Here is a 63,430-nt window from a genome sequence, read left to right on the forward strand (position 1 = left end):
AAACCCAGCTTTATTCTGGTATTCCTACTGCACATAAATATGCTACAGAAAAAGACCCAAACTAGCAATAGGATGCGTCCTAAAACAAGGTTTGCAAATCCATTGTTTGAAATTTAGAATACAGTTTCCCTCAGAAGCGAGTTAAAATTAGTAAGATGTCCAATTTATCTCACAAAATCCATTTGCATTGTCATGTGCCTGACTGTCTCTATGTTCGGCTGCAAATTGGGAGAAAGTAAGACTGTCCAATGCTGTTACCATATAGCCAATTAAACAGAACAGTAAGCAGAAGCGAATGGGCACATTATTTATCCGGAATATTGACACTGGAGAAAAGACAGGTTTAATTTTAGCAGGGTGAGGAAGCCCAGAGAGATATTTATGAAGATCAGAAGGAACTTCTGGTTATTTCAGAAGCTTTTGAGGTAAGTAGCCCTAGCTCTTGAATATGTATAATTTCACTTCAAGACTTAGAACTGTTTCCCTTTGGCTCTCACAGAAGGAAAGAGAGAAGCTGTTTTGCAGTACTTGAAAGAAAGTTTTGGAAGACAAAGGGGAAGGAGGAATGCAATTCAAGAGGCTATGTGTGTCCTACAAAGGTTACCTGAGGTCGAATTAGCCAAAATATTTTAAAAAATTAAAAAAATAAAAAAGGAAGCTAACTTTATGGGGCATAGTATAAGTGGGGACTATTCCCTGCTGCTCTCTGAATGTTTCTGGTTTTCTCCGAACCCTTCCTTGGCACTGGGGAGGCAGGGCTGCCTGGCCCCCTGGTGTGTGAGCTGCACCATTTTGCAGAGAGCCAGCCAGTGGGTGGAGTTGAGTGACCGGGCTTGGATTTCTCCTTCCCCACTGGCTAGGCACCTCAGCCATGTTTTAGGAGGCACCTGCTTTGGCAGCCTGGGTTCTAAAACGACTTAGGAGAACCCTCCCCACCCCTACATCCCCCCCCCCCCCCTGCCCAGCCCCGTCCCCTGCCCTGTGACATCTGGCAGAGAAATCTGTTAGGATAGAAGCTGCAGTTTTCCACCACAGAGAGCATGGGGCCGTTTGTTCTGTAGCATAGCCTAGTTTATTATGAGTGACACATTACTCATCTTGTTTACTCCAGAGAAAAGAAGAGAACAACAGGGATGACACAAGGCGTTACCACTGCTCTGGACAGAGACCTAAAGGAGAACAGTGGAAGGGAGAAGAGGTGTCCATCGGATGGAAGGGGTCTGCCCCGGCGGGTGCTCAGGGCTCGGGCCCATCTCGTTTGACTTTCAGAATTAAAGACCCCATAACTACCTGTCGGGCAGACGGGGTCCTTGCCTTCTTGCTATTAACTGCACATGACTAGAAGGTACATGGGTCCGTGGCCTCGCATACATCACTGAGGTCACGCTAGCTGGAGCCCTCAGAGCTTAAAGGCATTTGCAAGCTTGAGAAAGAGGATGCAAGAGTGAACAAAAGCTTGGATTTGGGAGTCGTACTGGCTGGAGTTCAAATCTCAGCTCTCCCTCTTAAGTCACTAAATCCCTCTGTGTGTCCACCCCCTTATCCGTAAAATGGAGGTAAAAACAGAAGCTACTTCAAAGGTTTGTTGGGCCACCAAAGGAGGTCCTATTTGTAAAGTGTCAAGGGCAGCATCTGGCATTACTAAATGTTCTAGCTTTTTCCAGTCCCCTGGAAGCCCAAGATCGGGCTTGTTATTGAAGGGCCGCCTCACAGGCATGCCCTGAGCTTAACCAACCCCCAGGGCCTACCAAGTGCAGCTCCACGCTGGATCTCGTGGCAGGGCTCAAGCATGACCGAGTTCCCCCAGGTACTTCTGCCAGTAACAGCTGCACACCCCCAAAGGTGTGCCCCGCTTTAAAATAGATCCAGGAAAATCCAAATACACAAGGTGGATAGATGGGGGCAGGATCAACCATGCTCCAAGATTCTTTTCTTTCTTTCTTTTTTTTCAAGATTCTTTTCATTTTACCAAAGAATGCAAGAATCCAATAGTCTTTTGCAGGTTTTTTCTTTTTCTTCTTCTTCTTCTTCTTCTTTTTTTTTTTTTTTTTTTTGACTCAACTGCTTGACAAAGAAAAGGAAAAAAAAAAATCTCTGTGGTTTTCTTGTCCACTGAGGATCAATCACAAATGAGGATGATCTATAATCTATGTAGGTGGGGAAAATGACTCGTGAAAGCGCGACCCGTGCCCACAATTTTCTAGCAGCCCATGTCTAACCTTGCTCAGGGAGCAAAGACTGCCCTCCCGGTCCCTTGATAAAGAAAATGTATCCAAAGAGTTAGTGTGAGAAGAGATGACACATCAGATTCCCGTTTCTCCATCACAACCAAGATCTAAAAAACCCAAACTCAAAACTCCTCGATTACAGGGTCACCCTCAAAGATCCGCAGCTGGGCGGGGAAACACAAAATTCTTCTAACTAACCAGGATGAAAATGCAATCAATGGACTCCAGCTGTGAAAACGTCCACAGTTAAAAGGGAATTATTATTCTCAAAATAAATGAAAATGCATTATGGCATAGAGGTAAGATCTACACTGTAAGTTTATGTTGAAACTGAGACTCCACAAAAATGCGGAGACTGCCTCTCCCGGGGCCACTCCCATCGCAGTGGGAGAGAGATTGTGCGCACTTGGGGTACGTCATTGGAAGGGATCAAAAAAGCAGGAAGGTGCCAAGCTTCTCCTTTTACAGATAACAGAGGCCCTAAGAGATTTGATGCCTGGCCCCATGTCAAACGATCAGAAATGGACCCCAAGTTTTCCCAGTCCTGAAAGAAGATGTGGGCTACCTGCATTCTGACCTGAGCCCATACTTTCTAATGGATTATCTTCTTTCCAGCTTATCTCTGAACTCAGGCAAGAGACCCTGCAGGCAAAGTAACCCATGATGGGAACCAAAACTAGCCCCTGAAGGAATCAGGACTGCTCCAAAGCCAGCAAGACTCCGAGTGACTGACCCCAAGACAATGATTGGCCGTTAGCTGCTCACAGGTCTGTACCTACCCAGCTTTCTCCCACATTTCCTCACAGAAACCTGCGAGTGTTCTAGGCACTTTGGAGGCCATCTTTGAGATGTTAGTCTGATGTCCTTCCGGTGTGGGCCTCCCTGAAGTAAATCCCTTCCTTGTTTGACCACCCCTTCTCTCTTTGCCTTTGGATTTTGTCAGTGGAGAGTGGCCAACCCTGGTGTGTTTGGGACCCCCGAACCAGGTGCTCACACACCCCTACGCCCCAGTTACAGTTGTAGTTCAAGTTTCTGCTCCTCACCACCACTTTCTCCTTTCCTGAGAAAGGAATCAGCTGAGTCCCCCAGTTTGCCTGGTGTGGAAGCCAGCCTTCCAAGGGAGGCATCCACATGCAGGACCTAAAGCCCCAGACTCCAGGGCAAACGTGAGCCTGCAGATGGGGCAGGGGGCCCACATCTGCACCCCTCCCCTTCTCCTCCCAGTCTTGTTTCCTCCTCTCCCCACGCCTAGCAGCTCACACCTACCCAGTCTCCTTAACTCCACTCTTGCTTTGTCCAGAAATTTTCCAAAGGGGCTCCAGAAGCATGATATAAAACACAAACCTAGTTTAGTTACTGCCCCTTTCAAAAGCTTTTATCCATGGCCCTCCAGCTAAATCCCAAGCTATTAAGATCTGCAAGATCTACCCTGACTCACCCCTACCCTCCTGTCCAACCTCTCAGGGAAAGCCCTCCCTCACTAAGGACGTCTGAAGGCTCCCTGCTACCTTTCCATGAGCAGACACAAGGCACCTTCCCCTGAGGTCTTCTGCAACCCTGCAAGGCAGGGTGATGACACCTGGTCCACAGATAACTCTTATTGCCCTTGACATGGCATTTTACAGTAAACCGTTCAAAGAATTTAAGCTCCTTTGGAACGTGGGGTCCTGAGACACAGACCTTGGACTCAACAAAACCTGGGTTCAAACCATGACTTCACCAGATCCTGGTCAAGCTATTTTCTTTTCCCAAGCTTCAGTTTCATTTGAAATAAATGGGGAAATACGCACCTTACCAGTGTGTTGCCAGGGTTAAATGGAATAACAAGGCAAGCCGTAGAACATACTAGAACATATGAGATTGTTTGCTAAGGATTATTCCTCTCCTCTCCATCTCTCCTCCTGGGTATCAGAGCTCAATCACGCAAGAACAGTTTTTTACTGTTTTGTATTCCTCATGAATAATAGAGCAGGCATGCAATAAATGTTGGCAGAATAAAGGGGAGAGGGAGGAGAGAGCGCTGAGAAGGGAGGGAGGGAAGAAAGAAGGAAGGAAATTCAATAACGAAATGAATGAATGAATGAAGCTAGAAGCAAAAAAGAGACACTGATCTGTTAGAGCTAAAAGAGCTATTTTAGGGCGCCTGGGTGGCTCAGTGGGTTAAGCCGCTGCCTTCGGCTCAGGTCATGATCTCAGGGTCCTGGGATTGAGTCCCGCATCGGGCTCTCTGCTCAGCAGGGAGCCTGCTTCCTCCTCTCTCTCTGCCTGCCTCTCTGCCTACTTGTGATCTCTCTCTGTCAAATAAACAAATAAAAAAAAAAATCTTAAAAAAAAAAAGAGCTATTTTATACATTCGTCATAGGACTTTGAGAATGTCCTGTTCCTCCCTACACCCTCCTAACTCTGCAAGGATGGCGGCAGGCACTACTGTGTCGCTAGGAAAAGATACTGAATCAAGAGACTAGCCAATTTCCCAGGAAACAATGTAGTTCCATACAGGATTGGCAAACATATTCTTTTTAAAAGATTCCATTTATTTATTTGAAGAAGAGAAAGCGTGAGCATGATGTGGGAGAGGAGGCAAAGGGAGAAGCAGACCCCCCACTGAGCAGGGAGTCCCACAGGGGACTTGATCCCAGGACCCTGAGATTATAACCTGAGCCAAAGGCAGACGCTTAATGGACTGAGCCACCCAGGTGCCCCACACATATTTTTTTAAAACGCATTCCTCAATGTGTTCATTCCCGTTCTGCTCTAAACACTGGAACTTTTACAAAGGAGGATACAAACTGATCTTACTCTAGTGAGGTCTCAGTTATAGAGGACAGGGAATACCTCCATCAGTGATGCTGTTAAACCAATCATGGGGGAGGGGGAGCCCAATTTGTTGTGTCTGCCAATTTCTGCAGCGTAACCCACCGAGGCTGATTTCAATCTGCCAATGATTTACTCATAAGGGTAGAGCTCACAGAATCCCTAAGTACAGTGGACCAGCCCCCACTTCTCCATACGGGATGCATTCCCAGACCTCCAGTGGATGCCTGAAACACGGATAATGCTAAACCTATGCTAGGTTTTTTCCTACACATACATACCTACGATAAAGTTTGATGATAAGTCAGGCACAGTAAGAGATGAACAATAAGGATAACAGAGTGACAACAATATTCTGTAATAAAAGTTGATGTGAACATGGTCTCTCTCTCTCAAAATATCTCACTGTACTTACCCTTCTGGTGATGATGGGAGATGATAAAATGCTGACGTGAGCAGAAGCAGCAAAGCGAATGACATGGGCATTGAGGTCATGTTAGGCTACCAGGGACCTTCTGACCCCATGTCAGAACGAGGCTCATCTGCCTTGGGGACCGCAAGGGGTCATGGGTAACAACCACAGCTAAGTGCCGGATAAGCAGCCATGCCTGGATTTAACGCCAGGCTCTCAGGAGCCCTGGGGCGGGCCACTGATTCTCCAGCCTCCTTGCGTTCCTCGCGCCTGCCATCATTTTAGCCAGTCTAGCTCATTAACAGCCTCACAGCCTGATGGCTGAGGAGCATAATAGGAGAGATCAGAGAAGCAGCTAATTTTTCTGTCAGTGGTTCTAGCAAAGCAGATTGAACGGGGAGGAAGTAGACACTATTAGCTAGAACGTGTTTATGGGTTTCTATTATCCCCATTCTCTCTGCCCCATATTACTGCAAGTAAGTGAAAGCAGATGCCCTAATCAAATGCGTAAAACACAAACACGCTTTCTGACCAAATACCGACTCAAAGGCCACAACCTGGAAATAGAAAGAAGGAGAAGACAGCTATTTCGGAAACCTCAGAAAGGTCAAATTCATCAAGATGGCACAGGGGATGTTAACATGGGACTTTCTCTGGGTAGAAACAACATGGAAAATATTTTTTTCTGAATGTTAAAAGATCACAGCCGCCTTCTGGACCCAAATCTAAACAGGAAAAAGCGTACCAAACTAACAAGGGAAAAACCATTTGGCAAAACATACATTTTTGTCTTAACGCAGTTGGAGACCGGGGAGACTTAGAAAAGTGTTATGAAGTTCTGGGATGAAGTCTCACCCTCTCTGCCACAGGAAAGGGGCTCCTTGGGTGGTATTTATGCTTCAACAGAAGGGGAAGGCGGCCTTGCACTCTGGATCGCCCTTGCCTTCCCTGGGTTTCTAACAGAGGACATCCCACAGAATACTTCACAAAAATGTGCTCCTGATCTCTACAGCAAGGCAGTATTCCTCCAAGCGAGGGACGGAGTTCAGAGTTAAGAGTTGTCTATAAAAGTGGTTTTCTTTTTATGGCTCAGTAAATGTTTGTTGATGTGAACCCCATTCTCTGTGACCACACTTGAAGATCCAGTCTGATCCAAAGCTCCCGAAGGCGTAGGAAGGAATCTCTAGGTCTGCTCCAAGATTTCAGCTTCCTTACTATCGAGGCATTTGGGATTCCGGGGCTTTTGGTGTTCTAAGGTCACGGCAGCTGGTACTCTACTTTAGAAGTAAAGTTAAGGAGCCTGGACTCAAGCCACATAGAAGAGACAGTAGAAGAAAATCAAAATGTGAAGGTGAGAATATGAGGAAAAAATAGGCAGACGCAGGAGGAGAGAAACAAAATGATCACAGACTCATTCTTACAGAGGTCGGGGGGGCATTTCCCTTCCACTCAAACAAAGGGAAGTTTAACAGTGAAGCAGCAGCCCCACTACTGACATTAAAGACAAACACACACACACACACACACACACACACACACACACACACACACACAATGCCCATAACAAAAGTGTGGCATCTGGGGCTCCCTACTTGTTTCACAACCTGAAAGGAATCAGAGATTGGGAACCGATTTAATCTTCAGGTATTCTCAATCACCGGATTACCCAACTCAAGGAGAATATAATTGCCCTTTCACTGGAGTAAATCAGGCCAGGCAGTACTGAGTCAGATGAGCTAAAAGACACATTTATGACACAAGGGGGAGAGAGTCAGGCAGGAATGCACTGTGCCATAATGCCCGAAAACAGGGGAAAAGAAGAAGGGGTTCCACCGGTGAGGATGGGGGGGGTCACTGGGCACCCACAGTTGCATGAGAATCCCCTGTGCAAAAGGCAGAAAGGAGATCACAACACAGCATGGATGACAGGTTTTAGATTTTAAAACTGCAAACAGATTAGAAGCGTAGAGGGGTTAAAATCAATGCCGCACTCTAATGTGGGTCGAGACATCATGAAACTCCGCAGAAGCTTTCCCCAGGGTTGGGGTGGAAGGAGCCAAGAACTGGTATTATCTCACACAGCATTCCGAAGGCCTGTTCTAAATTTTCAGAGGAAGAAAAATGTGATGTTAAAAGCACTGGAAGGGGGCGCCTGGGTGGCTCAGTGGGTGAAGTGTCTACCTTGGGCTCAGGCTGTGATCTAGGGGTCCTGGGATCGAGCCCTGCATCAGGGCTCCCTGCTCAGTGGGGAGTCTGCCTCTGCCTCCTCTCCCCTGCTCACGCTCTCTAATAAATAAACAAAATCTTAAATATATATATATATTTTAAAAAGGCACCGTAGGGCTTGCAAGGTAGCAAAGAATACTGAGCATTCACGCACAGGGTAGAAGGATGCAGCTTTTACAAATACGTAAGCCGTAAGCTGAGGTTAGACTATCTGGGCTCCAACACCAGCCCCTGCCACTGAGTTGCTAAACTGTGTGTGGGGTGTGTGTGTGTGTGTGTGTGTATACGTGTGTGCACAGGTAGGGACAAATCTCCTGACCTCCCTGGGTCTGAAAAGCCTTCTTTGGGAAAACGTCAGAACTAAAATATAGGATCTGAAAAGTGATTTCAAGCTTTAAAATTCTAGGAAATAAAAAATTGGGCAAGGCGACAGGCCTCTTAGTAAATGAAAGGCCTGGAATGAATGACAACCTTTTTTTGCTTTGAAGCATTAGAACCCAGACCCGACCCTGACCACAGAGACAAGACAGGCCTCAGCCCAGCTGTTCGATGGAACCACAGTCACTCAACCCCCACCACCCTGTGCCTAAACCGACAACCGAGAAGGGCACGGCGCGGTCTCAGGACATTCCATCCCTTGGATTATTTGATGACGTCTCTGTCTCCTACCCTCCTACCAGGGTACAATTTTCTAAAAGCAGAAAAAAGTCCTTCCCAAGAAAATAAACACTCCAAACAACTGTCCCATTCTGTTACCTATTTGGATTACATAATTACTATGAAGTCAAGACTTTCTTACTGACATGCCAAAAAAGAACTCAGCTCAGAAGCTAAACTGCCTTTTCTTCACTGTCCAGAGCTCTAAAAAAAAAAAAAACACCCAAGTCCCTAAAAAGCAGACCCTGGACCCCACTACGATGGAAAAAAAACAAAAAACAAAAAAACTCCACTACCTCATCAAATCCACTCAGAGTGTAAACTCACATCAAAATATTTTAAATCCATGGAGTTTTAAGTCCATTTTATTAAGTCCTTTTATTTTAAGTCCATTTAAGCAAGTTGTCTACTCTATTCTTTTAACGGTAACAACCATAATACATACCCTAATCCCCCAAAGTGCCCTCCATAGGGAAAGAATACTGGTGACTTATCCTGGGTCTGTTGAGGATAATTTACTCAAGTGTACCTAACTTCTTGGTTCGACTATCTGTCGAATGGGCTAGCAACAATTGGTAACTGGCAGTGTTTTCCAGCAACAAAGTGAGACAGTTAACCCTCTCCTGACTTACCCCCATACCAGGAAGAAAACCCCACCAGGCCAAGTTGGTGGGAATCCCGCAGAGTACATTAATTAAGGTACCCAGACTCTTCCCGGTTGAGGCAGCAGTAAAGGAACCGAGGGTTCCCTTTTACAGCCTGTTCTCCTGTTCTAACTTGTTCGTTTGGAACGATGTAGAAACAGCAGCAATTTGCTCTTCATAATTCCTCTCCAGGAATAAAAAGGGCTAGGATGTTCCTGGAATGCCTCCCCACTACAAATCAGAAGGTGTACCTCCTGTGATCACTGAACTTTGCTCATTCTGTCAGCGTGATTAGATGAGATAATGCATGTGAAATGCTGACCGAGAACTTGACACACGAGAAGCTCGATACATAAACAATGTTCAGTACATAAATGATGTTTGTAATTACAACAACAACAGCAACAACACAGTGAAGCAACCCCCACACTCCCCTGTCCTAAAAAAGACTGTTTCCGGATGCTTATCAACTTACTTGGAACAGGGAAGGTTGAAACGTAAGATTTGTTCCACAGCCCAGCCCAGAGATAGGGTTTGCTATCTTCTGGTTTGCTCGTAACTAACCATCAACTAGTAATGAGACTTACGAAGACCCTGCCATGGTCCTTGCCATGGTCCCGTGAGTACTCATACCCCACTAGGCCGTCCTACTCTGATCAGTGACAAGGATCAGAGAGTCTGAATCAATGAGAACAGAAATGCAAAAGACCTTAAAGAAATTCCAAAGGCCCTGGCACCAATCCTGTGGAGAGGTTTTGCCAGAAAAGTAACACACCCCATACTGACAAAGAGGCAAATTAGGCACAGAATCTGAAGACCCTAATGAAAAGGTCCCCATCATCGACCAGACCCCAGAAAGAGCCCTCTTCTTTAAATTTTTGGCTACAAATAAATTCTTCCAAAGGTACACCTAGCAATCTTTTGTGTTTGGCTCTGCTGTTTGGACATGCATAGTTTGCATGCATATGTTTTCCTTGAAGGCACAAAACCATTTTTCAAAAACTTCATGAAAATATTAATATTTTCATGATTTGGGGATAAGCAGATTTTACCATAATTTACACCCGAATTTTCTAATTCACTTTGGGGCACACACATGATCGGCAAACGTTCACTTTCCCAATGACACACCAGAGTATGTAACTACGCAGGACATTTTTTTTTCAAATGTGGCAAAATGAGTACTTTCTAGAAAGAGCTTCATCTGCAACAGTCATGAGACTGTGTGACAAAAAAAAAAAAAAAAATAGCCATAAAATTCTAACTTTTATTTTGTATTAGGCCTACTCAACCCATAAAATACTAGGATGTGTCACAATTTTTGTAGGTTTCTAAACCATGTATTTGGAAGCACCCGGGGCATTAGTTTGATCCCTATTCAATGTGTAAAAGACCAGGGCACTGGACAATTCTCGTACTTTCTAAACCGTCCTTTCCAAAATGCAAAATGTGGCCCGTAACTCTGGAGAAAGGTAAATCATGTTCTACACCTTGCTAAATATTTGGTTGATTTCACGTGACCTAGGTTTTCTTGGCAACTGCCTATTACCATGAACGGTGTCCGTTCTCTACAATTCAAAGCAATAAGTGCAACTTGTAAAAGGCAAGGTTTTTCTTTTTATTTAATACACTCTAATCAAATAGTAACAGCAGTAAATAAACACTTTGAAAAAACAGGCAGGTATCCCCCTATATCTGGAAGAGAATTAAGTCAAAATATTCTACATTGTAGAAGGGAGACAACCGCTGATGTCCATGGTTAGACAATTCAAGGACAACTGGAAAATTTCTACAGCCATTTCCAAAAAGTCAATGGCAACAGGTGGGGGACACAGCTACTTGAAAGGATCAAATGTCCGTATCTACATGGTTTTGTTTTCAGGGATTGAGTTGCACCTGTAGAGCACGACATTCTTGTCTTTAGCCTTAAAGGAAAAGACCAAGTCTTTTCCAAGTGCACCAGTTTGAAATAGTTCTGAGATAAGGCTCCCTTAAAACAGATTATACTACAGTACTCATTCACATGAGAGAGTTCATACATGTAGTAAGAAGTCAAATACAGGATTTCATGGTCATTTTTTTTGGTTGATTCGGTTAATTGCATAAAATGAAGGATAAATACTCAACAAGCATATCTGTTTAACAAAACTCCTAGGTACATCAAGAATGCAAAAAGAGAAAACGGCCTAACGGAGACTCTGACCACCGTGCATCTAAAATTGAAGCTAAGCCTGTGTCAGCTGGGGTTCCTTCCACTGCTTCCATACTCCTGCATCCCCTTCTCTCCTTGCTACTGGGGCGTGGAACTTTGACCTACTAGAGAGGAACCTCAGAAAGGTGAGGTTTTCCGAGAAAACGTTCCTTTCAGCCTTTACTCGGGACACTGGATTCTAATGGAAAAGGATTAACGGGTGGGTCTTGGTCAGCCTTTAGGAAGGTCAGCATCACTCCCGTGAAAATCTCTGGGGGAACTTTAAATACCTAGCTACCTCGGCACCCATGTAAATTAGATGGACTTCAGCTGTTTGGAGAATCCCGAGGAGTTATCCAGAGCACTCACTTAAGTTTTGGTTCTCTTTGACATAGCTGCATTCGGAGAGACTCTAGACGAGGCAAGGTTAGAAAGACAGAAACACTTATACCTGGAATTTATACTCTTCCAAGTAATCTTTTAGTCTCGTTGGTAAAGGCAGTCCCCAGATGGTACCAGTACATTTGTTAATGGTGAGTCTACAGAGATGTTGGAGCGGCCGCACGGCTGTGTAGAGCGGTTTGGTCAGGTAAAGGTGGACGGTGCCGTTCCGGGGGGCTTCCGGGCCCGTCCGCTTATCCTTGCACATCTGAACATAGTAGTCGATCAGATGAACCACACTGTCAAATTGTTTAAGCTTGGACTTGACACATATGATAGAGTCCAATCTGAATTTCCCATCTTGGTATTCAATTCGCAGATTAGTTGGTCCAGCTGATGTCTTAACAGATATTGTTAGTAGGTAGTCTGAATGCGAGCTATCTCTAATCAAGAAAGTTCCTTCGGGTGCCTCTTTTAATTTCTCTTTGGCTTCATTAACAGTCATACTTCCCCAGTACCAACCTGGGGTTTTTGTTCGAAAAGAAAAAGGAGAGAGGGTGAAATAGTTATTACAAGGAATTTTTTAAAAAATAGGGTCAATACTCGGCAACAATTTCTCTAGCTCTAAGTAGAAATGGATGAGGGAAAGTTTCCCAGAGACTAACACTTGGGGGAGAAATTTAATGAGAAGGCGGGTCCATTTTACCTCATGAACCCACACTGAGAGTCCGTTTTCGGTTTTAACAAGTTAGCTTTCTGTAGCTGTTCTTTACATTCTCTAAACATTTTTCTCCTCACGAAACAAAACATTTGCAATGATGACAAAGCAGGATGCTTCTAGCACTATCCAAGTGAAATCAAAGTAACTTAGAAATAAATCAGAAGTTAGAAATAAAAGTCATGCCCTTACAAAAGTGGAAGGTCCGATTCCAGTAATTCCGACAGGGTAAAAACTGAAAGAACTTTTTGGAAGGTTGGTGTCCACCGCCCCCTCTCCCCGTATCTGTTCTGGGCTGCATCTCCGTCCAAAGCCTCTGGAAAGCATGGCTATTTACGTCTTTTCAAAGTGCAGACCCCGTACGACAGCTTCTGCTTGTTGCTTTGATTAAAACTGCCTTACCAGGCATTGAGAAATGAGGGAAACCCCAACTGATAATTAGTACTTCAAGTTTACAATCTGCAACTCTTTCTCGGACTTTGCCCTAACCAAATCACAACCGTCGGTCTCCCCAGCATTCTCGATTTGATCTGCCTGCGCCACCCCAGGGTCCACTCCGCTTTCAACAGGGACTTCGAGACACTCTGCATAAGGAAGTCTGACAGTGTGCTCCCCACCGCCGCCCCCAGAAAACTGCTCAGATACTTGCAATCCCCCGGCCCCCCGCGGAGGGAAAGCCGGTGGTCGCACTCAAAGACCGGAACTGCAGGTGACTTTTCCCTATTCCCAGGGCCACCAAAACTTCAACTTTGCCCCAAACGGAAGCTCTGAGGATCCAGATTTTGAAAGCTTGCGTGGTTTCCCAGATTTTTTTCTTTCAGACCCGAGCGAGCCCCGCAAAGCGCAGGACTGCCCTTGAAACCAGCAACTGCCTGGGCGAGCGGCCGCTGAAGGCCGCGCTCTGCGCGGCGGCTCCGCCGGCCGCTTTCCTCCCAGCTCTACCGCAGCCGCCGGCACGGCAATCTGTCGGTCCTTGGAACTTGGCCGCAGAGATCCCGAGCAGCAGCGGCTGCTCGGCTTGGGAGCCGGATGCAGCTGGAGCGGCGGGCAGCGCAGCGCCCACTCGCCGCCCTTGTTCCCCGCGGAAAGGGAGGCGCCTGGCACTTTCTCCCGCCAGGGTTCAAGCCCGTGCACCGACCCCGGAGCGGTCGCGACAAACAAAGGTTCCAGAGCCCTATGAGGCTATTTCCAAGAAGCCCTTCTCGAGGTCTGCCCTCCCCTAGGCCTCCGAGTCCCTCGAGAACCACTTTTCTTTCGCATTCCCCAGGACCCAGGGGCGTTGCGTGCATCCTCTCCGCGGATCCCCTGACCCGAAGCGGGAACGGGAACCGAGGAGCCCTAGTTCCATCCCATTCTTTGCCCCCATCGCGGCCCCGCTTCCAAGCCGCGCTCCCCGCCGGCAAAGCCTGCAACCGCGTCTTTGGGGAAGCACCCCTCTCACACGCGTGGAGGCTGATCGGCTCCCTACCTGTTTGACTGAGCTCCCGTAGGGCCTTCGCCAAACGCGCTGCCTCGGGGGACGGCTCCTCCGCGGATCCCGCGGTCCCCCACTGGCTCTGCGTCCCTTCCGCGCCATTCCCGGAGGGCTCGAGGCACCGCAGGGTCATGGGAGAGGGATCAGCGCGGCAAAGACAGGTGGCCACCCGCGATGGGGTCAGAGGGGGCAGGCGTCCTTCTTGGAAGTCAGTGTCTGCGGGGTATCCGAAATGGTGGAGGGGGAGGGGATGGGGTGCTTGGGGTTCTTCCTCCCCAGGTCCCAGTGGACGGATGGCAAAGTCCCCCGCAGGCGCGGTCACCCAGAGTTTGCCTGCAAAAAGAAAGTATGGGGTTGGGTCAGTCCAAATTGGACCCCTGCGGCTGGGGTGTGGGTGGGGAAATAGAGACGTGGAAAATCCCGGGGACTCCTCCGCCTCTATGCTCCTGCACCATTTAACTCCAAGCATCCAGGGGCTGCCCCCGCCCAGCTGTAGAGAAAGGACAGAGAGCAGGGATCCAAGATGCAGGAGTTGCAGAGGGAGAGAGGGTAGGGAGGGACAGGATGAGGGTGGGGAACAGGGTGTCTTCCAGCCCACGGATACTGGCCGAAATCGCAGAGCAGAGTCACCTGTGGGTAAGGTAGTAAATACGCCCTAGTCAAGGACAAGCAGAAAAACTGTAAAGGAAAGAACAGGAGACATCCCCAAATTTGCACTCCTGTATCTCACACTCTGTACAGCCCAGGGGCTCCGGGACGAAGCACCCTGAGCCGCCAACCCGCGGCGCCAAGGTGCGGAAGCTGCCGCACCCCCGCCCGGAGGCTGCCTCGCTGCCCCTCCACCAGCTTACCAGCGCCCGCGTGGGGCGGAGGTGGGGGGCGCCGCCGCGCGTAGTGGCGGCCGCTCTCTGGGCCGGGAGGCGGCGGCTGCTATAGCTGCCGCCGCCGCGGGCGCTGTCGAGGAATCGACCCAAGCGCTCAGCCCTCGCGGGGGCTCGGAACAGAAACCCCGGCCGGGGCAGAACAGGCGGCAGGGAGCGCCGCTGGGCGTGTAAGACCACGATCGCCGAGCCCTTACCTCGGCCTCGGCCGCCGCCTCCACACCAGGCAGCCTCCCCAGCGGACATGGGGCGGGGGACCCGGGAGGGGCCCGGGAGAGGAGGGGTGTCTGCCCGAGTTTCCCCTGTTGACTTTTAATTTGGGAGCGAGATGCCTGGGGATGCGCTCTGCGGCAGCCAGAGTTCTCTGCGCAGAGAGCAAACAAAAGCGCCGGGGATCATCGCCTGGAACCCCCGGGCTCCGAAATCCCCCACCCTGGGCAGCTGCTGGCTTTCCCTCCGGCGGCGACCAAGGGGGTGGGAAGAAGAGAGGGAGGAGGAAGGAGCTAGGGCGGGAGGCAGGCGGGCGGGGAGGAGCGGCAGATCAGGTTATTAGGAGGATTATTAATTTGGATGGCAGTTTGGAGCAGGGGAGGAAACTCCGGAGACTTCCCGACGCCTAGAAGGAGCCTAAGAACGCAGGCAGTAGCGCCCGGCCGCGGGACAGAGCCGCGGCTCCGACTGCGTCCCCGGCGGTTTGCAACTGCGGAAGCCCAGGCCGCCCGGCGCTCGAGGCCGCGCCCCGGTGCCCTCCCCGGCGACCCTCCTTGGGGAAGAGCTTTCGGGCTCCCCGGACCAGTACCTGCCGCCAGCCCCTGGCCGAACTCCTCCAGCACCCCGGCTGCTGGCGCAGGGGATCCTGAGGCGGTGCGTGCGGGGCTCCGGGGCGCACTGTCCGCGGCCCGCGCAGCGCCGGTAGCGGCGGGCGCGGAGGCTCATGCTTCAGGGGAAACCCAAGGCCCGCGAGCCGCGGTGGAGGCGGCGAGACATGGCAAGAGTTAAACGTCTGTCCTCGGAACGGGTGTGCGCGCGACTTCCCAACCCCCGCGCGCCTCCCTTGCTCCCCGCCTCCCTGCCGGGTCCGCGCTCTTCTTGCGCCCCGCCCGGCGGCTGCGGAGGCCGCTTTCCAGGAACTTTCCAGGAATCCACCTCACGTGACCGCGTCCCCCGCTTCTGCTTTAAAGAGGCGCCGGCGCTAATGCGCAAGCTGCAGGGAAGGCGGGCTCAGAGCGGTAGGTGCGGGGCCAGGCGGCGTGACCGCCTGAGAGTCCGTCCGCCTTCACCGCACAGCTTCCAGTGCTCGCAGGCGCACAGGAGGAGCGTCCCTGCCACCGCCGTCCCCACTTCGGCGTCCGGAGCCTGCACCCCTGTCCCCCGCCGTGCCTGCTGTGCGCGGGGGTCTGAGGACCCAGACCTCCACCGCCCCCGCGGGGCTCTGCCTCTCCCACCCTCTCCGCGCCTTCTCGACGCGCCCCTCCCGGCTGCACATTTTGTGAGCGCGGGGTGGGTGGTCCCTGACAACGGCCCCTCTCGCTTTACGGCACAGTCATGGAGTTGGAGAGGCCCCTTTCTAGGCACTCGTGCTCGCGGGGGAGCGGCCCGGAGGCGGCACCCTTGCCCAGGTCCTAGAAGGCGGCGAGCGGGTGGAAAGCGGCGCCTCCTTAAGCAGCTCTAGCGGCTCTCAGTCTCCTCCCCCAGGCGCTGCCACTCGCCGGCTCCCGCACCAGCCCCGCCGGGCTCCTCCCCTCCCCTGCCCCTGCTTCTCCGCGCCGCTCCACCGTCTCCTTCCGGCTGGCCGCGCCGCTCACCTGCACTGGCTGCTGAGGGGGGCGCCCTTACCTGCGCGCCCCGGGGGTGCTGGGCGGCTCGCCTCGGTGCCTGCCGTCCCGAGACCTCTTGCCTCGGTGATTTCCCGCCGCCCTGGCGCCCAGGGGCTGGGAATTCGGAAAGAAGATCCCGTCACTTCCCTGCGCGGAGACCCTCACCTCCTCCCACCCGCGGGGAGGCCACCTGGCCTCAGTTGGAACTCCGCTCCTTGCCGGCATGCCCTTCTCAAAATGTGACCTACTTTAAATATGACCTACTTTTTGAAAACCATTAACACTCAAGGGAAAACCGGATCCAAATTTTCGATAACCATTTTTCTTTGAAATACTATTCTATTGCATCAGCGCTCAAAAGCTTGAAAGGTCAATGGCCACTTTGAGTTGTAGCAGGGGCTGTGGGGAAGTTGGGCGAGGAAGGGGGAGGAGCCGTTGGGGGAGGCGCGGCTCACAAACTGTGCCTGGTGCCCCCCCTGCTGGCCCTAGGAGGGAACGTAAACCAGCTTCCTGCCTTCCAGGGCCGGGATTCAGGGAGAAATTTTCTCAACAACTTTCCAGCTTTTGAGTAAATAACTAAGCAAATGGTAGGCAGGTGAGCCAAGAACTGAGGGGGCATGTCTCAGCTAACGAAGGGCTTTGTCGACGATAGAATCATGTGCATGGAATCATGTTTTGTTTTTTTAGAGACTTCCACGTGGAGGGCAGAGCTAATTCAACCCTAGTTAAAACTGAATGATTCTGCCCAAGTCATTTTAACTGTCTTTGGACCCTCGGCCTTTTCTATAAAAAATGAATCCAGTCCTGGCTCAGGGGCTGGAATGAATGAATGAACAAATCAGATTCCATGTAGAGTTTGTGTATAGTCTGTGGCCCCCCGGAATCTTTAAGAACTACTAGTCATCTACTAGGGTTCACTGTACTCTAAATTATACCATATGGCTTCTATTCCTTTCTAGAGAATCCCACATGAAGGATGTACATTTTACAAAGATAAATTTCTACTTAATTGTCAGTTGAAATGAATCGGCCAGCAACCCTCCTTAATGGGCTTTCCTGTTGCCTCCTAACCTGCGTTATTCCCTCTCTTGCACACACTGTTCCCTCTTCCTGGCATGCCCTTCCCCAGATTGGGTGTGTGGCCAGCTCTCATCATTTAGGTCCCGGCTCAAAGTATACCTCCACAGACAGTCATCGTCCACAAAAATTACAGTGAGCACAATGCCAGGTATAGGGGCCCCAAACTGTGTAGCAAAGTAAGATTTCGACTTTTGTTCCTGAAATGTCCCCAGCCATGTCCAGCATTTTGCTGGCCTTTTTAATCCCCGATAAACACATAGGGGAGCCTCTTAGGAAAATATTTATGGGATCATGGTTAAGTGAGAAAAAGTAGAATATGAAATTGTATCTATGCTATGCTTACGACTTCCTACGATTATGTAGGCCTGTGGGCAAAAGCGGAAGGAAATGTGGAGAAATGAAAGCAGCTGTTTTTAGGGTGGCAGGATATGGGCAAATTTTTAAATTTTGGATTTCCTAATGCTTTTCCGGTATTTTTTTTTTTTTTAAGATTTTATTTATTTGACAGCACAAGCAGGGGGAGCAGGAGAGAGAGAGAAATAGGCTTCCTGCTGAGCAGGGAGTCGGATGTGGGGCTCCATCTCAGGACTCGGGGATTATGACCTGAGCCAAAGGCAGAAGCCTCACTGACTGAGCCACCCAGATGCCCCCTTTTCCAGTATTTCTGATACAGTTATCATTTTCCAAAGCTACATATGGATCAGTGTCTTCAATGACTCGAAGGGAGCAGAGTATAGTTTGTAGAGCTTAGGACCCCAGTCCTGATGGCTCTCTCTCCTGAGCTCCCAGACCGGCCACTCAGCATTGCCTTCCAGGTATCTAATAGACATCCCCAGTCTAACGTGTCCCAAACTGAGACCTGATGATTTCTTAAAACAACCGTCCCCCCTTTAAGACAAAAACAAAAGCAATTCCTCCTTCATTTCCCCCCATCTCTGAGAAATGTCATTTTTAGATCTCACTTGCTCTGGCTAAAAGCTTTCAAGTCATCCTTGACTGCTCTTTCCCCACAGCCCACATCCCACGAGTTGGCCAGTCCTTCAGCTCTGATGTCCCAATGAACCCAGAACTGAAGCCCTTGCCACATTTTCAGCATACACTGGCCCAAGCCTGGCTCACCAGTCTCAGCCCAGCTGGCGGCTACAGCCTCTTGCTGGCACCCTTGTCCCTCCCTTGTCAGTCTTCCTGACAGAGCAGTGAGAATCATCCTGTTTAAACCAAGCCATGGCACGTCTGTCCTCTGCTCCAATCCAAATGGCTACATCACCCCAGAGTGAATAACAAAATCCGAGGAGCCACTCACAACATCCTACAAGATCTGGTTCCATTTACCTCCCTGATCTCGTCCCCTCCTGCTCTGTTCCTTAATCGCTGCTTAAGACGCCGTGGACTCCTTACCGTTCCCAAGACAGACTGCCCTTGCTCTTTCCTCGAAGCCTTCTGTGCTGCCTCCCTGACCCAGCACGCTCTTCCTTCAGACAGCCGCATGGTTTGCTCCCTCACTTCCTCAGACCTCTATTCAGGGCCACCTTAGTGAGACCTTGCCTGCCCACCCTATTCAGAATCGACCTGCTGCCTCCACACACCTTTCTGTCTCTTTGCTGTTCCAGTTTTCTCCTTAATGCTGATCACTATCTAACCTAGCTTATATCTTATTTACTGGTCTGGTTTCCTGTCTTTCTCCTGCACTAGAATGTGAGTTTCATGAGGACAAGTATTTGGATTTGCACTGTTCCCAGCTATGGCTCAGCACCTTGAACAGTCCCCAGCATGTGGCAACCATTCCATGTGGCCACTGGATGAGCCAGTGGCTGGATGGATAGTGCTTTAGCAGGTGGCTTTCAAGCTGCACTGCCCAGGCATGGGTCCTCACTCTGCCACCACTTGCTACATGAGTGAACTTAGGCAAATCAGTGAGCATTTTATGGAGATAATACTGGCACTTATGGGGCACCTGGGTGGTTCAGTCATTAAGCATCTGCTTTCAGCTCAAGTCATGATCCCAGGGTCCTGGGATCGAGTTGTCACCATCGCATTGGGCTCCCTGCTCTGCGGGGGACCTGCTTCTCCTTCTCCCACTCCCCCTGCTTGTGTTCCCTCTCTCGCTGTGTCTCTGTCAAAAAAAATAAAATCTTAAAAAAAATACTGGAACTTACCTTATAGGGCCGTGGTGACAATAGAATATGATCACTATACCTCGTTATCTGTAGCTCTGTAAATCTCTATCTCATCTCTGTTCTGTTCAGTGGGGCAGATGCCTGGCTGCAGTGGGGAACCATCATTCTACTTGAAGAGGGAAGGGAGGGTGATTTTCACAAAGCTGGAGAGTTCCTTCTGTTGTCCGCACTGGAGAATTGCTGAGGCTCGAACATCTCGGCGTGCCAACCTCAGACTGGCTGTCCTTGGTGTGCAATGCAGATGTTCTGGTACAGGAGTTGGCAAGCGCTCTACACTGAGCTTTTGCTGAGCTGCAGAGAGTTTTGTTAGTTCTTGTCTTAGGAGTGGGGGAGCTACAGGATGATCATTGCCACCATTTCTTCCTTTTAAACTTGGCCAGGTCGCCGTCACCACCACAACCACCACCACACATCCCCCACCCTCACGAATCCCTGCAGTTCTGGAACCCACGCCTCTAGAGAGCAGAGGACACAGGTTAGTCAACAGAAGTAACTAATTCCCCTGGACATGGGGTTTCTTGCCAGAATCACAGCCTAAGCAGGTTATTTTCTTAGGATTTGATATAAGTGCTGCAAGAGGAATGATCCCTCCCTTCTGAGATGATGGGGAGTAATGACCATGGAAGCCAACTTTTCTGCCGCATGGAAGCCCATCAAAGAATGGAAGCAGCAGAGAGGAAAGCAGGGCTCAGGTTTGAGGGAGAGGAAGCGATTCCTGAGTACTTGGCTCCAATATGCCTGGGGCAGCCCCACCCTTGGCCTTCTCAGATACCGAAGCTAATGAGTTAATTTTTCCCTACCTTGTGTGATTTGGGTTGCTGTAACTTGTAATCAAAGATGCTCTTGTGGGGTGTGGTGAGTTGGATGGGGAGGAATCCATGGTAGGGAATGGGAAGAGAATTGAGAAGGAGAGCCGTCATCTACGTGATGAACATCTCTTACTTCTCTTCTGGTGCTTCTCAGTACCAATTCCCTTTTACAATGTCCTGCTTGCTCGAGCCCCATAACAGAGGACATTTCCTGGTGTCCTGGCTGGCTTCAGTGTTCTGGGTCAGGGACTGCAAGAGGGAAAAGCCAGGAAGATGGCTTTCCCCTAGACTTCTAGGACTCAGGAGCTTGGGAGATGGCCATGCCCCTCATCTTTCTATGCACAGAAGTAGAGGGGAATCATATTCTAGGATAATAGCTTTTAGTATAAGGTCAGAGATCTCTCAGAAATTCTAGTAAAGTCTATGGACAAGAATGGGTCATATTTGATCCTTCAGACTGTTAGGGTTGGTAAGCCAAGATTCTTTTTTTAAATGAATCAAATTAAAATTCTGGAGATTTCACCCCCAAAGTGATCCAGATTTGAGGGAGATCCATTCCCTCAAGGCAGTGATCAGCTGAAGCGGGGTTGTGGCTGCCCCTATTAAAGGCTCATTCACCATAGCCTTCCTGTTTACCACAGTCCTCACCATCCCTTGTTGGCTTCCCAACACTAAACATTATTTGTCATCTGTCATCACCTTTGCACTGCTGTCTCTCTTATGGTGAAGAACTACTTCTTGAGACCCAAGTCTCTACCCAAAGCAGGGAAATAAAAGATCCAAAAAACTGGGTATTTCAAGACCAATCAGAGAGACCTTATTTCTCCAAGAAAGTGAAATACATTCTGGTGTGTCTAATAAGCCAAGGGTGGCCATGTTGTCATACCTGACCCATTTCATTCTTTTGCATGCCTATTTGCATACAGGCTCCACCCAAGACTTTCTCTGCAGAAAAATGTTCTGGAAGCACAGATTCAGGGGATCAATGGACAATCTGAAGGCTGACTGTGAATCCTGAGGGTCCTCTTGACCTCAGGTGAGAACCCTGTCCTAAGGGTGATGGCTGCCACGGATATCCTGCTCCAGAGAGAAAGTCTGCCTTCCTCATGGTAGGGATTCTCTTTATTGCAACTGGTTTATATAGTCAGAAGATCATCTATTATGGGACACCTGGGTGGCTCAGTCGGTTAAGCATCTGCCTTCAGCTCGGGTCATGGTCTTGGGGTCCTGGGATCGAGTTCCACGTTGGGGGGGGGGGCGTCCCTGCTCAGCAGGGAGCCTGCTTCTCCCTCTCCCTCTGCTGCTCCACCAGCTGGTGTGCTCACTCTCTCTCTTTCTAACAAATAAATAAAATCTTAAAAAAAAATCATCAATTATAAGATGGGTTCCAGAAAGGACATTATTTCAGTAGTGCAGAATAATTTTCTTCATCTACTTTCTTCTCCCTCACAATGCTCTAATCCTCTGACTTCTTTGTTTCTCAAACACACCAAGCCTAAGCCAGGGCCTTTGTACTTGTTCTCTCTGAAATGTTCTTTCCCCGAAATTCACATGGAATCGCTCCCTCACTTTGTTCAGGTCTTACACAGAGGCGCCTCCCCTTTCTTATCGGTGACCATTTCTTTCTCCTGCTTTGTTTTTCATTTCAGCACCTACTACTACCAGACATGATAATGGTTTTTATTTGTCATTTGTTTCATGTCTCTCTCCCCTTGAAATATAAGCAGGGACTTTGTCTATAAAATCACTACTGTGTTCCCAGTGCCTAAAGAACCTTCTGGCCCCTAGTAGTATAAAATTATTGAATGAATGAATGAATGAATGAATGAATGAATTGAATGCATCTACAAGTAAGGAAACTGAAATGCTTCTACTCCCTTCTTTCTGGCCTGGGTGCCTGGAATCCTCATCTTCCCCATCTAGATGTGCTTCTCACCCTAAACTGTGGTTTTGCCTTTTGCCTCTGGTCTGCTACCAAGGGGAACTTAGCTGTTTTAGAACTTCTCCTTAATCTCCTGGAGTCTGAAGTCACAACTATTGTACTCAGTAGATAGCACGTGAGGGACTCACCCACTAATGAAACATTCATGAGGACTTAAATGTTCCAGGCCTTGGGACAAATATAATTCAGCCCACTCTTAAGAGGGTCTCCATTTAGTGAGAGAGACGCTGCTGATCATTCATTCTAACAAAGGGTTAAAAGTCATGGAGAAAAGCACACACGGGTTTTGCAAACAGCTGGGAAGGAAGCACCACTCCAAACCGCCTTGGAAAGTCCAGAAAGGCATCACAGGAGAGGGGATCTGGATCAAGTCCCTTAACTTCTCTGGATTCTTGTTTTCCCACGAAAAATGTGGATTCCATGACCATTAGGTTTCCTTCTCATTCAAATCACCCTCCAAGCCCTGTTCCACGACCTCCCGAAGAGCAACTGTCGGTGTCATTAGACCCAAGCCTGGGCGGCTTAGGTATGTTTGATTTTCCAGAGGAGTTCACAAAGGTCAGGGCCTGGAATGATGATGTGGTAAGTGGAGCAGTCCGAAGAAATACCTGTTAGTAAATAACAAACACAGCTTCTGGCTTAGTCATGGAATTCTGAGAAGCACCAGCCCCCAGTGAACCAGTCCGGGGATTGGCAGTCACGGATGAGACTAACTTTAACCTAAGGCATGTGGCAACCCAGAATAACACAAATAGTCACCACCACCAGGAGCCACAGGACAACCTCCATATACGTTCCACATTGAAAGGCCAGGGTGCTCACCTAGCACATTCAAATCACAACGGTCATGCCCCAGATAATGGAAACCAATGTAAAATCTTCGATTTCCCTGTATATGATGGCTTAAATCTCTCTTCACCAATATATTATAGCCTATTCCCGATTTTATTCTTAAAACACTTAGTGGTTAAAAAAAAAATGCCAGTGTGCATGTGAATAAATAAAGCCACAGTAGATTAAATAGGTTGTTCTGTACTTATAAACAAACCGTCCTTAGGAAAACAGTATAGGGTTTAATATGAACAAAGAAAACACTTTAAATGGAAAAGGAGCTTGGAGGGTAAGTTACTTTTTAAATAGGTCCTTCAAATCATTTAAAGTGCTATTCCAACAAATGTGTCTGTAATATTTTCAAAGGTTATTTACAGTATTTGAACAAAAGCAAGTGATAAAGAGTCAAGGGGGAAGGTTAGTTTCCTTTGTTTTGGAAAATATAAATATATAAAGCTATCAGAATATATAAAGAAGATAATATATGAATGACCCATTTGGATATATTCCAGGAAGGTCAGGTTTGTAACAATGAAGAAATTGTTACACTTTAGTATGTGCCAATAACTCTAAAATAAACACAAAAATGAAGTCTTATTTCTTATAAAATTAAAAATTTTTTTTTTTTTTTAAATAACTCTGGAATCATCGTGCTGGAAAGTCCTGTCATTTTCCCTTTGGCTTTTCCAGTGTTGCTGAGAAGGCTTTTATTTCAAAATCTCCTTTTTTCTTCCCTCCCATTTTTAAAAAATTTATTTCACACAGAGAGAGATCACAAGTAGGCAGAGAGGCAGGCGGGGGCAGGCGGGGGCAGGCGGGGGCAGGCGGGGGCAGGCGGGGACAGGCGGGGTGGGGTGGGGGAAGAGGCTCCCAACCTCTTGAGCAGAGAGCCCAACATGGGACTTGATCCCGGGACCCTGAGACCATGACCTGAGTTGAAGGCAGAGGCTTAACCCACTGAGCCACCCAGGTGCCCCTTCCCTCCCATTTTTAAAACCAATACTTAAAAGAGGCAAATTTGTCTCACAATGTCATCAGATAAATCCTTGTCTTTCATGACATAGTCTTAGTAGCCCAAAGTCTACCATGCTTTCTGTTGTGCCACTAGCACCTAGTTTCCCCTGCCCCACACTCATTATCAAGCAGATTAGTTCTATTGTAGTCTGTTGATTCTGGTCATTTAATAGGCACAAATAAAGATGGGATAATGATGATGATATAATAAATAAAGATGGTGTGAATAAATAAATACCACTGATAACAGCTGGGAAATCAGAAGACAGTTATGACAATGTCTCACACAAAGATAGTTGCTACAACAGAATAAAACATTAAATCCTGCTTAAAAAATGCATAATTTGTATAGTCTTATCTCTATTTAAGAAATAGATTACAGATTCAGAAAGCTTCACTGGTAAATTTTACCAAATGCTAAGAGATAATACCTATTCTTCAAAAAATTTTTTTAATAAGTAAACATGGGCATTTCACAATTCCTTCCAGGAAGCCAGCATCTTTCTAGATATCAAAGAGAGATAAGATTGCAAAGAAAACTATAGACTAATATCTCTCAAAAGCACAATCATAAAATATTAGCAAATTGAATCAGAATATATAAAGAAGATAATATATGAATGACCCATTTGGATATATTCCAGGAAGTTCAGGCTGGTTCAACACTCAAAATCAGCCAGTAATTCACAAACACAACAGACTAAAATAGTAAAATCATATAGTTATTTTAATATATGAAAAAAAGCATTTATAAAAGTCAACATACATCCATCACAAAAAAAAATTCAGCAAACTTAGAAGGAAACTTCCTCAATCTGACAAACTTTATCTACAAAAGAAAAACCCAGCTAACACCACTCGTAATGGTAATAGATTAAATGCTTTCCCCCTAAGATTGGGAACAATACGAGAATGTCCATTCTTACAACTTCTTTTCACTATTGTGATGGAGATGCTGGCCTGTGCATTAGGACAAGAAAATAAATAAAAGTATATAGATTGTAAAGGAAGAAGTAAAAATGTCTTCAGTTACAAACAGCATAATCATCTACATAGAAAATTCTAAGGGATCAAAAGTACAAATTGTTACTACAATAAATATGTGAGTTTAGCTAGGTTTCAGGATACAAGGTCAGTACAAAAAATAAATCATTTTTCTATTCATTAGCAACAAACTATTGGAAATAGAAAATGCTAAAAAGGTTTTTTAAAAAGGTTTAAAAGCATGGAATAGTTAGAGATAAATGTAATCAAATATGTGCAAGAGTGGTACATGAAAAAGAAAAAAAAATTTTTAAGATTTTATTTATTTATTTGTCAGAGAGAGAGAGAGAGAACAAGAGAGCGAGCACAAGCAGGGAGAACAGCAGGCAGAGGAAGAAGCAGGCTCCCTGCCGAGCAAGGAGCCCAGTGTAGGACTGGATCCTGAGACCCTGAGATCATGGCCTGAGACGAAGGTGGATGCTTAATGACTGAGCCCCCCAGGCATCCCGAAAAAGAAAATTTTTAATGCTGAAAAAAGTTAAGGAAAACTAAGCAAATGAAAAAAGAGGCCATCTCATGGATGGGAAGGGTTGATACTGTGAAGCTGTCATTCTCCCTAAATTAATCTATAGCTACAACGCAATCCTAAACAAAACCTCAACAACCTTTTTGGTTGTGTTGTAGAAATCAACAAACTGATTTTATAGGAAATGCAAAGGACCTAGAAATCATTTTTGAGAAAGAATAACAAAGGTAGAAGATTCACTCTGATTTGATGATTTCTTTTTCTTTTCTTTTCTTTTTTTTTTTTTTTTAAGATTTCATTTATTTGTTTGAGAAAGAGAGAGAAAACGCACAAGCAGGGGGAGCAGCAGAGGGATACTCAGAAGCAGGCTCTCTGCTGAGCACAGAGCCCAATGCAAGGCTTAATCCTGGGCCCCGGGATCATGACTTGAGCTCAAGGCAGAGACTTAATTGACTGAGCCACCCAGGAGCCCCTTGAAGATTTATTCTAAAGCTATAGTAATCAAGACAGTAGTACCGACCTAAAGATGGTGATACAGATCAGGGAAACAGACTAGAGTCCAGAAATAGATCCACCAAAATATAGTCAACAGATTTTGAACAAGTAATTTGATGAAGAAAGGATCATTTTTCAATGGTGCAGGAACAATTGGGACATCCGTACACCAGAAAAATGAACCCTTACTTCAAACCATACACACACCTTAATTTTAAATGGATCATAGACCTAAATGAAAGAGACAAAATTATAAAGCTTCTGAGAAAATACTGGAGAAACTCTTGTTACCTTGGGTCAGGCAAAGTTTTCTTAGATAGGACACAAATATCACAAAAGGTAAAAAAAAAAAAAAAAGAAAGAAAGAAAATTGATACATTAGGACTTCATCAAAATGAAAAATTTCTGCTCTTCAAAAGATAATGTGAGTATTTCTCAATAAAGCTGTTTTAAAAAGACAATCTTAAGAAAATTTTTAGGGATGCCTGGGTGGCTCAGTCAGTTATGCATTTGCCTTCCACTCAGGGATTTTGGGACAGGGCCCCGCATCTGGCTCCCTGCTCAGTGGGGGCATCTTCTTCTCCCTCTGCCCGCTGCTCCCCTCCGTGGGCTCATACGCTCTCTCGCTCACTTTCTCTCTCTTTCAAATAAATAAATAAGACCTTTAAAAAAAAGAAAAAGAAAAATTTTTTAAACTACAGACTAGGGAAACTATTAGAAAATTCTGTATCTGATAGTAGACATTCTAGATACAAGAATACTCATAAAGAACCTTTACAACTCAAGAAGAAAATATAAAAATCCAACTAAAATATGGTCAAAATATTTAAATAGACACTTTCATCACAGAATATATATATATAAACAACAAATTAGTTATTAAAAGATGCTAATTTGAATTTAGAGAAATCTAAATTAAAACATGATAAAATGCCATTGTGCACGCACTAGAACGTCTAAAATTTAAAAGATTGACATTACCAAACACTGGCCGGCATACGAAGCAACTCAGACTCTCAGATTGCTGGTGAGAAGGGGAAATGGCAAAACCACTTGAAAATAGCTTAGTGGTTTCTTATAAAATCAAACATACACTGCTTCTGTTTAACAACAATATTACCCCCCAGGTATTTATGCAAGAGAAATGATTTCATATGTCCACACAAAGGCCCGTACATGAATGTTCATAACAATCTTAGCCATAATATCTATAGACTGGAAACAACCCAAATGCTCAGCAATAGGTAAATAAGTTAAAAAATTGTACTACATCCAGACTGTAAAATAATTTCAGCAATTTAAAAAAATTTTGAAAAGAGAGCAAACTACCAACACATGCAACAATTTGAATTAATCTCAAGAGCGGTATGTTAAGTATGAGAAGCCAGGCACAAAAGGCTAGATATTATAAGATTCCATTTACATGACTTTTTGGAAAACAGATTAGATGTTGCCAGGAAATGGGAATGTATGAGGAGACTGACCACAAAGAGCATGGGGAGACTTTTGAATTTGGTAGAAAGATTTTACATCTTGAACAAGGCAGCAATTACATGACTGTATACAAGTCATGTAATTCACAATTTGTCATGTAATTGACAAAATTTATTGAACAATACACTCTAAAGGTGTAAATTTTATTTTATGTAAATTATTCCCTAATAACTCTGACTCTTAAAAAGGTAAAACTGAAGAATAACTAACTTGGAGAGGAACAAAAAGGGAGGAAATGCTGAAATTTGGACATTATTCAGTCTAAGAAGTCAATGTACATGGAAGATTCCATCATTGAATAACCTTCCTTTCCTTGAACCCACATTTTGGAACCGGTACAGTGCTCACCCTAGAAAGACAAATAAGAAAGGTTAAGAGTGATTTTTTTTTAATCCCTACTACTTAAAGGTCTTAACACATATCCTCAACCCCCACCTTAATTCAAGTGATTCAAGAAAGAGAATAGTTCAGGATCAGTGAAATTACAGATAAGAAAAGATACTGACTTACCTTTAGTACAAAAACAGATTAAAAATAGCACTCTTGGGTGCCTGGGTGGCTCAGGGGTTAAAGCCTCTGCCTTTGGCTCAAGTCATGATCCCATTGTCCTGGGATGGAGCCCCTGCATTGGGTTCTCTGCTCAGCAGGGAGCCTGCCTCCCACTCCTCTCTCTGCCTGCCTCTCTGCCTACTTGTGATCTCTGTGTGTTAAATAAATAAATAAAATCTTTTTAAAAAAATAGCACTCTTAATAGATCTTGATTGCTATAACCACAAAAAAGAAATAATATTACAGGACACGAGTGGTAATCATGTTGCAATATATAAATGTATGAAATCAATCTGTGGTTTATCCTAAACTTACACAATGTTATATGTCAATTATATCTCAATTTTAAGAAATAAAAATAAACAGATTAAAAAAAATACCACTCCTACATTCTTCCCATTGCAAGGACCTTTTCTTATCTGTCATTTCACTGGCCTCTTCATTCTTCAGGTCTCAGCTAAGTCATTGTTTCCTTTGGGAAGCCTTCGGTAACCACCCAAGCCTGGGGCCCCCTCTGAATGTTCCCGGGGCATCTCAGCTTCTGGGTAAGTGAACACCCGCCACTTCATTGTAATTGCTTGTTTTCCCCACTAGTCTTATATTCCATAAACCAAAGACCTTATCTTATCTGTCTTATTCACTGTAGTAACTGTACTAGTAGTATCAGTAATAGCAGAATAGTAGTAATAAGAATATGGGCTAATGTTTATCAGAAGAATACCTGTTAATATATAAAGTACCTAAGGGTTTTGCTGTATTAACCAATTTTTTAAAATTTTTTAAAGATTTTTTTTAAGCTCATGTCTACACCTAACACGGGGCTCAAACCCATAACCTTGAGATCAAGAGTTACACGCTCCACCAACTAAGCCAGCCAGGTGCCCCTGATACAGGAACTCCATCTAGACTTCACAGTTAGGTAGAGCCTATTATTCAAGGTAGGTCCTATTATTATCACATTTCACTGATGAGGAAGCTAAAATATAGAGAACCAAGGGACTCGCTTGAGGTGGACATTCTAAGAAGGGTGTTGATAAACAACAACTGCCGTTTACTATTGTTTACTGCTCCCTAGTTCCTAGCACGGGGCCCAGCAGAGAAAAGATGTTCCCTAAATGTTTGCAGAATTGATTCGAGGTGAGGAGGTTGTAGTTGAGCAGGCAGCTCCTATCTGGCAGAGAGGAGAGAGAGGGCAGGCAGGCAATCTTGCAAACACCGTGTACCTACACCAGGCTTATGCGCAGGGACACAATGGTGAAAACACTCTCCAGCAAAGCTGTCCCAACGCCTGAATGGGCTCCATTCTGTCAGAGAAGCTCCAGGAAGATTTCTAGGTATGATTCATTTTATTTCCAGGAGCCATGCTCTAGATACATCCCTAGAATCCCCCTTCCTGACGGATCTCCCCCTGTGCTGACAGGTGCCCTGGTAGTCCTCCTACTTCCCCCTAAAATGACTCCATATCCCCATCTCACCCCTTCTTTCAGGGGCTCTCTCTTGAGTGCATGTTATGTGACTTTCCTGGACAGCTGCTGAGGAGAGGACACACCACTGTGACTAACAGCGGTGCCCCAGATGGGGGCTGTTCACTCTGCATGGGAGTGTCTCTTGTGTCTTGTGCTTTTGGAAGCCATAATCTGATCTTGATGAAAGAAAGTGGCATGTTTCCACTCACTCCTGTTGGAACAGGACAGAGGGGTGGTGAGAATTCAATGTCCTCTTTGTCCTTCTTTGAATAAATAACTCCAGGAGTCCAAACCCCGCTCCTTTGCTGAGTGGCCATAAGCACTTTATTTAACTCTCTGAGTCTCAGTGTCTTTGTTTCTGATGTAGGGATAATTCTCCCACGTAAGAATGTCGTGGGGAGGTAAATAAGATGGTACGTGTGATGGTGATAATACAATTTATAAATAATACAATACCATTTATTTCTTCATATATTGTAAAGCTTGAGCCCAAAAGTCATAGCACCTGACAAAGAGTAGGTGCTCAATAAACGGTTATGTTTTTGTTTTTGTCTTCGTTTCCTATAAAGATGGTAGTCTCACCCCCAAACCAAAACTTCATTTTAAATTTCATTTTGGGCTGTATTTTTCATCCTAGAAGCTCTCCAGATGTTCTCCCTCAGATACTCCCAGGTAGCCACCATGTCAATTCTGCCCTAAGTACTTTTCCATTGCATCACTGTGATGGCTGATCTTAGATATCGATGTGACTGGGCAGAGAAACACCCAGATACCGGAGAAAACATTCTTCCTTGGTGTGTCTGTGAGGGTATTTCCCAAAGAGATGAGTATGAGTAGACCAAGTGAAGGACCACTGTCCTCCTCTCCCATGTGGTTGGGCATTGTCTAATCCGTTGAGGGCCCAAATAGAACCAAAAAGCAGAGGAAGGAAGAAATTGTTCTCTGCCTCCGCTAGGATGTCTATCGTCCACCCTTGGGCATCACACTCTTCATTCTCAACTCATCCTGGCACTTAGAACCATCACATATCCCAACACCTTTCCTTAGGCCTTTGGACTTGGACTGAATTAAACCACTGGCTTTCCTAGTTCTCCAGCTTATAGACAGCAGAGGATGAGACTTCCCAGCCTCCATAATCCTATCAACGTGTATGAGTATATATATATACATACACACACACACACACACATATATATCTTCTGTTGGTATGGTTTCTCTGGAGAATCCTGGCTAATACAATCACCTATGTCTTACTGGAATCTTCAGGCAGGAGCCCCTAGGATGATTGTTTCAAGGAATCTCTTTTATTTTGGGAGGCGGGGGAGAACTACTATCTGAACGACAGCCTCCTGATGTCAGTGGATCAATTCCCATCTCCTGGGAACTTTGGCCAACAGTTTCCTATCTTCCTTGGAATGCAACTTTGCAATCAGTGCTGTGTATCCTGTCCAGAACCCCTTTCCCCGGCAGGTCTATCCAGCCCATGACTTCGGCAAAGATTGGCTGCTACAGGCTTACTGCTGTACCCTTCCCTGCACGGTTGCCCTTGACCCATGGGAGCCACCTTGCCCAGAAATATTAGGGAGGTTAGTCTCCCTCCGGACAGCCCATAGCCAGTGGCTAGCTGATATGGGACATAAAGTTTCATTCCTCTTACCTCAAGTTGGAACAACTTTGTGAGACTGCGTGGAATTTTCTGGCTCCACTTCTGACACCAAATATAAGGTCTTTCCCAACACAAACCCATTCTCCAATACCAACTGGGTGTCCGCAACTCAATTCAATTCTAATACTATCTATACCTGGACTTAGTTAGCATGAGATCCTACAAGTTAAGGGGCTCAGTCTCACAGGACTGCCTCCACTTCAGATGCCAGCAGCAAGTGGGGCCCCCAGGTGACCAGCACTTCTGCCTAATGGGTGACAGATTGCGGGGGGGAGGGGTCCCCACGATGCTCCCCACCTGGGTTCAATAATTTACTAGAACAATTCATAGAACTTGAGAAAGGGCTCCACTTACTATTCTAGATTATTATAGAAAATACGAACCAACAGCGAGAGGCACAGAGGGTGAGAAGTGAAATGATCCCAAGAGTGGGAGCCTCTGGGGCGAAGGGGCATGCCCCCCTTCTGGCATGGAGATGTGCTCCCCACCCCGGAAGCTCGTCCAACACACCGTCCAGGGGTTCCGCGGAGGTTTTATTCTGTCCGCATGGTTGATTCAATCACTGGTCACTGGGGACCGACGTCCATCTTCTGCCCCCGTGCCTTCCCGGGCAGTGGGGGAGCAGGGCCGAAAGTTCTAAGCCTCTCGTCGTGTGGCGGCCTTTTCTGTTGACCAGCTCCCAACCTGAAGCTAGCTAGGCCCCCACAGGGCTCGTCTCATTGGCAGACAAAAGATAATCATTTCTCAAGGTCCCAGGAGAGCTGTACCAGGTGTACACTTTGACAGTGTCACAAGAAGCAAGCGTCCTTGTGAGATCCTGGCTCTAACCTAGGACACGCCCGGAGCTTTCCACTCCTCACAGGTATTCGTGCGTCCTTGGTGTGAACTTTGGCGCTCCTTGGGATCGAATCCGCATCTAATTTATCCTGGCCTCCCTGTAACACCATCACCATGCCTTACACACAGGCTGTTGTCAAAAAATGTTGTGGAAAGACTATTTCGTATTTTGAAATCGCTTACACAGCTGGGCAGAACTGTGAAGTGGCTGACTTCTTTTCTCTAATTTCCATTCTGCACCTCCACCCCCAAAACTGGGTGCACGAACAGCGCGATTCTCCGGCATGAGGACGAGGGCAAAGGGCTTCTATATGCGACTGGGGAACAGGCAGGTGCGGCTGACCCTCCAGCCGGTTCCGTCGGAGGCCAGAGAGACACAGCAGCTTGGTGCCTCGAGTGGTTCCATTCTTTCCGGCTTTTCTGCCCGATCAAGTTAAATAGTCCCTAAGAGTAAATAAATGTGGCAAAGATAAAACAAATATTTTTTTCCAATCGGATTGGTTCGTTCCTTGTGGGTTCAGATGAGGGAGAACCAGAATGTTTTGATTAAAGCAGCTGTTGCCATGAAATGATTTGCTTGTTTACTAGTGGGCTGTCTTACTTCTTGACATTATCTCCCAAAGTGGGAATTCTTGGTATTATTGAGTGGACAGCTTGGAATAGGAAAATGACAAGGTTCCTTAACCTAATGTTCCGACCATGTTACAAAGTGTAAAAACACTGACTCCAAGGCAAATCCAAGGCTATGTGATCGCAGAGTAGGGAAAAAAGAGAGGCATGCAGGCTCTCTGTGTCCCATATACGAGTCTTTCCTGATTGTGTGTTTCTGACAACTTAGTTTTCCACTTCCCTTTCTTTTTATATATCATATGTGCATCTCCCCCAGAGGCTACCATGACTTGGCTTCCCACAGGAGGAGACGCGGTGTTGTACCGGTGATTCCCACAGTATGGTTGGCCATGGTTCAGCCTAAAAGGTCTTCATGGTCCCATGAGGAGCCACGGACTGGATGGTGGTGGTGGTTTCGTTACTCACCATCCAGAGCGATGGGGACCCTGGAGGGCTGCAAACGCTGATGTTGACAGAAAACATTTATTGGATCTGCCAGCATTGTTCTAGGACTTTCGGTGTATTAACTGATTAATGCCTCATCACAACTCTGTGAGGGAGGTAACTTTAACGTCATCATCTTACACACGAAAAAACTGAGCCTGGTAGATGTTAAATAACTTGCCCAAGCAGAGAAGTTCTAGGTGACAGAGCCAACTTGGACCCCACATATTGTGGCTCTAGACCCAAGGGTTACAAATCACTACACATACTGCCTAGTAGTGTTAGTCCTAATAGCAACTGATCACATTTGAGTCTTAATCGTAGGCCAGCCACAATGCTTGGTCATATGTATTAACATCAATCCTCATAAAAACTCGATCAGATAGATAGGTATCATCCTCTTTTTACTGAGGCACAGAGAGGTTATGTAACACTCCTAGGGTTACCCAACAAGGAAGTGAAGGAACCAGGTTTCATCTGCTCTGGTCTATTTGTTTGCCTGCCTGGCCTTAATTCCCCCATGCCGTGAGGCCTGTTCCTGGTTTCTCAGGATTAGGATACAGACCCTTCTGGAGTGCTATTCCACCTGCCACCGAAAACCTCCCCTTCTCACTCTTGGATCACATATTCTGGGGGAGTCCCACTCAACAACCCTGGCTCAAAGGACGGGTTTGGGACTTTACTGGAATTCCTGGAACAAAGGGGCCCCCCTCATCCCCCAAATTGCTGATGGCAGCTCATCTGCCCTGAAGATGGCAGGGGCGCTCCCTGAGCTCTCGGAGCCCTTTCTGTAGGGGCTGTTTGAGATGCCAACGATCCTCCCTGCTGCCGGGAGGTAGCTGCTGGGCTCACCTTCGCCAGAAAGTCCTAAAAAACGAGGTCTCTTCTTCCTGCTGCTTCTTCAGGGAGCTACTCTCTGGAACTTCCAATCTCCAAAACACAGAGACTGCTAGAATAAGATCTCTTTCATGCTACCCAGCTGAGCCCTGCTCAATACTTTGTTTAGTCTTTGCTGGCTTGATTTGAGCGTCAGGATTGAACACCAATGTTCAGCATTTTGACCTCTCTAGCCTCTTCTTTGTCATCCTCAGCATCCCGAAAGTTTAAAAAAAAAAAATGCAGGAAAACATCTGTTTGCTAGGATCCACCTGAAGGGCTTGTTATTAGTTGGGCTTCTGCTGTGAGACTGTTATCTAACAATGACTCCAAAATCTCTGTGGCATATCGGAAGCATTTCTTTTTCTTCCTCCCAGATCTGTAGGGCTGCTGGGACAGCTCTGTGTTGGGCCACAGATTGGGATCGGGTCCTCTCAACATTTCTCTCATTTTCCTTGGACCAGAAGGTGCCCAGGACAGTTCTCCTCATGGTGGAGGGCCAGACAAGAGGCTAAGCCAAACTACAGGAGCACGTTTAAAGTCTCTGCTCAGCTCATGTCCACTCATGTATTCCATTGGCCAAAGCAAGTCATATGCCAAGTCTGACACCAGTGAATGGGGGACATATACTCTGATCCCTCCAGTTGGGGGCACTGTAGAGCAACATGGAAAGACTGGATGCATTCCAAGGGGGTGGAGGAAGAATTGGACCAATCCAATCTTATCACTGACACCCTCCGTTTTGATAGAGAAAAGTACATAAAAAGGCCATTTCAAGGATTTCTGAAAAAATTTTCTGAAAGCTTTTTCCAGAAGTTACCAGGATTAGTAAGATTTCTTTCTAAATTTATGGTCCCAGAGAGCAAGGATTAGTGCTCAGAATGGCGACCTTTAGACCTATAGATTCCAAGATGATCCCAAATCCAATTATAATAACCATGTTCTTTCATTCATTCAACAATGTTTATTGGGTCCTCTTACAGTTCTAGGTTTTAGAGGTAAACCCATGAACTACCCAGCACCGTCTTCATTGTGTTTACACAGTGCCATACTTCCTGTTATTTGCCCACAGGGCAGATGACTTGCATGCACAGCTGTTAAGGGGAAATCAGACGCAGACTCAGGTAACAGAGTGTGCCATGGATAACATGGGGTGTGGTGCCACAGGCAAATCCCAGCAGTCAGCAACAACTCCATGCAACCCAATCTCTCCTTTCAAGGAAACAGATCAGAATGCAAGAGAGTAAGAGCGATACTGTTGGAGAGCTCATCTTAAACCCACTCTGCATTGTAAAGATAATAAATCTTTCACAACTTGGCTATTTTAGATATTGCTCTCGTCTCTACAGTGACAAAAAGACAGAGATCCACTTCAGAAAGGTTTTCAACCGTAAAGACTGAAGTCAAAGAGCAAATTGAGTTTCTGGTTAACATCTCCCAGGGGCTCTGCAAGTATCGCAAGAAATGCCCCTCTGGGACAGCTCCAGCGGAACCCCAGCCCCATCCTTCGAGAGAGCTGCTTCCTCTGCTGTTGCTCAGAGGAGTGGAAAGATGTCAGATGGTTGATTTGCTTGAAAGACCGGAACAGGTGTAGTTCATCCTTAAGCAGCAGGGATCCTGCCCTGAGAGGGAACCAGCTCTTTTTCTCATGGGCTCGCTTTACAAAGATGTGTGCCCTTGGGCCCAAGACGCTGACTCACCCTCCCACTCCAAACCAGACTCTGTTTCCAAGCAAGCCCAGCTGGTGTAAGCGTGTTAACACCATGTGCAGATGCCTCCCTGAGACACAAGGTACGACCGGCTCTGTCATACTTGTTCCCCCATGCTCCGGACACGTAGTTCTCAGACCTTAGCGGGCATCAGGACCACCTGGAGGGCTTCCTAACCACAGACATAGAGTTTGGGACCCATTAGGGCTGGGGGGGTGGTCCTCAAATTTCACTTCTCTAGTAAAGTTCCCAGACCCTGGATGCTGCCCATCTGGTACCAGCCTTTGAGAAGTACTGCTTTAGGGCATTGCCTCTGGTCCTGAAAGGCTACCTGTCCTCAGAGCTGAGAATGTTCCCAAACAGACGCTAGTTCTCCTGCTTCTGACCTGCCCGACTTCAACTTCCCTCAATTCCCATTCACTCCTCAACTCCCTCTGCTAGTCCCCTTACCCCCACACTCCACAGAAAGTGTTCTTGCCAAAGTGGAAAAATGATACGCCTGCTGCCACATTTCACGGACAAGGGACATCATGCTTGGGCGTCTCACTGGTTGCGTCACAAGTCAGCGCGTTCAAATTGAACCCAGCACCTTCCTCCCCATTGTGTTCGTCTTAATGTTTGACACTGCTCCAACGCCTCGGTTCCCTTCCTTCTGATGAGCATTCCTCTTCGTCACAGCAGCTGCCCCTCCCAGTTAGCACAGTTCAGCTGTGACTTTCAAGTCAACCCTCCTGACACCTTGATTTGGGACTTCTGGCCTCCACAGCTATGACACAACACATTTCTGTTGTTTAAAGCACCCCTCCCTCTCCCTCAGCTTGTGGTAATTTGTTATAGAAGCCATAGGAAACTAATACATCCTGCTTCCATTATAACAGGGCGATGGGGAGTGACAGGGGACCCCTGCTTAGGAGATTTCACCTAAGACAAAGAATGTAGGAAATTTTAAAACTTTCTCGGGACAGGTCTGGTCTTGAAAAATAGCCCATTCACCAGCCTATCCAATATGAAGATAGTCGCCATTTTGGCACAGATTCTTAAGTAGGACTATCTGTCTCTTAGACCAGTCCTATTTTTCTGGTAACTTGAAGTTGTAGGGCATTCCCTCTCTGGTAGACAGGAAACAGGCTTTCTTTGTGGAATAAATTAAGAAAAATTTCTAGTTTCACTGAACATCTCCTTTCCCAGAAAGTTTAAGATTAATTTTCTTTGTAATTTCTGATAGTAAGTACTGATAACAAATTTCCTTACCAGCTTTTGTAACCCCAATGCTGTCATAGAACTTCCATTGCTGTGGGAAATTGTTCTGCTATGTGGCTGTGATGACATCAGCCTCTACGAGGGAGAGAATAGAAAGAACAGGAAATTTGGCTGTTAACTGATAGATGAAGGAGGAACTAGTTTTTAAGTAAGTTCCCTTAACTAATCAGCACTCTCAATTACTTGGCTTTATTTATTCAACCTATTTGTTTCCATTAAATCACTTGAAGTGTAAGTCCCTAGTCAGAAAATCAGGGCATAGACTGCAGAGCCCATCACTTTGGGGCCCTAGGTCATACCTCATGTCAGGCATGAGCAGAGGGGCTAAGAAAGACCCAGAACAGGGCAAGGAGATAATTTTTTTTAAAGATTTAATTAATGTATTTATTTTTCAGAGAGAGAGAGAGAGAGCACAAGCACGGGGAGCCACAGAAGCAGAGGGAGAAGCAGGCTCCCCACCGAGCAAGGAGCCCCATGCGGGACTCAATCCTGAGCCAATGACCTGAGCCATAGGCAGACATTCAACCAACTGAGCCAACCAGGAGACAAGGAGATAGTTGGAAGGAAGGAAGGAAGGAAAAGAGAGAGAAAGAAAGAAAAGACAGAGAAAGAGAGAGGGAGGGAGAGAGGATGAAAAAAAGGAAAGAAGGAAGAAAAGAGAAGAGAAAAGAAATACAGGTGGCTAATGAACAGTTGAGTGGGGCGACTTCATTAGTTGTATCAGTCAGAGTTTGCCAGAAAAACAAAATCAGTAGGATATGTACATATTTAGGAATTGGAATTTTATTTTAAGGCATTGGCTCATGTGGGTACAGGCAGTCTAAAACATGCAGGGCAGGACAGCAGGCTCGAGCCCTAGGGAAAAGGTGACCAGAGTCTTTTCTCTGAAGGCTGTCAACTGATTGGATGAGGCCCACCCACATCATGAAGGATAGTCAGCTTTACTCAAAATCTATTGATTGAAATGTTGATCTTCTCTACAATATGCATTCACAGCAACATCTAGACTGCTGTTTGACCAAAAAACTGAGCAGCATAGGCTAGCCAAGTTGACACATAAAACTAACCATTACCTTAATAACAAAAAAGAAATATAATTGACAATAAGCTATTTGTCACACAGCAGGTATCCAAAACTAACCATTACCTTAATAACAAAAAAGAAATATAATTGACAATAAGCTATTTGTCACACAGCAGGTATCCAGAGATTGGAAAGAACTATACCCTTTGTTGAGAGAGAACAAAATACCTGCACATCATTGTTGGAGGCACGACACCAAAACTTTTCTGTAGGGCAGTTTGGTGGTATTAAAGTGTCAAATGTGCATCCCCTTTGACCCCACAATCCCACTTCTAGGAGTTAATATTCAAACAAGTACAAAGTGGTAGGTATGGGGCGCCTGGGTGGCTCAGTGGGTTAAGCCGCTGCCTTCGGCTCAGGTCATGATCTCAGGATCGAGTCCCGCATCGGGCTCTCTGCTCAGCAGGGAGCCTGCTTCCCTCTCTCTCTCTCTGCCTGCCTCTCCGACTACTTGTGATTTCTCTCTGTCAAATAAATAAATAAAATCTTTAAAAAAAAAAAAAAAACAAAGTGGTAGGTATGTGTAGATGGGCCAGTAACGTTACATATAATGATAGAAAACCGGAAGCAGCTTCAATGTCCACCGATCGTGAGCAGGTTAAGTAAATTATAGAACATCTGTATAATGTACACCCTAGACTTAAGAAAGAGTGAGGAGGGGCGCCTGGGTGGCTCAGTGGATTAAGTCTCTGCCTTCGGCTCAGGTCATGGTCTCAGGGTCCTGGGATCGAGCCCCACATAGGGCTCTCTGCTCAGCAGGAGCCTGTTTCCCCTTCTCTCTCTCTGCCTGCTTCTCTGCCTACTTGTGATTTCTGTCTGTCAAATAAATAAATAAAATCTTTAAAAAAAAAAAAAAAAGAAAGAAAGAGTGAGGAGATTCTATATTCCTGACATGAAATCATCTTCATAGTAAGATGTTGTGTAAAAAACCAGGTTTCAGAACATCACATAGAGTTTGATTTCATTTATGTGCAATTAAGTTAATTGGTATATTTCCTAGAAAAGACATTTACCAAAATTTTAATTGTGGTTATCTCTGGGTGGTGGAATTTCAGGTTCTTTTTGTTACCTTTATTGAGGGCTCATTATGGGTCAGGCATTCTTTTTAAGCATCTTACATGGATTCAATTCAGTTAATAACCTGTATTATTTGCATTTTTTTTTAAAGCAAAGGCATGTGTCATTTTTCCCCCCCAAACTACAAAGTAGTTTTTAAAAATAGTCCTTCTGTTCTCCTACATGAGAGGGATCCCTTGTTTCCTAAAGCCCCACAATTCTTGGAACAACTGAGAGTCTGAAACTGCTGTATGCAGATCCCACCAAGCGTTATTATTGGGAATCTCTCCATTTTGCAAAAAAATTGACTTTCTCTCATTGCTGTTGGAGTGTTTTGCTGGTTTGTTTTCATGGCCCCTCTCTTGTTTAGTATGGATTGAGTGAGTAACATGTTCCCTTTTAGCCCTCCTTCTTACTTCTAACCCTCTCCCACAGTCAGCCCTTCTGATGTACTTAATTTGCATCATTTTCTTTCTGGGTGTCCTTCTAAAATATGCATTGTTTAGGGTTGCTTGGGTGGCTCAGTTGATTAAGCGACAGCACAGGTCATGATCCTGGAGTTCCAGAAATGTCCCGAATCCCATGTCAGGCTCCCCGCTCAGCATGGGGAGTCTGCTTTTCCCTCTGACCCTTCCCCTTCTCGTGTTCTCTCATTCTCTCTCAAATAAATAAATAAAATCTTTAAAAAATTGATAAAGTAAAATATGCATTGTTTAATATGCTTGCGTTTTTAATTTACCCAAATGCCCAAATGGTCTGGTTTTATTTCTCATTCCTGGGTCCTCCACCCCCCACATCCTTCTTCCCATCCAGCCCCAGTACTCCATGCTCTCACTGTTTCTGCCGTGGCTGCCTCAGGGATTTCCGGAGCTGCAAGTGTCCTTCATCAACTCTCCATCAACCACGCACCCCCAATCCTGTGGCTGGCCCCAGCACTTAGGCTTTACCTAACAGTCAACCCCGGTTTGTTTTGTTTTGTTTTGTTTTGTCTTTTCATGCATGGCCCTCTCCACTGAGAAACCTGGTACAACTTCACTCATTTGCCAGCCTGGAGGGAACTGCAAATCTAGCAATGAGCATCCAGTCCATAGCATTCAAGACATCTGGACAAGGCACTATCTCCCAGCTCTCCTACCTCCAAGTTATCCCCCTACCCTCCTAAGTCACTTTCTCTTCTCCACTGGGTTGAAACAGCCTTGCTTTCTAATTTGTGCTAATGCTTACATCTGGAGGCCTGATCGTCAGCCCGAAGACTCCTTTAGGTTTCTTCCAGAAGCCCTAACATGTCCTGCGCCATGTCCCTGCCTGAGAGTTCAATATTTGCAAAAATAAGGATGTAGGGGCGCCTGTGTGGCTCAGTGGGTTAAAGCCTCTGCCTTCGGCTCGGGTCATGATCCCAGGGTCCTGGGATCAAGCCCCACGTCGGGCTCTCTGCTCAGCAGGGAGCCTGCTTCCTCGTCTCTCTCTGCCTACTCTCTCTGTGTCAAATAAATAAAATCTTTTTTTTTAAGTGTTTTTAAAAAATATTTTATTTATTTATTTGACAGATAAAGATCACAAGTAGGCAGAGAAGCAGGCAGAGGGAGAGAGAGAGGGAAGCAGGCTCCGTACTGAGCAGAGAGCCCGATGCAGGGTTTAATCCCAGGACCCTGGGATCATGACCTGAGCTGAAGGCAGAGGCTTTAACCCACTGAGCCACCCAAGCACCCCAAATAAATAAAATCTTTAAAAAAAAAAAAAAGTATGTGATGAGTCCCCACTGTGGCCTTTCTATAATTTCTGCCTTCTACTCATCCCTTTAGCTGTCTTTAACTTTAGTCTGATTTAATCTGCAGAAAAATGCTAGGGGTGGGGCACGGTCAGAGGAGGATTTATCCCAAAGTTAATGAAGCTTGAGTTTCAAGGCCCCTAACTTGTAAAGGTCCTAGAAGCAGTCCTAATAATGTGTTCACATGAGGCATGTGTTTTGATAAATTTGCAGCATTTTTTTTTTAATTGCAGAATTAAGGTATTTTAACCATAATCAGTTAAGACCTCTGTCTTTGCTCTCTGGTTTTCCTTTCTTCACAATCTCTCTCCTGTCAGAGAGCTTCGGAGAGGGGCCTTGGACATTATGGGATCTAGCTAAAGGAAACATTGGGTTGGGGATACACATAATAAGGTTTGGTGGATGTATTCAAACATTTCTTAAGCCCGTTGTGTCTCCTTCTTACAGTATTTATATCCTAAAATTGCATTCTTTTTTTTTTTTTTTTTAGATTTTATTTATTTATTTCAGAGAGAGAGAGAGAGAATGAGTGCAAACATGAGTAGAGGGAGAGGCAGAGGGAGGAGCAAACTCCCTGCTGACCACGGAGCCCAAACTGAGGCTCCTCCTGGGACCCTAGGATCATGACCTGAGCTGAAGGCAGACACTTAACCAACTAAGCCACCCAGGTATCCCAAAATCATATTCTTTTCTTAAAGAGGGGTTCTAAAATTATAATGCTTTCTTCCACTTCCCAGAGCTGAGTCTTCCCACACAGTAAAGCCCAGTGTAATACACTTCAGAGCTCATGTACCCCTGAGGGTGACCTTGGTTGTTGACGATGGTTTTGTCCTGATCTTAGTTTTGAAACATTCCTGTTGTAGGTAGACCCCTGATTTCCACTTAAAAAGTGCAGCCCTTGGCTCATAGCATGGCCTCCAACACACATATCTTTTTTTGGTTTTCCTTCTGGGGCCTCTCCCCATCATCGCCCTACACACACACACACACACACACACACACACACACACGCACGCACACACACACGCACTTTTATATCTGCCGCATTTGAAGCTCCTATTTAAGCATCACAAGCTGGAGCGCAGAATGGCAGTGAGCCAGTTTTAAAAACTGAGCTAAAATGTACAAGGCAAACACTTTCAAGAATGCCTACAGCTGCCAGTCTTAACCTTAGCGGGCAAGTGCAGGAAATAGGCTTACGCGGCAGGCACTCTGTCTAGGTCTTTGGAATCGAGGCTGTTTAATGAGGTAAAAATATTTCCACCTCTTCACCTAACAAAACGGTAAAAGGATGAAACTCTTAAATTAGAAAATTTCCTCAAACTAACATCTCAGCAAAATTTTTGGCACACAGAAGAAGTGCTCAAGAACTATTAAGTTAACGAAATCTCATTTTTAGAGGAAAGCACCTCCAGTACAGCAAATGGACTCCATTTCCACTTAAAACGTCTTGGAAGAAAGGCTTTTCCATTGGCCTATATTCAAGATCAAGTTTTTTGGTGTGTTTTCTCCCCCCCCTTTTTTTAAGGGGAGAGAACTGTTTTTATCTCCTTTTCTCCCTCTACAATGCCTTTCCAGAAATGTTAACCCTACCTATAGTTTTAAAAAATGTTAACCTTCATTTCTCGGACAGTAATCCATTCGTGTGTTGATTGAACAAATATTTATTGAGTACCTACAATATTTCAGGCCTTATTCCAAGTACTTTTATTTTTTTTTTTTAAAGATTTTATTGATTTGACAGAGAGAGACACAGAGAGAGAGGGAATACAAGCAGTGGGAGTGGGAGAGGCAGAAGCAGGCTTTCTGCAAAGCAGGGAGCCCAGGGCAGGGCTGGATCCCAGGACCCTGGGATCATGACCTGAGCTAAAGGCAACCACTTAACAACTGAGCCACCCAGATGCCCCTAGGTACTTCTTTCACTAGGGGAATTTTCCTATGTTATTAAATCTCTTTGCAAACGTGATTTAATATAGTAACATTTTATAATAAGCAGAGCCCAGAGTTAATTTAGCCACTCTCTTTTTGTTAAACATTTAGATCATCCTTCATGTCTCCCTATTATAAGTAATACAGTATTGATCTTCTTTGTAATAGATACCTGTCCATATCTATGATTAATTCTATAGGACAGATATCTACAAGTGGAATTACTAGATCAAAGGGTATGAACACTTAAGTTTCTTGATAAATACTTTTGGCAGGCTTTCCAAAGCATATTATCACCTCTGATTTTCCCAGTTCCTCTTCAACTGAGGAATCACCCACCGCTATTTAAAGACAAGAGAGCATAATCCATTCCTTCTATAGAGGTTTGTTGATTCTTAAAATAATTTTACTTCCAGATGGCAATAAAAGTAATCGGGCTGTTTTCTTGAACACCTCTAGTCCTTTCTATACCACACTCATTTTTTTTTTTAAGATTTTTTTTTTCCAATTGTTCTGACACAGAGAGAGGGATCACAAGTAGGCAGAGAGACAGACAGGGAGAGAGGGGGGAAGCAGGTTCCCTACTGAGCAGAAAGCCTGATGCGGGACTCGATCCCAGGACCCTGAGATCATGACCTGAGCCAAAGGCAGAGGCTTAACCCACTGAGCCATCCAAGCACCCCACACTCATTTTTTAAGGGTCACATTTCCACATTCTTTTTGCAAAGGAAAAAACACTTAAAGAATAGAGAGTAGCCATATACTCGTCTGTTCAGACAAGAGATCGATCTGGAGAGGAAATCATCCATGAGAAATACAGAATCATGCAAAGGTATGTAAAAATATAGTAATCATCTTCATTATTGTTCATTTTGGGGTTTGCAAGGGGATGGACAATGTGTAGCTAAACACATCTCTGGATAGCTTTGCTCACAATAACAGAACAGTGGGGTTAATGAGCCGTCCTAGCTCATCAGCATCTCTGCTCTGGCAAATCAAATGATAAAAATACCTCACAGAGGTTCTTTTCAACGTAGAAGTAAATTTCATTGCATAGCACTTGGTCCTTTAGTATTTTCTGGAATAAGTTCATTCCCTCTCAAGAAAAATTTTTGCTTTCCAAGAGAACCAGTGCCACCCTGAGTATGTCCCCAGTACATGATGCTCAAGAAGATACACTAGGGGGAAAAAAACAGAACCAGGAGCAAGTCCCCTTTGGTCTAGTTTGAGGGAGAATATCTGCTAACTGCATTGCCTTGTTGTCTTATTTGTATCAGAAGCCCCTCTGAGCAGGGGCTTTTGTTTTTAGAATGTTCTGCTTAGGACAAGAGGTATGAAGATTGAAATTCAAGCTTTTCTCTTTCCTGGAAGCCAGGCCGCCTAAAGGGAACTGACTGCTTGGGATTTTCCCCCCGACTCAGTCCAGGTTGTAGCAAACCCCCCACGAGGGCAGACTTTCTTCTCCGGCTGACCAAAAGGTGTTTTACCAAAGAGGAGAACAGAATCTGTGGTGGGTGAAGAATGACCACCATTCGTTCACCCATCAACGAGGTACTGAATGTTCAGTACATGCTAGAAACTAGGCTGGGGGGACACTGTGCGAGTAAAATGGGCAGAAAACCTGCCCTCATGGAGCTTGCTCCTGAGTGAGGAGAAACACTAAACAAATGATCATGCCCATAAATATAAAACCATAGTCTTGGTAAGTGCCAGGGCATCAAGAACACAGACCATGAATGCATACGATACAGTATGAGCTTAATGGGGATGGCGGGCAGTTGTGGGACGGACTGTGTTTCTGTCAGAGGGAAAAGCATGAACAGAGGGACTTAAGTTCAGAGAGTGAGGAGAAGGGGGCGTGCGCAGACTCCAGAGATATGATCAGGGCCATGCAGGGGATTCGGTCTTCATCCTAAATGGGTCTTTAGATTGTCAAAGCCCATATTTCTTGACAATTCCACTCTTAAGTATTTACCCAAGAGAAATGAAAACTTATGACCTCGAAAGACCTGGATATTTATAGCAGCCTTAAAACATCTAAAACTGGAAACAATCCCAATGTCCATCAACAAAAGACTGGATAAAGAGATTGTGGCTATATTCATACTTAATGTAAAGGAATGAACACAACACCATGGAACACTCTCAAGAAATTTCCATTGAGGGGGTGCCTGAGCAGCTCAGCCAGTTAACCATTGGCTTTCTTTTTTTTAAGTTCATATCCTGATCCCAGGGTCCTGGAATTGAGTCCCTGAGTTGGGCTCCCTACTCAACGGGGACCCTGCTTCTCCCTCTCTCCCCTGCTCATGCTCTCTCTCTCAAATAAATAAATAAATAAAATCTTTAAAAAAAAATCTTACATTAAGTAAAAATAGGCACAAAAAAGTCCACACTCTGTGATTATATTTGTATCAAATCCAAAGGCCAAGCAAAACTAATCCATGGTGATAAAAATCAAAAAGTGGTTGCGTCTGGGAGTGAAGGACGGGGAGGGGCCAATGACTAGTAAAAGGGAGCAAGGGAACTTTCTGAAGTAAAAAGATATGAAAAAGAAATGTTTTGTATCTTGTTTGGGGTGGTGACTTCCCAGGCACATTCAATTACCAAAACTCCTCACACTGTACTAAACATCTGTGCATTGTGTTATTTGTATAACATATATCAAAGTTGGGTGTTTGGGGTTTTTTTAAGTTCAGTACATACTATAAAGTGTTTAAAGCACAGCAATATCATGGGATTTGTCATGTGACAAGAGTCCCCTGGCTATGGTCTGGAGAAGGATAAGAAGAGGCCAGTATACTCCTGAATATCAGTGCGTATCAGCCCCTCATCAGCCTTTAAGTACAATTCAGACCTCTGCTTGTTGACATCCCCCAGGAACTGTGCAAAGCAATTGTCAATGGACCACAAATGAAATTCAGCTGGAGGGAAAAAAAAAAAAAAAAAAGATGGGAAACTGGGCTAAGAGCACTAAGGAAACCAGACAAAGGAAATGGGTCCAACCAGATTTCTATTACGTAGGTTCTTTCAAGACAGGATTAAAGTAATCGTGCTTGTTTTAATTATTTCAAATCTGTTAAAATGCTTTCTTAGGTTATCTTCCCCAAATCTACAATTATTCTTCTGAGATTAGGAAATGGAGCAGGTTGGAACTGGTTGATGCAATAGGCAGGCAAAAATTATCTTTTATCTATAGTTAGAATGAACAGAATTAAAATGAGATAAGAATTAGGTTATGTCTCCACAAGAACATGGGAAATATTAAGCAATGGAAGAGGGTTTGGGGCAGGACTGCATTGTCACATCACGTGTGCTAGAATCCTGAGGCACCAATACAAAGACAAAGGGGCACCTGCTTCATGAAGGTTTAAAAGAACGACAAAATCTAATCATTTCAGACTTGGAAAGGATTCTCAGAAAGCATATCAGCCTACACATTTCAGAGAGGAAATGCAGAGGTAAAGGGAACAAAATTACCTGGAAATATTCATTACAAACATTTGATTAGAATGTCACCAAGCATTTCCACGTTTATTCCCTCATTAAATCCTCATAAAGTGCTGGCAAACAGCAATTGTTAATTTTTCTTTTCAGAAGAAAAGTTGGGGCTCAAAGCGTGGTGCAGAGAAAGCTCGTTCTCATCAATGCTCAAGCCTCTCCCTTTGCAGGACACCCCACAAGGTCACAGTTCTCAGCTGGGCGGGGGTCGGGGGGTGGCTGGCAGAGAACTGAGTTCTGGCCAATGGAATGTGGCAAAAAGCACCCCCCCTTTCTGGGCTGACCAAAACTTGGCATATAATCCTCTCTTCCCCAAATTAACTCTTCTCTTGTGTCTGCCATTAGAGCATTAGATGCACAGGATCTAAGTCCCCAGGTCCAGTAGAGGACTTGAAGCCGCAGGGGATGAGGAACCACCATGTGGCAGGAGCCTGGGTTCCCTGAATGACTCTGTGGAGCAGAGATTTTTTTTTTTCTCCCAATCGCTGACCCAAGTTCCACTGTAAGAGGAGTGAGAAATAAACCTTTGTTGTGTCCAGACACTGAAGTTTTGGTGGTTATTGTACTGGTTAGACTAACTAACAAAGAAATGTTAAGGGACTCATGCAAAATCTAGATATTAATTTAACAAAAGTCTACTGAGCATTTGTTATATGTGCCAGATATTATGACACAATAAGGCCCTGTGTGTACATCAATGAATTAAGACAAATCTGGGCTATGCCCTCATGGGGCTTAAGGTAGTAGCTCATACAGTTACAGACAGGGCAAGGATGCAAATGAAACCTGCTAACTCTAAATTTCTTCTATTTTCTACTCCACATCTTTCCTCCCAAATAATACGAATCAAAATATATTACATTCTTCAAAGATTGATTTGAGAAATAGAAGATGCATCCCACTATACGAATTATAGGATGAAATAGGAGAAAAAGAGATAGAGTTTCTTTTTTAAACTTCTATGTCCTTCAAGACCTGATGAGTCTCAGCCAAGAAAAAATTCCCCTGTACTGGATGGCTCAGTCAGTTAAGCATCTGACTTCAGCTCAGGTCATAATGTCAGCATCCTGCATCCTGGGATGGAGCCCATGATGATGACCTCCATTGTTGTCATCATCATGGGCAGGCTCTAGGCTTAGCATGGAGTCTGGCCCTCCCCCCCCTTTTCCCCTCCCCCTCCTCATGCTCTCTCTCTCTCTCTCTCTCCCAAATAGATAAATAAATAAATAAAATCTTTTTAAAAAATTCTCCTGTACTGTAGAGCTTTAGTCAGTAGGAGAGACTGGAAAACCGTTGTGTTCATATATTTAAATTTTCAGTTATTTAAGGATTAACTTAAACCATGTATTTCAACTTACATTGTTGAAAATGGCATGAGTCCATTCCCCTGTATTACTAAACAGCAGGTGATTTTTAACTCCTCCAGATCTAAAATTCTATGAGCCTACGACTCTTCATTTTTTAAAATTTTTTATTTAAATTCAATTAACATATAGTTTATTACTAGTTTCAGAGGTAGCATTTAGTGATTCATCAGTTGCATACAACACCCCATGCTCATTCCTTCAAGTGCCCTCCTTAATGCCCATCACCCAATTACCTCATCCCCCACCCACCTCCCCTCCAGCAATCCTGGTTGTTTCCTAGAGTTAAGAGTCTCTTACTGTTTGCCTCCTCCTCTATTTTCAACTAATTTTATTTTTCCTTCCCTTCCCCTATGTTAATGTTTTGTTTCTTATATTCCACATATGAGTGAAATCATATGGTATTTTTCCTGCTTCTGCCTGATGTATTTCACTGAGCATAATAACCTAAGTTCCATCCATGGAGCCGATGACTCTTTGTGATAACTGTGGCTTCCCTGTACCTCGTGATCACTACTCAGAACTTTTCTCACTACAATGCATTGTTACAGGGATGGGCTCTGTCTATCAGACTCAGGATATCCCAAGAAATTGATTGGATTTTTTTTTTTTTTTTAGAACACTCAGAGCCTAGGTTCTTACGCTTTTTTAGATGATTAATTTTGGCAAGTATATAGGACAAGCTGACACAGCCAATAGTCCAAGTTTTCATTTGTCTCTCAGATATTGCTCTAAAAAATTCAGATATATATGTACTTATCTAATTTTTCCTCTTATTCAAGTGAATTTCACATGACCATTATTACATTGGTTAAGATCCTTTTGTTTATAAGTAACAGAAAGACTCATTCAGATGGGTTTGAGCAAAAAGTTGATTTTTGATTTAAGTAATTAGGCCTGGGTTTCTCTTTCTCCATCTTTTGACTCCATGTCTTTTAGGTTGAATCCATTCTCAGATAATCCCTTCATGTTCATGAGATGGCTGCAGAAATACCAACCTCATAGACCCTTAAGTTCATATCCTAAGGAGAGGAAAAACATATCTACTGTGGCATTCATAGAAATCCTGCAATGTCCTCAGGCTGCACTGGTTTAGGTCATGAAGCTACCTCAGGAACACACGTGCAGGCTGCCTTAGGCCTGGGTCATGGCTCCACTCTTGAAATGCGGAATGCATTGAGACCTCACAGACTCAGAATGGGGAAAAGGTAAATCCCCAGAAGAAAACTACGGGCTAATTCTATTGAGGCAGGCAATGAAAAACCATAGAACACAATGACTTAACACTGCATTGAATACATTAATGATTATAAGCATTGAACCAAAATCAGATTCCTTTTTTTTGTTGTTAATATTTTATTTATTGATTGGACAGACAGAGATCACAAGTAGGCAGAGAAGGAGGCAGAGAGAGGAGAAAGCAGGCTCCCTGCTGAGCAGAGTGCTCAATGTGGGGCTCAATCCCAGGACCCTGGGACCATGACCTGAGCCGAAGGCAGAGGCCTTAAGCCACTGAGCCACCCAGGTGCCCCAATCAGATTCCTTTTAAAGAACAAAGCCATTAACCAACTTGTATAGCTGTCCTTAAACTCAGCAAATGTCTGGGTAACACAAATATTAAGGGTTCTACTACCCTTAAGGACTACAAAAGCTGAAAGAGTAGACACTAAAACCTGTCAAAATGACTGTTAGAGAAAGTGTAGGCTTGAGCAAGCACTTGGTAGATTATTTGTAACTAAAGGGGAGAAAGTTAAGAAAGTATACCTACTTTATCCTACAAACCATTTATTTGTTTCTTTAGGAATGGATGATTTAATAAATAAACAAGATAATATACACTCAGAGCAATAATGTGATGGGGAAAGTAAGGAAGGGAAATACAATTTAAACTCAGATTGTTAATATGAAAAAGATTCTTGGGAGATTACCTGGGATAGATGTTCTGATATTAGGCATAAGTAGGAAAAAAATCATTTTGGACAACTGCTGTTTTTTTAAAAATTTATTTGACAGACAGAGATCACAAGTAGGCAGAGAAGCAGGCAGAGAGAGAGGAGGACGCAGGCTCCCCACTGAGCAGAGAGCCTGATGCGGGACTCAATCCCAGGACCCAGATATCATAACCTGACCTGAAGGCAGAGGCTTAACCCACTGAGCCACCCAGGCACCCCAAATGCTGTTTTTATTAGTAAAAACAAAACAGCCATTTGTGGTCACTTTGTTTCCTACCATTTGGGTTCAATACTTGAAATGTTTATCAAAATGAAGTTAACTTCATTTTAAAGGATTTAAAGGATAAAGGGTTAAAGACCCAAATGTGAGACCTGAAACCATAAAACTCCCAGAAGAAAATGTAGGCAACAATTTCTTTGACATCAGCCATAGAAACATTTTTCTAGGTTTGTCTCCTCAGACAAGAGAAACAAAAGCAAAAATAAATCACTGGGACTATACCACAGAACAAAAGGCTTTTGCACAGCAAAGGAAACCATCAACAAAACAAAAAGGCAACCTACTAAATGAAAGAAAATATTTGCAAATGGTATATCCAATATTGGGTTAATACTGAAAATATATAAAGAACTTATGCAACTCAACACCAAAAAAACAAATGGTCCAATTTAAAAAATGGGCTGAGGACCTGAACAGATATTTTCCGAAAGACATATAGATGGCCAACAGATGCATGAAAAGATGCTTAACATCACTCATCACCAGGGAAATGCAAATCAAAACCACAATGAGATATCACCTCATACCTGTCAGAATGACTAAAATAAAAAACACAAGAAATAAAAATGTTGACAAGGATATAGAGAAAAAGGAACCCTTATGCACTTTGATGAGAATGCAAACTGGTGCAACCACTGTAGAAAACAGTATGGATGATCCTCAAAAAGCTAAAAATAGAACTACCCTATGATCCAGCAATTCTACTACTGGGTATTTACTCAAAGAAAGAAAAACTCTAATTTGAAAAGATACATGCATCCCTACGTTTATTGCAACATATTTATAATAGCCAAGATATGGAAGCAACCTAACTATCCATTGATAGATGAAAGGATAAAGCTGTGAGTTTTACACATATTATACTTATATATGTTTATATGATATATAGACTTATATGAGTTTATATATATATATATATATGTATAAAATGGAATATTACTTAGCCATAAAAAATTAAAAAGCCATAAAAAAGAATTAGCTCTAGGGCACCTGGGTGGCTCGGTCATTAAGTATCTGTCTTTAGCTCAGGTCATGATCTCAGGGTCCTGGGATGGAGCCCCACGGCAGGCTCTCTGCTCAGCAGGGAGCCTGCTTCCTCCTCTCTCTCTGCCTGCCTCTCTGCCTACTTGTGATCTCTCTCTCTCTGTCGAATAAATAAATAAAATCTTAAACAAACAAACAAACAAACAAAGAACAAAGTGGTGGATGCCAGAGGGGAGGTGGGTAGGAAGAGGAGTGAAATGGATAAAGGAGATCAAAAGAACACTTATCTTGATGAGCACTAAGAAATGGATAGAATTGTTGAATCGCTATATTGGACATGTCAAGTGAATATAACACTGAATGTTAATATATTTTAAAAAGGGGGAAATGAAGTTAACCTTTGACAATATAAATGAGGTAATAAGCTTTTGACAATACAAATTCATACAAGATTTATTTGAAGTCATTGTATGAGTGAGGTCTCTCTCCTTTGGTGAAAAGTGTCTGAAACCCAAGTCAAAACTATTTTAGGCAAAAAGGAATCTGTGTTGGAAAGCTCATTGATTCTGAGATGGCAAGAGCACACCTGGGCCTTGCAGACAAGGGATCAGAGATTCAAATGCCACCTGGAGTCATCTTTCATCTCCCATCTCTGTTTCTCCTGTACTGACTTCTTCCTGGGAATTATGCCACAAGCATATCGGTTCCCCACCTCTCTGTCTTAGAAAGGGAGTAAGCCTCTTCCCCAGGATCAGTTTTTCAAATCCCAAGGAAGGACCCTCCCTGGCCTGGTTTAGGTCATCTGCTCACTGAAGACCAAAACACAGTATTTTGATCAGCCTTACTTGATGTCGATTACTCATCTTTAGTCCAATAAACTTTAGCCAGGAGTTGGAATTCCCTATAGATGTTTGTGGGAGGAAAATGGACATTTTCTAGAAGAAAAGGGGTTGGAATACTTGGTCGACAAAATCAGAGATGTTTACACCAGAAACCCCATTCTTTTCTTGATGATAAAGACTATTAAAGTCAATAAACATGGAGCACCTGGGTGGCTCAGTGGGTTAAAGCCTCTGCCTTCGGCTCAGGTCATGATCCCAGGGTCTGGGATCGAGCCCCGCATCGGGCTCTCTGATCAGTGGGGAGCCTGCTTCCTCCTCTCTCTCTACCTGCTTCTCTGCCTACTTGTGATCTCTGTCAAATAAATACATAAAATCTTAAAAAAATATATAAAAGTCAATAAACATAATTATCACTTTAATAAGTAGAGACTTAACAATTCCAACACGAGAGCCCACATGCCAGGATAAAATGCTTGACACAGGAGATAACCCAAATATTTCACAAGTGGCTTCAGTCTTTGCTTTGGTGCCCAGCCTTTGCAGATGGCCTCACTTAATGCTTCCTGAAAGGGAGAGCTTCACCCAGATTCCTAAAATGAATCCTAACCTTTGGAGTTCTATATGCCACTCTGGGACTCAAGGTCTAATCATCCTTATCTTGCTTCTGACCTCAAGCTTCAGGTCTGATAATCAGACCTCTCCTTTACTTATCTTTACTTAAGCCAAGTTTCCCCCTGCTCTCTGACCTTCCATTCCCTCATGTGATCACCATGTGGCCATAGGCCTTCACAGACAAGCTTCTTAGAAGGAATAGTACCCCAGATCATGGTTCCTAAATATCTTTTCCACTCAAAGGAAACAGGAGTCCTTAGACAAATGGCTGATGCTAGGGCTAGGGCAAAGAAGAGTAAGAGGAGGCTGAATATCCTATTGTGTGAGAAAGTAAAGAGGTACTCAAAAATGATGGGGCATGTCAAAGGCTTGAACAGCTCCTTACTTCACTTGACTTCTTAGCGGCATACAAAACTCCTAATCTCATCCTCCTCTTTGAAACCTTTTCCTTCTCTAACTTCTGGTCTTTTTCTACTTCCGATTCTCTTCTTTTCTCAATGGCAGCTTTTTCAAAGAGTCTTTTCTGGGTATCTCACTTTCCACTCACCTCATAAATACAGATGTTCCTTGGGATTCTGTCCTCAGCCCTTTTCTCTTCTCATTTTATTCCCTCCCTGGTGATCTTAGCTAACCCCACAGCTTTAATTATTACATAAATAATGGCTCTCAAATATGTATTTCTGAGTCTCCTTATGTATGGGTAGAGATGAGAGGTAAATGCACAGCACAGACATCTCTCTTAAGCCATAGAGCCATATAGACAACCAAAAGCCTCCTCGATGTCTACACAAAGTTCAAACCATGATTATGTCAAAGATAACCTGTTAAAAAGTGAAGACATTACCTTTCTCTCATCTAGTATTCCTTATTTCTGTTATTGGTACTACCAACACCTGATTGTCCAAGCAAGAAACTCGGATTATTCTTTTTTTTTTCTTTAAAGATTTTATTTATTTATTTGACAGACAGAGATCATGAATAGGCAGAGAGGCAGGTGGAGAGAGAGGGGGAAGCAGGCTCCCCGCTGAGCAGGGAGCCCAACCCCGGGCTCAATCCCAGGACCCTGGGATCATGAGCCGAAAGTAGAGGCTTTAACCCACTGAGTTATCCAGGCACCCCAAACTTGGATTATTCTTAATATCTTTTAGCCAGATACAACCAGGAACACATGTCTAGTTGAAGGAGGTGAGTTTATGACTCACTTAAGGAAGAACACCCAGCATAGGGAACCATGGAACTCAGTACAAGAGCATTATAAAGAAACCATTACAGGGCTTGCTATTTGTGTGAGCACTTTGAGAGGGTCCAAGGAAGCAGAAACCTATTCTAGACTGGATGCTGTCATACAAAGAGGGGGAATTCTATGACTGAGATCACAATACATCTTACATAGAGAATGGACAGTCCAGCGCAAAGGTAATGCTAATAATTGGTAAGAAGTAGCTGTCACTCATTTCAGCTGAAAGAAGGGGGTGTTTGCAATTTGGTGGGTGGCCCAGTGACTGCTTTCATCTGTGCTTAGACAAAATTAGGGAATAAACCTGTTTCGTCTCATGTTATTATGGCCTCAGAATAATCTCATCTGATGGTGCTCTGCGAGGTTCTTACGCCCAGCAGGAAATAATATGGCCTACCTGTAAACGCCAGGCTGGCTTCTGAATGTCAGGAGTTGCCATCTCCCCCTTCCTCATTCCCATATATTATTATGGAAATTATTCCCATGTAAATTAGTTACTGGGTCTTAGTAACTTTCTCACGTATCTCTGGGCTTTGCCCTCTTCTCTCCATCTTCTTTCCTTCCTCTCTAACCCAGGTCATTGTCATTTGTCATCTGAATGACTACATCAGTCACCGAACAGTTCATCCAACATGTCATCTCCCTCCTGTTCCAGTCCATCAGCTCCCCTCCACCCTTCGCCCACAATAATGTGGGTAAACACAGCATCCCTACTTAAAATCTCCTTTGTTTACATTACCAGCCCTGTTGCTAATATTTAAATGGTAAAATTAAAAATCAGTAAGCTTAGCAAGGAAAATTAATTTTTTTCTTTTCTCCCTAAAAGGAATCAAAAAAGGTAGATGAGGAATCAACTGAATATGGAGACTGTTTTGATATTCTGATTCTGTCTTAAGAAATTATGACTCAAGGTGAATCAATAAAATGACAGGATTGCTAAAAAACTTACTGTACTGGCACCATTAGCATAAGTGTATTTATTGTCCAGAACAAGAAATTTATGTGCAGTTCAGTCCTGGGTAATACATTTTAAGAAAGACATTATTAAAAGAGTATGTCCAGAAGAGGACAACCAGGACAAGGAGGTTCTGGAAACAATATCATATGAATAATCAGAACAAGTGAGGCTTACAGAAAAATAAGGAGGGATAATGACAAGTGTTTGCAAATATCCAAAGAGCTGTCACATGCAGAAGGGAGTAAATTTATTTTGTACAGTTCTAGGAGTAGGATCAACTTTGAAGACTACAAATCATAGGAAGATTGATTTCCGTTCAATCTAAGAAAACATTTACTAATAATCAGAATGATGAGTTGGCATCCTGGAAAGGGAATGATCTCCTAGTTACTAGAAGAGTTCAATTCAAAGCTGAATAATGGTCTGGAGAGTATACTGTGAAACAGGAGTTGTTAAATCTTCTGTTGAAGGGGATGGTTCTTTAATCTGTTGTGGTCTGATACTTTTATAAATTAATTTTTAAAAAACCCTAAATTACTAAAAATGAAAAGAAAAAAATTAAAAGTAGGGGCTTAAATTTTTTACTATCTGATTCAATGAACATATTTCAGCAATTAGAATTAGAACAAAAAACTGCTCACTGTAAATGCACACTTAAGATTAGAGGATTTCTCGAACTCTTAACATTTTGTCGTTCTTCAATTGTAACATAAGAAAATTATGAGTGAAATAGTAATTCTCTAGATTAGGCCATTACATACATACTTTGAATAAATACTATATGTATGAATATTTTAAATTTTTTAATATGCCAGATTAGTTAGTTTCTTTCTTACTAAAATATCTAATCCAGGTTGGATTGACAATACTACTTTCAGGGAATGATGTATATCGAAACTGCTTCTTCTGTGTTGCCTTAATATCATGAAAGAACTGTATTTACAAAGGGATGATGAGGAAAATGGAAAAAAGAAGCTTTAAAATAATTTCCACATGCTCAGACTACTCATTATTAACTTTGTCCAAAATGAAACAAGTGATGCTGTATTTTCAAAATTCATTTTCAATTCACTAGTTGCCAGTTAGAACAATGTATCCGTCCCATAGATAAGACAATCTAAACCCAAAACAAATCAGTAATGGAATGGAATGGAATGACCACAGTACTTGCTATTTCTCCCTTCAAAAAATAGAGTCTATTTCCCCAATCCCTGAACTTGGGATGGATTTGTGGAAGTGATGCTGTGCCAGTTTGCAGCCTAGGCCTTAAGAGACCTTGCAGTTTCCAGTCTCATACCCCTGAAACCCTGAAGCGATGTGAACAAGCCAGGCCCGACTTGCTGGATATTGAGAAACACAAAGTTCCCATTATGGCTCCAGCTGACAGTCACCAATCACTGGACGTATGGGTAACACCAGCTAAGACCAGCCAGCCTCATCAACCCAATTAAGACCTCAGATGCATTGGCCAATCCAGTCAGGATCAGATGAGCCTAACCTAGACAAAAAAGATTTACCCAGAACTGTAAATAAATACAGGGTTGTTTTTTTTTCCAGCTAGTAAGTATTTGGGGTGACTTGTAACTTAGCAAATAGGAAACTGATATTCAAAGCTTCATCCAAAATTCTCCCAAGAGACAGACCATGGAAGTCGTTAACCCCTTTAAACACACACACACACACACAATTAAAAAACCCCTGAAAGTCAAGGTTAAAGCTATCATGTAAAGATCATTTATTTCCTCTCGAAACATTAATCAGAAAATAAGGTAGAGTGTCTTTGAAAGGATAACTTGAATGAGTGAGAAACTGATTTAATATTTCAATCAGGGGCACATCCAGTGGCATGCTAGACCTGGTTCATAGCAATCTGAGATCCTGTTATTAAATTTTCAGAAATTTTGTGAGCCAGTTGTTAAACTGTTGGTAGATTAAATCAGCCATAATGGGATCATTTACACCTTGGAAATTGGCAAACATGACCAGGCAGAGCCAATTGCTGAACCTCTACTAGTATGGCAATAAGCACATCTGTTGTTGCAGGCAAATTTTATCAGTATGTGTACACATAAATATACATATAAACATACCCTTGATTTTTAAGGCACATGATCTTGCTTTCTTCCATTCTTAAAAAAATGCTTGGAATCTAAGGTTGCTCTCGTAGAACATGTGGAAACCACACTTTCAATCTTGCATATCAATACTATTCCGACGCTAATGTTATCATGTACTTACCTGCATTCAAGTAAGAATGAAGGCACGATGTGACATAGCCTTTAATGAACTGAAGAACTATAGATTCTATCCCCAGAAAACACACAAGATACATATTCTCAAAATTCTACACAACTTCAGGAGTTTCATAGATAGCCCTCAACCCCAAATCCCATTCATAAAATGGGAGGTTTACAATCCTTTGCACTACAGCAATTCTTTCATCAAATCATGTCTGTGGTACAATGAATGTACCAGGCCGTATTAAGCACTAGGGACACAGTGGTCTGTGTAGCCAGTCAGGGACCTTGCAAGCTATGGAGTTTACAGTCTTGTAGACAAGAAGGATATTTATCTAATCACACACAGAGAAATACTTGACTGAAAACTCTGATTAAGTGCTCTGGAGTAAGAATTATCTAATTTTCTTTAGATACCATGGGGGCAAGAAGAGACTAGAAGGAAATAGTTAGAGCAAAGATTGAGAGCAAAAAAACCCTACCAACCTAGAATTTTGTACCCTGCAATATTATCTTTCATAAATGAAGGAGAAATAAAAACTTTCTCAAACAAAAATTTAAAGAATTTATTGCCAATAGACCTATCTTACAAAAAAATACTAAAAGAATTTCTTTAGAGAAAAGGAAAATGATATAGGTCAGAAACTCCGATCTACATAGAGAAAGAGCAATGAAGAAGGAGTAAATGAAGGTAAAACATAAACTTTAACTCTTATTTTTGACTGATCTAATAATTTTGTTTAAAAAATAGCAACAGGGGCACCTGGCTGACTTAGTCGGTGGACCATGCAATTCTTTTTTTTTTTTTTTTTTTAAGATTTTATTTATTTATTTGACAGAGAGAGATCACATGCAGGCAGAGAGGCAGGCAGAGAGAGAAGAAGGGAAGCAGGCCCCCTGCTGAGCAGAGAGCCCGATGTGGGACTCGATCCCAGGACCCTGAGATCATGACCTGAGCCGAAGGCAGCGACTTAACCCACTGAGCCACCCAGGCGCCCCTGAACCATGCAATTCTTGGATCTCAGCATTGTGAGTTTGAGCTCCATGTTGGGTATAGAGGTTACTTAAAAATGAAAAATATGTATTTTCAAAAATAGCAACAGTGTATCTGATTTTATTTATTATGCCTATGTACGAGAAATGAATGACAGCAATGATACATGAGACAGGAGGGAGGAATTAGGATTATTTTGTTATTATAAGGTACTCACACTGCCCATGATGCAATATAGTGTTACTTGAAGGTGGACTTGGCTTAGATGCAAATGTATATATGCAACCACTCTAGGGCAACCACTAAAAAAGATTTTAAAAAAAGAAGTATATTACAATAGGGCCTGGCATGTGGGAAGGCCTTGGTGGGGGAGGAAAACAGACAGTGTGCTAAGAAAGGAGAGTAAACGGAATCATATAAATTAAAACCACAAAAGGCAGAAAAGGAGTAAAACACAAAAACAGAAACAAAGAACAAGGGCAACAAACAGAAAACAGAAGTATATATAGTGGGTAATAACCCAACTATATCAATATCAATAATCACTTTGAATGTCAATGGTCCAAATGCATCAATTAAAAGACAGAGATTGTCAGAGTAGATAAAAAACACAATTCCATGTTGTCTGTAAGAAACCCACTTAAAATGGAAAAACACACCTAGATTAAAAATAAAGAGAGAGAGAAAGATATACCATACTAATTCTATTCAAAAGAAAGCAGGAGTAGCTATATTAAATTCAGACAGAGCAAACTTCAGAGTAAGGAACCCTATCAGGAAAAGAAGGGCACTACATAATGATAAAAGGGTAATTTTTGTAGAAGACATAACTGTTAATGTGTGTGCACCTAACAAAGAATGCCAAAATATGTGAGGCAAAAACTGATAGAACTGCAAGGAGAAATAGATGAATACAGTATTATAATTGCAAAATCTAATCCCCTCTATCAGAAATGGACAGATCCAGCAGGCAGGAAATCAGTAAGGACATAGCTGAACTCAAAAACACCACCCATCAACCAGATATAACAGACACCTACAGATTACTTCAACCAACAGTAGAGTATATATTCTTCTCTAGTTCACATGGAACATTCACTAATACAGACCACATTCTTCACCATATAACACAATTTATCAAACTTAAAAGAGAAATCATACAATGTCTATTCTCAGACCACAATGGGATTAAACTAGAAATTATTTACAGAAAGACAGCTGGAAAATCCCAAAATACTTGGAAGTTTAAATAACACACTGCCAAATAACAGGAGTCAAAGAAGAATTATCAAGAGAAATTAAACACAATTTTTCGTTAAAGGAAAATGAAACAAAACTTATCAAATTTGTGGGATGCACTGTAAGCCATGCTTAAAGGGAAATTTTAGCATTGAATATATGTGTTAGATAAAGAGAAAGATCTGAAATTAACCACCTGAGTTTCCACCTTAGGGAACTAGAAAAAGAAGAGCAAATTAAATCCAAAGTAAGCAGAAAAAAAGAAATAGTAAGAATTGGAGTAGAAATCAATGAAATTAAAAACAGGAAATCAATAGAAAAAACTGATTAAAACCAAAAGCTGATTCTCTGTAAAGAGCAATAGAAAAATAATAAGCCACTAGCCAGGCTAACTAGGAAAAGAAGAGAAGACACAAATTGCTGATACCAGAAATGGAAGAGGGGACATAACTAAAATTCCCAAGGACAACTCTATAACCACAGACAACTTCAATGAAGTTGAGCAATTCTCTGAAATATACAATCTGGCAAAATTCACACAAGATATAGACTACCTGAATAAGCCTGTATCAATTAAAGAAATTCCACTGGGACACTGTCAGTTAAGCGTCTGCCTTTGGCTCAGGTCATGATCCCAGGATCCTGAGATGGAGGCCCACATCAGGCTCTTTGCTTAGCAGGTAGCTATTTTCTCCCTCTACCTGCTGTTCCCCCTGCTTGTACTGTGCATGCACTCTCCTTTTCTTACAAATAAATAAGGTTTTAAAGTAAATAAACAAGAAATAAGTAAATGGAAACTGAATCAATAATAGCCTTCCAGAACATAAAGCACCCAGCCCAGAGATGAATTCTACCAAACATTTACGGGAGAAATAATATCAATTCTCTACAATTTTTTTCAGAAGATAGAGCAGAGGGAATACTTCCTAACTCATTCCATGAGGCCAACATTATCCTAATACCAAAACCAGACAAAGACTACAACACAATGCCTAAAATGAACACAGAAGCAAAAATCCTCAACAAAGTATTAGCAAATCAAATTTTTTAAAAAAGTATAAATGAGATTTATGCCAGATATACAAGGCTGGTTCAACTTTCAAAATCAACTAGTATAACCCTCTACTATTGAAGAAGAGCAAAGAGGACTGACACTATCTTATTTCAAGACTTACTATAAAGCTACAATTATCAAGAGATTGTGGTACTAGTGAATAGACAAAATATTTCAACAGAACAGGAGAGCCTAAAAATAGAGTCACATAAATCTAGCCAACTGATTCTTGACATAGGAGTTAATCCAATACAATGAAGCATCCACATGCAAAAAAACTGATTCTAGACACAGACCTTACATCCTTCCTAAAAATTAACTCAATAGACCACACACGCACACACACACACACACACACACACATCATAGACCTAAATGTAAAATGCCAAACTACAAAATATAAAACTTTCTGAACATAGGAGAAAATTCAGATGATCTTGGGTTCGGTGATAACTTTTTACAATATCAAAGGCAGGATCCATGAAAGAAAAAGTTGATAAACTGGACTTAATGAAAATTAAAAATTTCTTCTCTGTGAAAAGACAATGGAAGAGAATGAAAAGACAAGACACAGAGTGGGAGAAAATACATGTAAGACACCTATCTAATAAAAGATTGATATACAAAATATACAAAAAGACTCTAAAAACTCAACAATAACAACCCAATTAAAAAATGGGCCAAAGACCTTAACGACAGACACTTCACCAAAGATACACAGATAGAAATAAGCATATGAAAAGATGCAATATATCAAGGAAATGCAAATTAAAACAATTAAGATACCACTACACACCTATTACAATGGCCAAAATCTAAAAACACTGACATCACCAAATGTTGGTAATGATGTGGAGCAATGGAAACTCTTATTCACTGTTGGGAATGCAGAATGCTCTGGCCATTTTGGAAGCAAGCTTGGCAATTTCTTACAAAACTAAACATACTCTTACCTTACAATCCAGTAATCATGCTCCTTGGCATTTACTCAAAGGAGTTGAAAACTTATGTCCACACATCTATGCACAAAAGTTTATAGCAGCTTTATTTATAATTCCCAAATTTGGGAGCAACCAATATACCCTTCAATATATGAATATATAACCTTCAGTAGTGAATGCATAAAATGTGGTATATCCAGACTATGGAAAAATTTTCAGCATTAAAAAGAAATTAGCTCTTTGGTGAGTGCTGTGAAGTGTGTAAACCTGATGATTCACAGACCTGTACCCCTGGGGATAAAAATATGTTTATAAAAAATAAAAAATTAAAAAAAAAAAGAAATTAGCTATCAAGATATAAAAAGACATACTTTTCTTTCTAGGAAAAGACATAGTAAGTGAAAGAAGCCAATTTGAAAATGCTACATTCTGTATGATTCTAACATAAAACATTATGGAAAAGGCAAAACTATGAAGACAAGAAAGACAGTGGTTACCAGGGAATAGGAAGGAAAAGAGGATGAAGGCAGACACCATTTTTAGGGATTTATAAGGCAATGAAAACACACTACAGATACTATTATGGTAGATATATGCCAATCTATATTGTCAAAACCCATAGAATGCACAACACCAGGAGTGAACCCTAATGAAACCTATGAACTCTAGGTGATGATGTGTCAATGTAGATACATCAACTGTTAACAAATGTATTATACTGGTGGGAGGATATTGATAAGGGGGAAACTATGTATGTGTGAGGATATGGGAAATATCTGTACTTTCCATTTAATTTTGCTGTGAACCTAAAACTATTTTAAACAATAAAGTCTTTTACTTTTTTTTTTAAAGGTTTATTTGTTTGAGTTGGGGAGGGGCAGAGGGAGAGGAACAGTCTTAAGCAGACTCTGTGCTGAGCAGAGACCCTGAGCTCACAACCTGAGCTAAAAGCAAGTCAGATACTTAACCAACTGCACCACTCAGGTGCCCCTAAAAATGAAGTCTCTTAGGAAAAAGAAGAAGTATATCCACTAAGATATTAATAACAGCATTATTTATAATAGGGGACAAACAAACCAAGATTATATCTAAAAGTAGGGAGCTAATTTTGATAATCAGATTATACAATAATACATATTTGTTACATGAGAGTATTTAATGATATGGCAAAGAAAATCAATTAAATGAAAAAAGCAAGTTATAAAATAGCATGTATAATTAATACTACTTTTACTTTCTGAAATATATTTATGCAGTGAAGTAAAATGGAAGGAAAGCAAAAATTTCAGTGTTTTCTTTACAAGGGACAATTAGGGGTAATTTTTATTTTCTCTTTATCTGTTTTTTAATTAAAAAAAATAATGTATTGTGTTCACGGTTTAAAAACACCATTATAAAAATTAAGTGCTCAGTAGATACTAATGAAGTAGATACAATCATCCTTAGAAGGGACCATTTTTTTGGTATCAGCCTAAACAAAAGGTATAATGCCTCTTCATATGGATTAGGTGTTTGGCAAATGCTTCACAACTAGATGAACAGAATGAATAATGGCCTCAGAATATTTCAACACGTATAAGTTCACTACTGCCATTTATTCCACTAGTCATTCTTACCTAAAGAATATCCAAATACTCTCTGGTAATTAAGCACTTGAGCTACTACCTTTGGGTGAGCAACATCGGAATTGAACACTATGTGAGAGTGCCCTCTCGTGGTTCAACTCACAGTGCTTTTTATCAGCTTGAGCTGTGCTGATCTGCCTCACCAACAGACACTGAACTGGGTAGTTAAAAAAAAAAAAAAAAAAAAAAAAAAACTGGATAGTGAATTTTTCATGAAGCTAAATTAATTCCATTAAAAGGACCGTCCCACCCTATGTAGTTTTTACGTTTCAAGGAAAAAAAGGAGACAAATAAATAAGTAGACATTTAATAAGATGCTTGTGATGGCAGGTTAAGTTGCCCCTGGAGAAATGGAAGGAGCAGAAAGGAGGTGATATGGTGATAGAATACGTACTTATTTAGCAAAACTAAATAACAGCAATCCACGAAAACCAAAATTCCAACAACTACAGTATTAATCTGTATTTCCAATACAGTAAGATTGAAGTTAATTCTCTAAAGCTTTGACATGTGGATGTGTGGTTTAAGCATCTTACAGTTGAACAATCTCCATTTAGTATATGTT

At 43.4% G+C, this 63,430-nt stretch overlaps 1 protein-coding gene and 1 long non-coding RNA gene across 6 annotated transcripts; both read right to left on the reverse strand.

Annotated features, from left to right (window-relative positions):
* Positions 1-10,578: 10,578 nt before the first annotated feature.
* Positions 10,579-16,808, reverse strand: SOCS2 (suppressor of cytokine signaling 2). Of its 5 annotated transcripts, none has more exons than XM_032346775.1 (3): positions 16,463-16,808; positions 13,740-14,078; positions 10,579-12,075 (listed from the first exon to the last, which is right to left on the reverse strand). In XM_032346775.1, the coding sequence occupies exons 2-3, from the start codon at positions 13,876-13,878 to the stop codon at positions 11,618-11,620; spliced, it is 597 nt and encodes a 198-aa protein (XP_032202666.1). In that variant the 5' UTR covers positions 13,879-14,078; positions 16,463-16,808; the 3' UTR covers positions 10,579-11,617. The 5 variants fall into 5 exon arrangements, with proteins under 5 accessions (XP_032202666.1, XP_032202668.1, XP_032202665.1 ...); XM_032346777.1 differs by having other exon boundaries at positions 16,432-16,568; XM_032346774.1 differs by lacking the exon at positions 16,463-16,808 and adding an exon at positions 15,426-15,533.
* Positions 16,809-22,260: 5,452 nt separating this feature from the next.
* LOC116593012 lies at positions 22,261-53,425 on the reverse strand. Its single transcript, XR_004286694.1, has 4 exons — positions 53,128-53,425; positions 37,203-37,286; positions 28,074-28,144; positions 22,261-23,059 (listed from the first exon to the last, which is right to left on the reverse strand). It is a non-coding gene; the product is annotated as an uncharacterized LOC116593012 (long non-coding RNA).
* Positions 53,426-63,430: the final 10,005 nt, after the last annotated feature.

Source organism: Mustela erminea, chromosome 6 (genome assembly GCF_009829155.1).
Source record: "Mustela erminea isolate mMusErm1 chromosome 6, mMusErm1.Pri, whole genome shotgun sequence".
Classification (NCBI taxonomy): Eukaryota; Metazoa; Chordata; class Mammalia; order Carnivora; family Mustelidae; genus Mustela; species Mustela erminea.

Bases quoted from the DNA above. Each gene is read 5' to 3' on its own strand.
- SOCS2 (XM_032346772.1), bottom strand. From the start codon at position 14,872: ATGTCCGCTGGGGAGGCTGCCTGGTGTGGAGGCGGCGGCCGAGGCCGA. The intron at 14,079-14,823 runs GTAAGGGCTCGG...TTCTTTTTGCAG, and splicing joins AGGCGGCGGCCGAGGCCGAG to GCAAACTCTGGGTGACCGCG. The intron at 12,076-13,739 runs GTAGGGAGCCGA...CAAAAACCCCAG, and splicing joins ACGGGAGCTCAGTCAAACAG to GTTGGTACTGGGGAAGTATG.